The sequence below is a fragment of the Pterocles gutturalis genome, unplaced genomic scaffold (assembly GCF_000699245.1).
Source record: "Pterocles gutturalis isolate BGI_N339 unplaced genomic scaffold, ASM69924v1 scaffold24873, whole genome shotgun sequence".
Taxonomy (NCBI): domain Eukaryota; kingdom Metazoa; phylum Chordata; class Aves; order Pterocliformes; family Pteroclidae; genus Pterocles; species Pterocles gutturalis.
In genome coordinates this window covers 1-52,324 of record NW_010121154.1, presented here as the reverse complement: position 1 = coordinate 52,324, position 52,324 = coordinate 1, and the positions used below count along the sequence as shown (strand labels likewise).

Sequence of the window (52,324 nt, the reverse complement as noted above, 5' to 3'; positions counted from 1 at the left end):
CGGCAGCTCGGCCGTGTTTGGGGTTCCCAAGGACGCACAGATGGGTGCGTGCAGCAAGGGAATGGGACATTCAGAAACCTCGGTACAAACCCCTGCCTTTCCCTTAGCCCATGCCTGGAAAGGGCCAGCACAGGCATGATGCTCGTTGTGTGACCACCCTGGAATGCAGTTTATAAGGGCACGGATACACTCACTCACTACTTGTTTTCACTGATCCCTTTTCACTCTGTCGCATCCTTGTGCCCATCACCTCTTTTGCCATTTGTGGCAATGACTTCCAGAAGGTCCGAAAGATCGCGGTACTTTTGCCCCACCTGCAGTGAGACCCTTGGCCCTGCTGCAGACAGGCACCTTCTCCCTCGAGGACCACACACCGATACGAGCCATCACCGACGCTGGGACAGGGCTGCTTGTAGCGCTGCTCCTGCCAGCCCCGGGGAGGGCCCCGGAGATTAGCACCAAGCTCCTGGGCTCCATCCAGCGCCCTCCAGATGGACATTTGCATGCCAGGGGCCTGACTGATGTGCAGAAACTCTACAGCATAAACCTCATTATAAACTTCATTTTAAATAAGCTTCAGTAATGTTGTATTATTTTTATAACTTATCTCCTGGAGTATTGGGTTGCTCTGGACCACAAATCACACCCACAGCAACAGGGTCTGTTTTAAAGGCTTCTACTCAAATTATTTCCCCTCTCCATTATCACCAAGGGGCAAGAAAAGAGCATCACGGCTTTGCTTTGACTGAAGTCGAGGATGAGACTGTGCTGGCGGCAGGGATGCTATTGCACACAAATTCAAGCCGTACAGACACCCCATATGCACCCTCTGCATCCAGACACACAGGGAGCTGCTCTTCCACTTCCTACAAAGAAATGCCGAGAAAGGAATAAACTCTGATTTCTGGCTACTTGCATTTTAATCGAACCAGGAACACGAGCCTGTTTGGCAGGGCTGCACCCAGGGCTCCGGTTCAGCCTCGTGCCCACCACCACTGGTCTCACTGGGAGCACGGCGATGGCTTCACAGTGGGGCTCTCGTCGAAGCATTCGCCCTTCAGGAGGGAGCAAGGGAAAATGGATTGACAACATCTTCTAACTCAAAGCATTTTCTGTAATTTGTCAGAAACATCTATTAATCCTTAACGAGGTAAAAACTTTCCAACATTTCTCAACCACAGCTGACGTTGCCAAAACCCCCCACACTGAACCAACATTTCCATGGCATTTTTTTGTAAATCCTTCTGCTTTACTTGAATGAAAGAACTCGGAATGATTCAGTCCTCACTCCCGACACAACCAACAAAAAGCTCCTGGAGGAAGTATCGCTGCACCGACAGGAGCAGCCCGGATTTCACGCCAAGGAAGAGGATGTGCAATTTTTTATAGGCACCATAGATCATCACCAGTCAGCTTGACAAGTTAATTGTCTGCAGTTTTTCTAGGAAAACCAGAAACTTGAAAAACTAACAAAACAAATGGAATGAGTTGAACGATGATAGGGGCAGAGAGTGAAGCATCACGGGCTTATTGCTCTGGAAGCACGCGGATGCTGATATGCCTGAGTTCACCCTAAAAAGGGAATTTAGAGCAGTCAGACACACTGCTCTCAGTGCTCCTTACAGCAGGGATACATACAGAGCAAAAGAACTGCTTATAGAGCACGATCTCTGCAAAAAAAAACAGCTGAACTTGACAAATCCGGGAACAAAACGTTAATTAATCAAAGCAGGGACCAGTACTCACGGGGTGCTTCCGGCAGCCGCTCTATTTGAAATGCAAGTAAAAAGTTTCATTTTTTAGATTTCAAATAATTTTAAAAAAAATCTTCCTCTCAATTCTGACAACCTCCCCATAAAGCATCCAGATTTTTCTCATGAAAAACTAGAATTAAAGAGAATAAAACCAGCACTTATTCCTGATATGAAACACAAGCTTTCTAAATTCAGGTCTGGATGACCTTGTGATTTACATTTTCCACAGGCTATGGGGGTTTATTCCCGGACAAGGAGCACGGAATTTGGCACTAATTGTACTTTCGAGTGTGACACTTTAGCTATAGAAAAGTCAAGGAGTAAATCCAGTTGGTGTACATGCCCAAGCCTCCATTCATTTCCTCTGAGTTGAGACAGTTTACACAAACCAAGAATCTAAATTCGTAATTTTGAATTTTCACTGTAATGGCACCAGCTCCATATTTACAGTGCAGCCCAAGCCATCGCCCACTGCAGCCATCTGTAAGGCTTCATTTGATCTTAGTAAGAGTTCGTTTAAAGTCCTACCAGAGTTTACAAGAGAGTTTGGGGTTTTTTTAAACAGCTATGACTTCAATAAACATTGGATAATTTGCTCTAAAAACAAAAGATCCCACTCAGGGCTATACACACGACATATAATAGCTGGACAAGACATCTCAAACAATCTTTTGGAAAAAAAATTAACTCCAAGAAATGCAACTGATGCACGCTAAACATTTCCAAAGCTGATAGCTGGAAGATCTCTACCATACCACCCTCAAACTCCTGGGTGAGAGCACTTGTGAAAATTTAGAACCAAAAGCAGCAGGGATTGTAAATCAGAGAGAAAACACTCCTTTATCCGTGAGATTTTCAGTGTAGATAAAACGCCAGTGTAAAACCGAATAAATGCGGCGAGATGCGACCATCTCCCCCTTAACCAACTGACAGATAGCAGTAAATTAACAAGTGATGTTTATTAGTTTAATATTCAAAGATGGTGAACAGAATCAAAAGACTGCTCCATAGAAATGAGTGATTTCGAAACCCCTGAAATTACAATGCCGACTCGGCGACGTGAAGTGCATTCGAACCCTACCTCTCTCCTGCCACAGCCTTGCCCATCTCATCGAGAACTCTTCACAGACTATAACGTTCAGGCACACAGATTTTTCTTCTCTCAGAGCAGTGCCAGGCACTCGGTGGAGGAGAACTGGCACAGCCCCACTGAAATAAAAAAGACTGAGGCTAACTTACTGAGCACACGCCCGGCCCCTGCAAATGGATTTCCCACGGACCTATTTCTGCAGCCGTCAGCTCGGCAAAAAACCCATTTAACAGTACTTCTGCTTGATTCAAGGTTGCAGAATTTGGCCTCTATGCATTTTTGGGTCCTCTGGATTTGATGCCATATGCTGAAGTGCGAAGCATAACCTGGCAGGGGCTTTTCCCTCCCCCAGCATCTTCTGTTTGGTATAGACATTAGGAAATAAATTAACAAGTTACGGTGCTTTTCTTTACAGCAAAAAGAAGGAAAAAGTTATTTTCAAATTAAGTTTTTGAATCATGAACCGGCAAAGATTTATAATAAAAAATTTATACGCAAACCTCTGCGGCGTACTGAGTTTAAATCAACCCCGTTATAGAAAGACCCTTACCTTAAAACATGAAGTCAAATGCAGAAAAAAACCTGATTGTAACCAGAGCAAAAATCTGATTGAATACAGCAGCAGCCACTGCTCGTTACTCAGGTGTCCCATGGACAGCTGGAAAAATCTGAAATCACCCCACACAGCTCTAAAATTGGAATTCTTGTATGTAATAAGTGGAGGAATACTGCAACTACACCCAGCTCAGTCCCTGGAAAATATTTAAAGTTATTTCAAGTGTAAAAGAAAAACTACTTATCTGGAGAAACTACACAAACAGCCCTCTCTGCCTCCCCAGCCGCCAAAGTACGAACAGTGCGCAAGACCAGAAATCTTTATGGACAATTTATCTGCTGAGCTTTCATTCACACTTGTTTCTTTAATTTTTAAATATCCCATAATTTTTTTTATTTTTTTTTTTTTAGTTTGTATTCCTGAAGGGCCAGGTTTGTGGGGAACTCAGCAGAATTCATATAGATAAATAACCTGGTAACCATTCTTATCCCCAAAAGATTTAGATTAATTTGGATACAGTTTTGACAAACATTAAATCTCTTCTTTAATGATGTTCCTCAAACAAAACAGTTAGCAAAATATCTGAATTTCCTTGTATAATGTCACATTTTAATGTAAACATCAAATAATGTACCAAAAGTTTTACCGGAAAAAAAAAAAAAAAATTAAAGCGGCACAATTCTTTATACCACTGGAGAAGGAGGGGAGGAAAAAGCCAGAATACAAACATTTACACATGCATAGTGGAAAAAATAAACAAACAAACAAAAAAAGTATTTTACTAAATTCACGCATTTTTTTTAAAATAGTTATTAAATCTACTAAGCACCAACATACCTAAAAATTTATTTTCAGCTTCATGATTCATTTAAAAAACCTATCAAATTAACTTTTCAAACAAGCTTATATTACTAGCTTGTCCAAAAATAAAATGTAGAGTTTTTTTGTTTGTGTTTTTCTTTTTTTTTTGTTGGGGTTTTTTTTGGGTTTTTTTATTCTTTTTTTTAAAGTATACCAATACTTTTTATCTGAATGTTTCCAAACAATGGCATAGGTGTCTGCAAAGAATGCCTTTACCCTACAGTGGATGGAAAATACAATACCACATCATACAGAATCTAAAACTATAAAAGTCTGAGAATGCAGCATCCCTTCACAAAAAAGCTGATAAAACTGAAAGTATTTAGAAGATGCTGCACCTTTATTTAAAAAAAAAAAAAATTAAATGAATTTAAGCAGAAATAACATACATTTTTACATTAACTGGCCATTTCTGGTACAGAAACCCAGCATAGTATGCTAATGTTATTGAATAAATGTAAATGCTACTTACAATCTTCTTAAATACAATTTAGACAAACTTTTTTTATTATTTTTTTCTTTTTTCCTTTTTTTTTTCCTTTTTTAAAATTGTACAGGTAACCTCTCAGCTGCTAGTTTAATGCAACATATCATTAACATTACACAAATTAAAAAATAACGTGTGTGTGTTTTCCTACATAAAAGCTTCCAAAAAACCGACCCACATCAAAAAATGCAAAATAATGGAATATAATTAAAAAAAAAATTAGTTGCAAGTCTAGCAGCAAAGCAATTAAGTGAGGATATATTTACTAATATAAACAAAGGGAATATTTGCAACTACAGGTGAAGCCCCAACTATCTTAGATCTACTGACACAAATAAAAATTAAATTCTCTCTAAAAAAAATAATCTGATTATTTAAAATAGGAGTAAAAGCCATTGCTACCTGATGAACTACCTAGGCTAAGTTCCTGAAACAAAGACAAAGGGTCGCTATTCTTTTTTGTCTGCTCAGGAGGAGGTTTGGGCTTTGGCGGAGCCCGCAGAGCACTTGCGTAGGACATGACAGGCTTGCTCCCACCAGCGTTCTGCTGGCTGTTGCTGTTCGACTCCACGATCTGCTTGTTGGGCATGAGAGGTGGGAACTGGCCGAGGTGTTGTAGCACGCTGTAGTTGAAGGAATTGGAGAGCTGGATGTTCTCGGCCTTCAGGTGTTCTTCTGGGGGCTTGACCGTCTTCGGTGGAGCTGCAAAAGGAGCAATCAGAGTTTGTGTAAGTGAAGAGCTCTGACTTGGGAGATCTGTCTATAGTAACCCCAAAGCAAGGGCTCTGGGGGACTGAAACTATTTTCTGTGTTTAGTCACTTGTGGTCCTAGGAAATTTCATCATTATCTACCTTCATTTCTAACTCCTGGATCTTGCATTATCCTTGTCAGCAATGCCAGGAGGACTGATATCATTAACCATATTCTCCACGCGCGGGCACGGACAGAGTTCATAACGCTGAACCTGCCATTGGGCACGGGCGGGTTTAGCAGAGGCACCGAAGGTAGGCTGCTTCGGAATGGGATATACTCTAATTTAACCACTTTATCCTCTGAGACAGCACAAAGACTATTTCATTCTTCTTGCTTTATAGCTTAATGGGCTGAAATTAAAATTTACAGCACCATATATAATTCATTCTCAAACAGCAATTCAGAGTCCTGAATGCCAACCAACTAATTATTGGTATTTTAGTCGGAATGTATTCCTGCTAATTGATATGTTCTGGCTCCTCATTTAACAACTCCTGGAACCATCAGAAAAAAACGGGGCTTTAAACCATAGGTATAAAACTGCTTTCAAGTGAATTTCCCGAATCCTAATGAGGTATCTTACTTTTGTCTGGAGAATTCTGCTGCCTTACATAGCTAGAGAAACTCTACCCTGAAATGCAGGTACACGTTCTATCTAAAATAGCCTAGGAGTTGAGAAACAGATGTATTCTCCAATTATTTCAATCTCTAAATGTATAATGGTATTTTTAAAGTGCACATACCAAAATGTACTAACAAATGAGTACAAAAGTAGAAAAACATAAGTATATAGTTAAGTTTCTCACTGGAAGGATCACACACAGGCTTTTGTGTCAAAAAAAAAAAAAGAAACCCCACCAAACCCCAAACCAACCCAATCCTGAGAAGAATGAATATGGAAAGAACATAAGCAAGACAGTGTCGCTTGGGTTGCTATGATTCAAAAAAAACCTCAGAACACAAGCAAAAAGAGCTACCAAAAATAACCGTAGCGCTCAAGAAGACAAGTCATGACAAGCAGGGCTGGAGGTGAAAAGAGGTGTCTAACAGAAGAAAAAATATTAAATAAACATATTGAATAAGAACTTAAATAATTTTCTTTCTATCAAGAGAAAAAGCAATGCAAATCAAGCTCTCAAACTGCAGTTTTGGAAAGTGCCTTCATGTTAGAGCACGGAGCAATTCCCAGCAGCTCTCCTTGCACTCCGTGAATCCCCACTGATACAGCCCGATCCTTGTGCCGCAGCCATTCCTGTGTACAGGAAATATAAGCCCTGGCACGGTCTGCTGTCAGGATTGCTCACTCCTGGGCAACAAATATAGGCTCAGAACTAGTTCATAGCATCTCATTCTCATGGATTTTTATTTCATGGATAGAAATCACTAGTAGCCAGAAACGCTGTAGTTACAGGTCATTACCCCTTAGCACGGTAAAACACATCTGGGCTTTAAATACGACCATCGCAGCCAGCGAGCGGTATATGCAGGAAAGCACAGCAGCCATACAACTGGAGGTTTGCTTGCACGAGCCATTAGATACAGGGCAATGTCGCATTTACATATATTTACAGAACAGAAACCATGCCTAACTACAGTAAAAAATATTTTCATCGCAAATTCAGACACTAGTCAGAACTTGCCCCTTTCATTGAGGATTTATTGACAGTAAATGTATAGATATGGTACTTTGTACGTACACACATTTCCTCTGAGGATTCTACTCACAAACCTCTTCTCAATCTTTACACTAAAGCAAGGAAATGTGGTATCAGCTGATCCCAACACAGTCTTGCCAGGATTCCTGAGCTCCTATCGGATAACCAGAGAGTCTAGAGAGCAGCTTCAGGGAGGGATGCCACTCTTGGTGACACATAATATCATACATTCAGCTCCCTGATTTGTGGGAAAAATGGAAACAGATCGAAGGAGGTGCCCTGAGCTTGAAGCTTTGAACTTAGCACAAAAGATGCTGCCATAAATATGGTTTTGTAAAATAATATTTTCACACTTTGGAAATGAAAATGCACATTAGGAACTGAAGACTTAAATGCCGTCACTGATATAAACAGCTTTCTTTCATCGGTCTACACCGCATGTTTCTACTTCACAATTACTATATTATGAAATTACACGTTTTAGGTTTATAAAAATTGACCACAAGCAATTAGATCTCTTAAGGGCAATAAAGCCAGTTTAGAAATAATTTTTCACATTATTGTTTTTAACACTGGAAGATTGTTCATATTTTTATTATTTTTTTTTTAATTATCATTGGAGATCCTTAAAGCAAAGTAATGCAGAAGAAACTGTACTATTCTGGTAATTTCATTCTTGACAAACATTAAAAATATGGAGAAGAGAAGAATAGCTGCACTGCTCTGACTCTCTACTTGCAGCTTTTTTTAATCACTGAAAAGTTAATTTAGTTTCTCTCTCCTAAATCAATCAGCACTGCTACTACCACCAGGGAAGCCAGGTTCCAGTGTGGTTCTTCCACGCTGAGAGTTTAAACTTCATCATTACTTTGATGAAGTACTAGAATTTACTAGGAAATACACTGCGATTACTAATTCAGTTTATGTAGTTTCTCCCCCAGACGGTAATATCAACAAGAAATATCACTGATTCTGGAAACAAATAATCTATCTTGCAAGTAACTCCCATGAGTTACCTTAGCTCCTTTTAGCAAAAATTCCATTGCACTTGAAACCACTGGAGGAGAATATGTGGGTTTACCAGGAACTTTTGTGAGAAGTCTAAGGAGCAGTATTTCCTTTTGTAGATGAAGAATACTCAACAGTATTCTTCTTTTGACATCAGCAATGTACCAGAAGTTTAACAAAATAGCAAATGAAAATAGGATTACTCTAGGCAAACCTTTAACTACTAAAACAATGAATACTTCAAAAATCGTTGCTTAAATGAGTTTGAGGATTTGAAGAGATAGCAGAAAATGTTTTGTGAAGAGGAAAAAACAACAAAAACAACCAACTCTTTCATTTATATTTGCTCTCTCCAGCCTAAGGTGTCTACTCAATGGAGCAGAGAGAGAGGCAGAGAAGCAAAGACCAAGCCTGTACCTACCTAACAACTCCCGGGGTGGAACGGCTCTGTTGGCTCCGTTGCATGGAATGTTTGGGTATGGGGCAGATGAGGAGGAGTTTACCCACAACTCAGGTGATGAATAGTTGAAAGATGACTGGTTATTGTGGTCCTGAAGCTCTTTACACTGACCAAGACTGTCTTGAGGAGTGCTTAATTCTTCAGAACAAGCCTGGACTGAACTAGAGGAAATTCTTCTTTGGTACAACGGCCTGCCTGGTCCTCTTGGTTCATACTGTGAACGAAAAAAAAAACAAAACAAAAGGTCTTTTGCTCCTTTTATTCAACTGCATGCATCAAATGCCATTTTTCCATTCAGTTTGTTGCTATGCCATGTCTTGTGAAAAAAAAAAAAAGTCCTTCGCATTTAGGAAAAAAATCTAATACATTTCAAGTTTTACATTGTCATCGATAATGTATTTAATCCACAAAACAGCCACAGAATTTCAAAGGAAGCACAAAGAGCTTCAGCTGAGATTCCTGAATTCTTACCAACCCTTACATCTCACACTCCTACGCGGGAGATGTATCATACGGTGAGGAGGAAGATACCCAGCATTTACAAAGGAAGCAGAGGAAGCACAGAAAGCTACAAGAGAAAATGTCCAATTACAACGTAAAGAGGAAAAAAAAAAGGCTTTTAGTTTCCCAAGGACAAATGAGTGACTTACACCAGGACTTAGAGAAGCATGATATATTTGTATACTGGATTTTGTGTATGTACACACAAAACAAGTGCTCTGGAGAAGTGTGTGCCCTCAGGAGAAATAATGCAGAGAATTTTATCTGAAACCACAGGAATTACTTGCTTCCATAAACCCTGTAAATCGTGTAGATGAAAATGGCAGGAGCGCCATTAATTGACCTGGTGGCTTCAGGAGTTCAGATTTAACAACACTCTAAACTTTTGAAAGACTCAAAGCGAGCTTGCTGTATTATAGTTTGTTTTTAAAAAATAAACACAGTAATTGTTTCCTTCTGCGCTGTACTAACCAAAGCACAAATAACAGAAGTCACAGAAGTAGATCTATCTTGGTAAAGGCAAAAAATAAACATCCTAATGAAATGTCATGAAAAATTAGCTAAATAAACACCAAATAACTTCTTGTAATGCCCCAATATTGTTATCATATCATCCACAAAAAAAAAAAAAAGACAGGGAAAAAAGAGTGCATGAAAGAAAATTGTAATAACTTGTTATAGCTGCCACACTATTATGATCCATCAGGGGAAGAGCACTTAAGATATCCTGTCACTCTACTCTCTTGAGGATATTCTTCAACAACAAAAAGACAGAATTCAGAAGTTACTGCCTGAATCACACCCAAAAAAGTATACTTTTTATTGAGCTTAATGGGAAGTTTGGTAAGCAATCAGAGTTGTGGACACTTGCACGTACAGGACCAGACAGAAGAACTGAACTATCTCCTTTGATACGCAGCTCAAAGCTGGTTTGACTAAACACATAAAAAAATCTTTCAAGTATCAAGTCAATGAAGAGTTTTATAAACAGTGATTGAGAAAACAGTTTAGTAAGGATACCAAAAGTCATGACATCTCCCGACACCTGCTTTATGAGAGAGATCTCTGTTAAAAATACACCTAAAACCTGCATTTTGATTTCTCTGTGTGCTCAGTCCCGCCTATCAGCTGAACCAGCAGTGTTGGAAACTTTACATGCAAGTCTCTGTCTTGTAACACTTTTACTGCATTTGGCATTTCTGTCACATATTTTGAAAGGAAGAAGAAATAAGAACTAAACCGAATTTGCACTAATTACATAAAGGCTCACTCTATTTCCCTTCAGATAGCAGGAGCTGTCACAAACTCTGCAGGAATATTTATCAGTTTATTACTGCTGAAAAGCCATTGTTCCTATGGCCCGCTGTACTGACAGCATTAACTGTTGTCACAAAGTATTAGATTTTATACAAGGTGGTACGGTTTAATGGACCGAGACATAGAATTTCTACATGCTGCAAAACCAAACCTTACTACAGCTCTAGCTGGGCCTGAGGACTCCATTAACCTCTCTGGATCTGTATAAGACAGAAATTTGTAAAATGCACTGGAATTCAATTTTAGTTATTTTGCTCGGCCACATAAACTAAATATTTTCTATTTTCAGAATTCAAAAGACAATTAAATATGTATTATGTGGGATAGTGATGAGCAGGGAAACCCCTAGCTGCTGTAAAAAACCTTGACAGAAATATATCACACAACAAGCCACTTTATGTACAAATATTGGATTACATGCAGTCAGTGCAAGATTATCTGAGAATATTAATTCTGACATTCCTGAAATACAACCTGGCTTACATATCACACACTCCTTAGCACTCCAGATTCCAACAGGGATTAAAAACTGCTGTTCAAAACATGACCTGTCCTAGTTGTATGTGCTTGCATAGTCTGCATCCCATAACACACCCTTAGAGTCCAGAACAAAAAAAGATCGAGGGATAGAGTGAGCTCTGATGTGGCAGGGCTTGTGCTGGACCCAGATTCACGTAGCACAGCTGGATGGATATCTCTGCACTGATTTCCAACACGCTGAGCCCCCAGCATACACAGGATGGCTTTACACAGAATTAGCTCAGGCCAGGTGGGATTCATTAAATCATTAAATTTGTTCCATGTTAAAACAAGTCCTGCTCTGGTCTCGAGTTAGTATGAGAAGGAACTCGACCATATTCACAGTACGACACTGAGCCAACTGGCGGGCTGATTCAAGCTGACTTTGCAGAGAGTTGTTTCATGAGATTTGCACCTGGGCTGCTGTTAATTTGCACTCCAGATAAATGACACGCAGATAATTGACCAATGATTCCAAGAAAACTCTGAGTACCATTAAAAAAAGCCAAGACCTCCCATTTTGTAGAGGAAACCTTATACCTGCAGTGACGGGAACCATGAACATGCACAGCGTGATCAACGAAGCCATAGAGAAAACTTTTAAACCACAGAAATTCCCAGTGTGAGCTTTTAATACATGAAGTATTTTGCATTCATGACGACTTCAGAATATAAATTGATATTAAAATGACATGACAATACACGCACCGAAAAAAATGCCTACCTCTTCTAAGCTGTGGAGCGAAGAAGCAGATACTGCTCGAGATGTGAGTGGATGAAATGGCTCCTGACCGACTGCGTGCTGATGATTCTGTATTTGTATAAAAGGGTTTTGTTGCGACCTATGGGGCAATGGAGGTATACCGTAATGAAAGCCCTGCCCCATAAGGTGATTCTGCTGTAGGTTAGCGTAAGTCCATGATCCATCAGGTTGCAGGTATTTCAAGGGAGATGGGGTTATATGTTCAGATGGCATTGAGAAAGGAGGATTGTATATTTGGGGTAAATGCTGCTGAAATGCTGGGTTATTGGGTATTTCAATGTCTCTGTTGTTTTCAGTGAAGTTAGGAAAGTGACCGCTGTGGTTAGAGTTGCAGGAAGGAGAAGGGAGTGCTGGTGGGCTTCTGGGCTGAACTTGTCGGTATTGCAACAGTCTCGACTGAGGGGGTGGCATTTCAGCTAAGTCCCGACTTTCACTTTGATCACGGTGTGACAGTTCTCTGAGCAAATCCTGGAATCTGTATTGACAGAATAAATGTATCAAGAAAAAGTGTTTGGCTGCAATCCCACACTTTTTGAAGTTGAGAAAACTCAAAGAACAAAACACTTAATTTACATATACTCATCTGGGCACCTACTGACCCTAACTTCAAAGGAAATGACTGTGAGCAATCAGAAATGAGGCACAAGAGGATTAATTGGATGAAATACCTACCTGAATCATCTCAAAATTTTAATAACTCTTGAGATTTCCTTTTCAGTCAGAAGAATTAATTTTTTGTTATCTCTTACGAGACAACTAAGGTCAGGATTTCCTGCTTTATTACACAAAGTAAAAAACTTCACATAGTTAACAAAAATTTTAACCCCTTAAAAGGCGAAAAACAGAAGAACCAGGGATTCCCCTCACTTGCACAACATACTTCCAAACGTCTTCAAAAGGTCAAGAATATTCAATTCAGCACTTCACAGAGTAAGAAAAGAGAGCATTTAGGGACTTTACCACGGCTATAACAAACCAGATGGAAAATAAAGCATAGTGGGAGATGACAGTAAACAGAGGCAATTTGAAAATCCAGCCTTTAAAATATAAATGATTAAAGGTGACGAACAGTGGAATCATTTTCCTGTTTATGTTCAACAGCTTCTTTTCTTGTCTGCTAATGCTCCATCTCAAATCTATGCATTTTTTTAAATCTCCTTTTAAAAGCAAAGGCTTTTTGAAAAGGAGGAAAAGTTTAGATTTTATTGGGGAGCAGTGTTTGGGAAGGGATTGGTTTGTTTCCTTTCAAGTACATAAATCTAAGACTGCTAATTCAATTTGAAGAATTTACAACTTCAATAGGCCTTAACTACACTCAGACACCTCTTTTATAAACACAAGGTCGTTACTCTCTATCCATTCCTTATTTCATAAATACAGCACTGAAAAGCTCCATAAAAGTATTTTTTCCACTACAGCTTTACTGCCCAGTATACTAACAGAATAAAGCATAACGCACAATCAAAGCACAGTTGTAAGTCAGCCTGCCAACTATTTTAACCTTCGTAATAACAGCAGCAAAAAAGCAATACCTTTACATGTCTTGCACTTGATCACTGCATTACAGATAGGTGCCCACTGCTCAATTTTATACATGCTCTGATGACTCAGTAAACAAATACCTTGAATATGTTGCCTCTGTTTCATCTTCTGTGTTACTGGCAAGTTTCCAGTTTGCCCTAACTTGCTGCGGCTGATGCAATCCAACTGGTTGCTGAGGAAGATGTGGTAGATGAGGATGGTGATGGTGTTGATATGGAATAGTGCCTTGACTGAGATAGGCATTATGTTCATTCCACTGCTGTAACCTGGCTTGTTGTTGCTGCCTTATTGTTTCCAAAGCTACATTTCCATGCATACGATCTATAAAAATAATTTTAAAAAAAAATTACCTAATGTCCCTTTTTAAAGATCTTTATGTCAGAAAAAAGAGATTTTTTTATACAGTATATTCCAGGGGCTATTATATACTAACTGCATTGCAGTGTATAACCTGGTTATTTAAATCCTATGGAAAATCATACAAACATGAATCTTCTAATAAAGTGCTGAATATTCAAACATGCCTCAAGCAGCAAATTATGCTCAATGACATTACTTATGGAAACTAACCCAACAATGACCCAGTTCAGAGCAAAATGCCCGAAAAGGTAAATACCTCCTTCATTTTCACTTCAATGTCCTTATAATTGCACACTCTGAATTTAAATAAAGGAAAGTCACCTACCTAAAGTGTCCCCTAAGGGCACTCCTGGTGGATTCTCTTCAATGAAGCTGTTCAAGTGGGTTGGCAGAACAGGGTTGTGCTGTGCAATAGGCCTCATTGGATTACTGACTTCTTGTAACATAGGTGGGGGGTGTTGTTCTGAAATCACAGCATCTACAGCAGGAGAATGTGGTCGGTGGGGAATTGGATTATTAAAAAAAGATTGGCTGGGCCCTGCCTGGTAAGCAGGGGAAAGCTGTGAAGTTTGTAGAGGCTGCTGATTCAAATGGTTATGCTGCTGAACTACCTGGCTTTGCTGGGGTGGCATTTGGTTTTGTTGTTCAGGCAAATGGTTTTGTTGTTGACTTAAAAGGTTTTGCTGCTGTTGCAGAGGATATGGCTGCCTTGGTATCTGTGACAGGTGCTGGAAGTGGCGGTTGGGAACTGCATACTGGGAGTGGGGCGGGGTGAGATGTAGATTCAGCTGCCTGGGGTTAAGATTATCTTTGCGATGAAATTTAGCATTAGGATAACCAACACTGGAACGTGACTCTGGGCTTCTATTCTGAGAATTTGCTTCTAAGTCAACCTGGAAAAAGGGAATGAAAAAACACTGAAAATTCACATAAAAAACCCAAACAAAAAAACCATGTCAGTAATGAATAAATTAATTAACAGACTATTAAAAAACAAAACCAAAAACCCCACATCAAATAAGACAAACCCACCTGCTTGGATTCCACAGCTTTCTTCTCAGGTGTTCGAATTTTAGTGATTTCAGGTCCAGCAGTGCTTTCACTTTTACCTAAAAATATTTAGGAAAGTAATTAATTGGTTTCAATAGCATAATTATTGTTTGGGGTTTTTTTTCCAGACACAGGAAAATTGAGATGTATTAGTATAGCATTTACAGCATCACAGACATTTAATATAATTTACCCAAGTAACACTTTTCCTTTAGTCTCTGCACTTCATTCATTAATCATCTCTAACTAGGTCTTCCAACTTAATTGCAAATAACATCAGCAGTAGTTACCACTGAACTGCAGAACAGAGACAGATCAATTATACCCTCAACAAATACACACCCCAACTTTGATTGCTTCCTCCTCTGAATCTCACAATATCTTAGTTATTCTATTTGCAATGGCAAATCACAGCTGATTTCCCCAACTCTGTAGATCCCTCAGTGTCACTTAAGAGAAAAAAAGAAAAAATCCTTTCCACAATACCCTATTTAAAATACAAACTCCCACAAAAAAAAAAAAAAAGAAAAAAAAAAGAAAAAAAAAAAAAAAGAAAGAAAGAAGGCTAATTTGCAATGCAATTTCAGGAACTAACCATTTCGACTTTGTTCATGTTGCTCCTTGTCCTGATGCGTAAGCTGCTGCTGCTGTCCTATGCTAACTGGTGAGTGATGTCCCAGGCCATAAGGTATAGGAGACCCACGCCCATGTGCCTGTAACAGGTTCATATTATATGCCATAGCTGCTTGATGAGTAATGATTCGAGGGTCAACTGCAAACCTACCCTGATACCCCGTCCATGGCACCTGTATAATAATAATTAAAAAAAAAAAAAAAAGGCAATCTGTTAAAGTACGTTAAAGGAAGTAAAATGACAAGCACACTGATATTACATCAGTAATAAGCAGGTCATCTGATGCATGGAAAACTGAGACAGTAACACACAACTACAGGTGGTGCTGGAAAGGGAGAGCAATAGGGGCAGGTCTAGCAGCCAGGGGCAAACAGCAAAGATTTTGGACTTCTACTCTGGGCAAAAAATTTTGTATTAAAACCCATTCTTGTTTAAGTGGTTTCAAAATTCAGAGAGAAAAGACTGATGGACAAATTATATTTTAATAAACTTTACATTAATCTCTTCTCTAAATAAAAAGAAGTGGGTGAAGTTCAAGAAAATAAAAAGTCCTTTCTCCTAGTAGTGAAGTTAACAGGACTATTGGGAGAATCAAGAGATTATCCACATGTCAAGAACGACAGGGCCACTCCAGAGTTTCTAAACTACATGACACACCTATTGCAGATCATCTTCCTAAATATTTGAAGTAAAATCCACCTCCTGAAAGCATGTTAAAAAGTCGGGAATTTTTACAGCATTTTAAAGTTTATTCCTAAAAGGAACATAAAGGAAGACAGCTCTGGATCAAATTAGTTCAATCTTGCCCTGTAGGGAATTTATTAAAGGAGGAAAATGTATGAATAAGAGGAGAGTGCAGGGATAAACACTCAGGCTGACAAAGCATCCTTTACTCATGACAGGAGACAACCTCCTCGTGTTTTTACCTTGGATATGGAAACTGCCTTAAACAAAGCAAAGGGATCATTTTATCTTACATGAGCATAAACACATTCTACTTCAGTCCCTACTTGTTTTAAGTGTAACAACTTTTATGCAATTCTTTTTTAAAATTAGTATTTGCCCTTGAAACGTGCACTTTGAACTTTAGCTTGAGGCTACTGTTGCGTCTGTACAATCTGAAATCATCTCCAACAAGCTTCTTTCCAAAAGCAGCTGTCTCATTAGTACCTCAGTCTTCCCACTTAATTATTTTTAAAAATCCATCCTCAGGGAAGGTGAGCTCAAAATACTTACTTTTAATATATTTCTTTTGATTGGAAATACACAAAAATATATTAACCTTGGAACAATAAGACAGAACTTTGTAAATTATCTTGGTTTGATATTAATATCATGTGAGCAAGCATGACAAAGACACAGCTGCTGCCCTTCTCATTGCATTTAAATTTATCCATCAAACGCAGATTTCTAGTAAGCTAGGAAAAAGGAACATTCCTTGACCTAGCAAAGAAAAGGAATCTATAGCTGCCAGCTGATCTAAGACATACAACTGAAACCAGAGTTCCTACAGCAAGTCCCCTATACAGCATCTATAACCTAAATTAGAGGACTCTTGATTAAAAAACAAATTAACTGTATGGCAACATTTAGCATTATGAATGGAATTAAACACATCTTCATGTGTGGGTTCCACGTCCTTCCCACCGTCCTCAGGAGCTGCGTACAACACGCACGTGTTACTCCACAACACTGCTTCTGCAGCTTTTGTCCTTTACTCCTCCTTTTCCCCCTGCAATATGCGACTGTGAAGGTTAGAAATAAAGCAGAGACTGGTTCTCTGTGTAAATTCTGATGGGATAGTTTTATTTGCAATGCAAAATTCCATACACAAATGTAGCCTAAGAGACATGATGAGGGATCTTCATTGTGTTCCCAAATGCCATTAAGGAAAGGGATTGGAGAGGAAGCTGGCTCACTGTGAGGTTCTGGAAGGGGAAAACATCCCATTATGCTTGTTTTTCTTATCACTTCAGACACCTTGCACTGCAGACAGCCAAAGACAGTAATTTAAACTGTATGAAGCCAATAAAGAGAAACAAGCTCCGGCTGAATTGCCCATGTCTCTCCAATGATTAAGAACCGAACTAGGCAGGTAATTCAGATGCAGGTATCTTAAGTCAAACGAGACAGATTCCACTGGTGTGCCTAAACCTAGAGCTGACAAAATACATCAAACTACATGAACATGAAATTGCCTTTAGGCTTCCTGGAGTTATTGTAGGAGCAATATTTTTCACTCCTAATTTTCTGGTGGTCCTCTGCACAGCCACTCCTAAAGCCAGCTATGCACACATATTTGAAGTGCTGAGAAAACCTGCAAAATATTCACTGATTTCACCATTAATTTTTGTACACGCAATAACTGAAAGGGGAAGAAACCAGAAAACAAATTCTTACAGGCAAAGGCACAGACATGACCATATTTCCTCCATAGACAGCAGGTACATATAGAATACTTGTCCCAGTGTGTGGATCTATCCTTTGAACAGGACTTGGAGATTTCCCCAGATTGGGGTGAGGTCCCAGAGGAGGAGGGGGAGGAGTATATGCTCGGATAGGATTTCCAATTAGAACAGAAGGATTGGGCTGAACTGAAAAGAGAGAAAAAAAAAACATATATACATACCAAAAAAAAGAAGGTATATACACAAAAAGAATATGAAGACTGTATGTTTCTTTCTTTTCTAATCCTAACAGCATCTGTCTTTATAAAGCACATATGCAACTCTAACAGCATAGGTCTGATACACAGAGAGAAAGCGTTAATCAAATCCTGTATCCCAATTTAAAAATTTGAAGAGGCAGAAAATATGAGTTGAGAATAGAGAAACAGGCAGCTGGTAACTGCAGTTATCAATGAAACTATGTCCCAAACCAATTATATATGCTGACAGCCAAAGCAGCTGTTAAACACTGCATCAAAAACTAGAACCATCCTCCTTTTGTTAGCAAGGAAGAGAAGCTTTAAATTAATGCTTTTTCAAATTAATAACAAAATGATTAAGCTACCTTGCCAAAGTGTGATCAGTAATATCTGGATACATGACATCACAATTTAAGTTCAAAGTACATCATAGAACAGCGCATGCAATATAGTGTCCTCACTCTTTCAGTGCAAACCCACTGGTACAGTATTGCACACCATTCATTTCAAACACAGCCATTTTCAAGAGACCAGCTGTGCTGTGTCAAGGCTCTAAAGTCAGCGTGCTCAGCACCTATGAAGGGATAGCCTTGGAAATACCTAATGTCCACTTAACAGTCTGTAATCTGTTTCCCAAATGCACACAAGAAGTAAATGGCTTTCAAGTAGGGAACAGACCAGATACTCAATTTGTCAAATTACTATCAACTTCACCGAAGCCAAATCAGCATGAACTCTGAGGAATTCCTTAAGAGCAGAGATACTTACCAATCCCATCAGGTGGGAAATGGTCATTCTGACTATGATGATGGACCTTGCCCTTTAAAGGGAAAAATAATAACAGTAATGCTTTTGCATTCTGACAGAAAACAAAGTTTTCAATCTCAAGTGAACACTATCGTTAAATACAAAATAGAGTCTGAAAGCAGTTAGCCAAACATTTTATTCTTACACATTCAAGTGTACAGATCCATCACCTGACTACGAATTCACAAAGTTGGACATTACATAACACCAATTCAATTAGCCAGTGGGTCATCACCAGACCCTCTAGGGATGCTCCGTCCCAGGACCTGTTCTCAGATGCAAGGTGACTTACAGCAAGCTACTCTGACTTTCCTTTCTCATCATTTCATTTCCTGCTCTCTCACTACTTTTAGGAGCAGCACCCAGTGCTAATGTGACCCTCTGTACTCCTCTCCAGTGGCAGCTCTTGGTGGAAGCGTGATCCATTTTCTTCTCCAGGTTTCAGCTCAAGAACCGTGGAGTAGCTGCCACCAGTTTTACTGAGTTCCTCGCCCAGCCTCTTTAGACGTTGCCTCCCTATCTCATCTCATCGCTTATGGACCTTGGCCCCTTAGTGACTGCTCCCCAAAAAGTACAAAATTACTAGTAGAGTCAAGAACCAGAGTACTCTGGGGAAATTGTTTTTCCTTGGTGAATTCTACATTAGAAAAGGCGGTTAACAGAACTGAGTGATCCCTCCTACAGGCTCATGAGTTTACAGTATCAGCTAAATTAGGTAATATTCATAAACTGCAAGCACATATTCAAATGCTGGTATGCTCTTAAGTCTTTTCTAAGATAGGAATACCTTACTTATCTGGACCTAAGTATATTCACAAATTTAAAATAAATCTAAAAGCCTTTTGATGCTGCAAAACTTTGCTTGCCCAGGAGATAAGTCTAGGCAGTTTTCCAGCAGTCTGAGCAAATTAGTCAGGGTACAAAGACAGGTTTGTTTGACAATGTTGACTCATGCATAACCTAGAATAAAGAACTGGTCTCTGAATTTTCCTCCTGTTTTCAAAACGAATTTTTGAAAAAATAAAATACTAATTCCTTTTCATTGCAGTATTTAAACAAAAGAAACATGCTTATTCACCAAAGAAACTAAGATTCAATCTAAAACAAAATTTAGAGGAGCTACACGCCTTAATCACTCATGGTTAGCACAAGGCATTTCTGTATCTGCTACACTGTCAGCTAGCATCAAGCTGGACGTGCATAAATCTAACAAATCTCTATTCTACCTACCATACTTGTATTTTATATATATTTTATATTTTTAAAACTGAAATAGCAAATAATTACAGAAATTCATAAGAACAGCTGTGTTGTTGAATAGGAGCTTCTGCATGTATTGGTACCAGCTCGGTGAGTGTAAGTCAACTGGGGCCGTTTGTAGTCAGTTGGGGAAGGAAGGTGCTGGCTTTCTTTTTTCTTCTAATCTTTTCCCTTTTTGATGGCTTAATGACTTTATAATAGTCTATTAATAACTTAACCATTATTGTTTCTCAATGATTTCCAGCTCAAGGTTCTTTTTCCCACCCATCTCCAAACCACCGAAACCTGCACTAACTGATGGCAGTGGAGAGCACTGGAGCACAGATGCACTCAGCTTCCTCCAAAAACCTGCTCCACCCTCAGACTATAAAAATCCACATTATATAAAGCCGCTTAGAGCAAACTCAAACCAAGATTTAGGTACCTGACTTCATGCAGCTAACGGCCTCGTCATTCCCTTTAGTCAAGAGACAGGAGAAGAGAGTATTCTCCAGAGACTTAATCAGACCTGTGGTCCTCACTGACTGCATAATGTCTGGGACGATGACGCATCCCGATTAAACACCTGAATCCAGGCCTAAAGGCTGAACACAGGCAGGGAGCAGGAGACAGGCACAGCTGTAAAATTCAGAGCCTAATTTACTGTATGCTAACTACCCTACGGGAAGCTCTGAGTTCTGAAAACTTTCCGTTTCCACATCATCACCTTGGATAAAGGCTGTGCCTATCCACCTCTGCTGTTCCTTCCGCGCCTCCACCATCCCCAGCCGAGCCCGGCGCAGGGGAAGATGCCCTCGCAGGCAGGGCTGCCCTGAGGCACAGCAGCCCACAGCTAACCAGTTCCAGATTAGCTGCTTGCTTCTCAGAGTGACAGGACTGAAACATCTTTTTCTTCTTTAAAAAATAAACAGCAAAGAGGTTTTTTTAATATCCTTAAATAAATCTGAATCAGAAGGTGCCATTTTTACAAAATCCCTTTTCATCACATGTGAGCCCTGAGCCACATGGACATCCATAAACTCACCACAAAACACTGTCTCGGAGGCTGTTCTCATTTTTTCAGTACAAAACACATCAGCACTAGGTTTTTAATCTTTCATCTTTTAATCTTAAATATTCTACTTAGGAGGTCTAAAAGCAAAGCTAACCATCTGCTTTTAAACCTTGAGCAAAGGGGGATGTATGACATACCACAGCCATTCTCTGTGTATGTTTGCGTATTACCTGCTCGCCTTACTTCTGCCAGTGCACATGCTAGCTGTCGGTCGTATTCAGAGGGAAGAGATTTCATTTTAATTATTATATAGGTGGCTAAAGCACTTCAGATCTTAAACTGAAAATACAGTGCTGGCAGTGTCTCTTCTGGTTTCTACAGCACAAGTGCTCAGTTTACTAACAAACTGTAAGGAAAATAAACAGAACAGTCTATTCATAAGACTCACTCCCCCCCTTTTTTTTTTAAATGTACTATACCTGCATTTTCAAATACATTTCTTTCATTTTAGAAACAAAAAATATTAATAGTGGTGTTCTATTATTAAAGACAATGCATTCAAGGCTGAAGGACTCATGGAAAATGAGAGTGTAGCACTGACTTTCTAAAGACAGCAATTTTTTAATTTACGGTTTTCTGTAAGCCTAGTGTTTTGACACATTACTAGATGCTTTAGAAATCTGGTGTTTGTTTCAGAAAGTAATGCATCTTGATGAAGAAACCAAATGTTCTCACTTACAAATGCTCTTTTGGGAAGGACTGCCAAAGGGAAAGCTTTCATTTTTGTACTGGTAAAGTTAAAAAACCTGTCGTAAAAATCTCATTTACATGACACAGCCTACAACAGAAATGGAAGGCTATGGAAAATACATAAGTTTCTTCACAAAGCTGACAACCTGCACTTTAGTTGCAGCTCTAAACACAATTAAATTACAACTCAAATTATTTTCAAATAAACTACAAAGAACTATTAAAACAGAATTAATTACTAACATATCACCCCCTAAAAAAGCTCAAAAATTTAGTGTTAGTCTTTATCACCTTAAGGAAGCTAAGTATTTTCATCACTTCTCTACTTGCTTTTATAAAGACAGCTGATAAAATTACCACTGAGTGGTAATTTTATTTCTCTGCTCTCTTGATGCTAATGAAATCTGGTCTTGTGAAGGACATTATCAGTGAGCTAATCTAGGCAATATATTGGTTTTACAACATATTTTTAATTAAATCAAACTATTATCTTACATAACTTAACTGAATTTTAAATGTGATTTTTAGATCAAACGAAATCACTTTTGGCTATTTTGTTGTCGTTTTCTTATACTCCTTGCCACTGTCCATATCAACCTGTTGTTTCTCAGGGTACAGTCAGAGCACAAACTGCTTGGGATTGGGATTGCCTCTTGTTCAGAGCGTTTAATTTGGCTTATCTAAATATTGAGGCCAAGATCCATGGCTGAAGCTTTTCAGGGTCATTGCAACACAGTCAATGAACATGCCAGAGTGACCCAAGTTACACATTTTATAGTAATGAAACAAGGCTTGGACCAGCCTAAGCTACATTGCTGAATACCGTGTTATAACACGGGTCTAGAGCTTTCACTTGAAAACGCTGAGGATCCCTCTGGAATCTGCATTCATATCTGATTGCATTGATGCCATTCTAAAAGAACAGCTTGTTCCATAAACCTTTTGCATCACTTCTCAAAAGGCATTTCTACATTCACTTTCACTTTCTGACAAAATTCATCATCCGTAGAACTTTACCTTTGGTGGTGATTGCTGCTGTTTGGTGGTATTTGCTGAATGTTGATGCCGAAGAGCTCGGGGGATAAACTCGGGAGCCAGTGGGTTCAACACATAAGTTTTCTTTAACTCCAAAGCTTCCAGCTGAGCTTTGATCTGTTCAAACGTTATACCGTGGAGACTTTCATTCTCATGACATAGGGCAATAAACCTTTCCCAAAATTTCCTATGGAAACAGTTTTTAGAAACAATAAAAAGGAGTAAGACTCGATGGCTGTTGACAAATTCAAACAGATTTAACAGAATTTTGAGGCATTTTTATTTTTCCTGTATGCTCATTTTCCACACCGAGCCATCCACCCTGCAATCTGACCCACGCATCTGAACCCCACAGCACAATGCAAAGCTCCCCAGTCATTTAAAATGACACATGGGTCTGTCCACACATATCAGATGGCAGCACTGGGTGTACATCACATTTAATAGTAATGACATGGACAGCTCTAACTTGGTTTTTTTCCTAGAAGACCAAACACAGCAAAGACAATGCTTAAAATTCTGGAAAGCATGTGATTTATGGAATTTATAAAGCAAATTTATAACCAAAGTTGAGATATACCCTCAAAACTACTCTTGTACAACACTTCAGAGTCACGTGAAGACTAACATCTCAGGAGTATCTAGAGGGCCTTTGAGATTCTCTGGTGGAAAACAAATAAAACCATAAATTTGATCGTGTGTCAGATATTTCTAGAACATATAGAAGAAATTTCAAGCCAAAAAGACAACCCCCAGATGATACAGGACTTTCTATATGAAAATTTTGTATCCAGCTTTTTGGAGGGTGGAGCGGTTATTTAAACCACGTAGTAAAAGAACATTCCTACCTGTCTTCTGCTTTCTCATGACACATCTTTCTATTGCTTATTTTAAAAGTGTTTACAATTTTAACATCCACAGTAGGATCTATACAAAAATTTTACACTTATGATTACTTCATTGGCCTTTTTAACCTCAAAGGAACTTTTTGGGTGAAGTTACTGAAGCTTAAAAGATATTTAAATAAGATCTGAAGATGCCACTTCAAGAAAACTGATTGAGCTGTTCTTTTTCTAAAAAAACCCAAGAGTAATGAAAGTTACTGAAAAAGAGGATTAAAAAGACAATAATCTTAAAGATGTGCTTGACTACAACTCCTTCTAGTCCACCCTTCAGTAACAGCAAGCACTGTTATTTCAGTGTTGTTGCCCCAAAGCCTGTAAAACGAGATTGCTGCACACTAATTTTAACAGCGGTGTCGTGTCACATTTTGCTGAGCAGCTGCCCTTTGTGGAAAAGAATAAATGTCTTTCTTGCAAGAATCCTGTAATGTTACTGACGTATATAAGAAATCAAAATAGTTTCCCCTAAAAGCCCATCTTCTATTGTGATTTTATACAGGCAAGAAATGCTCTTTTAAAATTCAAGATGCAAGATGGCCCTTTTTCTGCATTTCACTGTAAGACAAATGCATCTTGCAAGGTTTTAAGGGAGGATTAAAAACCAAAACGAAATACTTCACCGGGATGCCTTAACGATGGAGCTCCCTCTGATGAATCAATTCAGTCACCAAACCTACTGCCAAGTACCACAAATCCACCGAGACCCATCCACTTCTGCTCAAAATGCCCCAAGCAGTCTCTCCACACATGGACCACTTGTACTGGGGTGTAAGAACAGAGAATAAAACGCTGCTGCCTCTGGCTTACGGTGCGCTCTGCAGTTTAAAGGGAGTGTCTGCCAAAACAGCCCTGTCTAGTCCGATCGTAACACACAGAAATGTGATGATTACCCTGGGCATACTTCACAAAGCTCTCTACTACTATCATTATAGAGTCTTGACTTATTTTGACAGGTATTAGAATATTTATAAAATTCATGTACTCTCTAAACTTTTTTGAGGTCTGTTTTTCCTAACGAAATGTCACTTCTTTCAGACTTCTATACTCCTGTTGTACTAAAAAAGAACCATCTTTCCAGCAGCACGCCTGAGCCCCTCCAGCACTATTTTCAAAGACTGAATGTTCAATTATTCAGTGAAACAAGACAACGGTGTACTAAAGGGAAAGCTTGAGATACATCTTAATAAAGCTTCAGTGCTCCTTGTTTCTTAATTATCTTTCTGTTTTATAATTTTGAACAGCTATACATATATCAACAGCTGCTGGTCTTCTAAAGGCAAACTCAGTCACCAACTGCCAAGACTGTAACTTATGTACCGTGCTGACAGCCTACACTTTTATTTTAGCAAGTTTTTGCATGCCCTATTTCAGATATTTTAAAGGAGCCATGCTTGGAGAAATTGCTGAGCCCTCACATTTGAGAGTTGGATCCCCTTTGGATATGTAGTTTAAAACCTCAACACTCAGGTTTACGTGAAAATTCAAGAGATTATCTCTTCCCCACTGGGATTTACAGAGAATAAAGACATGGCCATTCTCCAACAAAAGCTGTATTTAGATGGATGGTTAAAAACCAAGCAGATAATAGGCAAAGTGAAATAAAAGCACAACGATCATTTCTCTTTTAATAAGATGGTTCATAGCAGTTTAGAGCAGATCACTGTATCAACGTAGGGATAATCTTGATGTGTCCCCAGAAGATAAGGGGTTAAATTCTGGTGATATTTCATAAATGCAGTTTTAAAAGTTTGTTTTCCATCTGGGTTTTTGAACTCTAATCTTTGAAAACCACATCCATTTTCAATACAGTAGAAGAACACCACTCAGGAAAGCAGAATACAACCTAGATGTAACAACTGACGAATAAGTATTTTCAGCTGTATTATAATAATGTAGTCAGTGCAGTGTTTCCTCTCTGAGAAATAAGCCTCAGGGTTTATCTCTGATCATCTCAACATTTCAGCTCTTCCATCAAAAAAGAAACCTTTGAAGAACAAGAACTTGGTATCCTTAACATCAGTGTTTACATCTCTTGGCATTTTTCACGTTTCTTCATTTACGTCTACAAAAAGTAAATTCACCCAAATCTTAACAAGTTTTTTCCTAATGTCATGAAGACACATAAAAACATAAATAAAGGTTTTCAAGTCTTCACATTTTCTGTTATCCTTAGCCCTGATGAACTAAGCAACATATATAAAGTACCTGCATCTTCCAATGGAACACAAAGCAATAGGATCTCCCACCACAGCTACCAGGGATTGTGCTCTTGTAATGGCAGTGTTGAGAAGTTTGTAATTAGACAGAAAACCATAATCCAAGTCTTCTGTTGAATCCTCCAGTAACTGTTCTTTCCTTTTAATTGGTGTTTGCTTATGTTTGCACGTATGCCGTGTTCGTACTGTGCTGAGAAACAAAACTCTGAACTGTTTTCCTAAAAGGAAACAAAAACCAAATACCTCAGATAACTGTAGTTATTTCTGCCAGTAACACAGACCATTGCACCTGCCAGCCAGATTTCACACCTAGATATTCTGAAGAACTGATAGCTACCCTTCACATGAAGAGCTTTATGCAAGAATAATAAGATTTAAAAATTTTAAAAGATGGACTATAAATAGCACATTCTATTACAAGAATATTTCCTCTTTAAAAACCTTATTTTTCATCTTGATACAATCACTCCAGAACTTTCTGAAATGCTAACTATCTTTACAACGTTGCCCATCAGCCAATAACAAATCTTACATTTATTTGTTCTACCTTAAAAAAAAAGTTCCGGACGTTCTTGTTGCATATTTTAAAATTTCTCAAATATACAGATATCTACCATGAAAAAACCAGAACACACCACTCACTGTCACTCAGTTACTTTATCATCTTCCGTTGTTTATTCCTGACTAAAAGTGCAACCTAGCAACGGGCTATGCCTACACAATATTCTTATCATCAACGTGATCCCAAGAACAAATACTTAAATTTGTGGACCACTTTTCACAGTCTATTCTACAAATGCAAAAATCAGTAAAACATTTTGAGGCAGAAGTCTTGTCACACTTTTACTGGGAACATAATTTTTCAAATTTTTCACTCAATCAATGTGCTTTCCAAGTGAGCTTGAATTTAAATTTGAGGAAAGATAAATTTCACATCCATGAGTTTATTGCTTTGCTATTCAACATTGGAATAACATCTAATGGGCACACTTGCCAGTTTCATTTTGATGCATCGGTTTTATGGGCTATATCACAGCTCTCCTTTTGTTCTGACCGTTTTAAGTAAGAATTTCCAAAATCATCTTAACTTCACCAGTCACATTTTTAACCTCCTCAGTATATCTTAGAGACATGTAACTACTACTTACCCTGAACATTGAGCACTCTCTCTACACTGACATCAGACAGTCTTTTTTTCCGAAGCTCAGCCCGAATTCTGAACACTTGATCAGCATAAGGTGTTACGACACCTATACTGCCATCATCCAATTTGCCCCAGGCAACAGGCCACTTTCTTCTTAATTCTTCAACACGCTCTACTACTTCAAACACCTTAAAAGAAAGTCAGAATTCTTAAAAGTACGCTCCACTGAAGATCATTCTTTGTTTTGGAAAGAGAATTGGAATTTTAAAGCTCTAATACATTTACATGTCAGAATATTAAAGCAATAATACAATTTCCAAACAAGCAATCATACTATTGTATTCTATAGTGATACTCTAAAATATCATGTATTAAAACAATGTATTTACTATCTAGCACCTTTTTTTCAATCTTGAAATAAAAGTTTGCCCGCAAAAACGTCACTTTTATAGTACAAGCTAGGAAATTATATTAACCTTAATTTTCACACTTACGTTCTTATGAAAATGTCACTGCAGTAGGACTTTTCTTATCATACTTTATCTAATTTCCCTAAGTAATATACTGCCTAATTAGGGATTCTTTTATTTTTATTCTGGATTTTATATATGTCACATCAGAGTTTGATAACTCTAGAAAAATAATATATACAGCGGAGCGCATTCATTTCCCATTCCAAAGGATACCATCAGGAGTTTCAGATTATTCATCAACTGCAAGTTCATTGCTATGAAATACTATAAAGTGGGCTACCTGAGAGGACGAATGAGTAATAAAACCCAGAAACCTCCTCCTGTGAGGAAACAGGCTCAAAGTAACCTGCTGCCAAAAAGCCGCTCCTGTTTCAACACCCTGAATAGAAATACTGCACTGTAGAAGGCATTTCTGAATAACTCCATGGAAGGTTTGTGGGTTTGTGTGGGTTTTTCTAACATTTACATTCCATATGTCATTTCATAAATGTCAATATGTCATTCAAGAAATACTTATCCAGCTTTTTAAAGCATGGTAATTGATGAATGCAGTTTTCCTACAGCATAACAAATGCAAGCACAGCCTCTTGATGGAACCTAGGCAGATAGTCTTTCCTGCAAGAACCTCAAGTATTCCTAATTTTCTTCTCTTCTGTACTCATACAGTTATCGTTGGCTGTGGGAAGTGGGCGTAAAATAAATAAGTTTAATGCTCTTAGCTTTTATATTATGTCTAGTATTCCTAACTGATAAAAGTCTGTTGTTTTATGCTGACTTCTTACTATCTAAGATCTGATTATATGATATACATGCTCATTTAAGCATATTTTTTTAAAAAATGAATCTAAATTGAGACAGTTTATTGAAAAATTCCAGAATTTTAAAAAATCAGGAGGGAACTAATAAAGCAAAAAAAAAAAATCTGTTAAACCTTTAAAAAGTCACAAACATTTTATTTATGATAATTCCAGATTTTCAGAGGGCAGTGAAAATATGTGGCTGTTTTTGAGCAAGTCTTGAATATAACTTTTTGCAACATAAATTCTTCTATTTAAAAGACAGTTCTACTGACAAAGGATATCAGAATAAACTTTGATATCCACAAAAAAAAATAGGACAAATACAATGATCTTTTGCAGGTATTTTGGCAAGCTTTTCTGAACGCATATAGCTTCTGGATATGTACTTAGAATTAACACCGTATTGGGAAGTTTTAGAATTAAGACCAAAAAGGGAAAGTGTATCATCCTAATTAATACTTAATATCCGCACCAATGAACCATAAGATGCCCCAATGCAAATGTCCATTAACAGTTAAACAGCAAAAATCTCCCTCTTCATCTGAATTTCAGTTTTTCATGTTGGTGTTTGAGCAGCTGTTGTCCTTCATCTCTGCCTGTAGCTATTAATGACTCACAATCTTCAGACAGTTACTTGACCACTGATGATATTTTTAGGTTTTTTACAACTTTTTTTAGATGGCAAAGCAATCCAACTAGATTAATGAAAGTAGTCAGGTGCCTTCAGTTTTTTTTTCCACTGATGTGTCCAGAAGTCATTGGAGCTTCTGATTTAAGTAGATATTTTAATACATCAAAGAATGCATAACAACTGCAGCATAATAACAACAAAAAGATTGAAAATTGTGCATCAGATGAACCGCACCAGGATCAACAAGGGGAAATACAGACAGCTCTGCAGTGCTTCATAACCAACACTGCTGCTAATCTGCAACCTAACTTCACTAAAATTCCTCATAAGTTTAAGAAAATTAGTGATATTTCTTTGGGTTTTTTTAAATGTCAAGAACATTTCTTCAGACATCATTTTGGTGGGGGAAAAAAGGAGTTGGGTCAACCTCTCCCTAACTTGAGTTGACTGGAAAAAGCTACCTTCCACTACGAAAATTATCACCAAGTTGGAGGGAAGGGTGCAGGGGAGGGTTGTGTTTTGTTTGATTTTGTGGGTTTGGGGATTTTTTTAACTCAAGAGAAGGAATGAGATTGAAAGTAATTTTTGAAGAATAGAAAGAAATCTATGTGAAACAAACATATTGAGAATAAGTTCTCACCAAAAAAAAAATCTCATCTGCACATGATCTAACTGATCCTAAACATATGAAAGCAAATATGAAATGTTACTCCAGAGGACTCTTATCTGAGTGGGAACATTTCTACAACAGTCAAAGAGATCTAAGTTTTACTTCAAATTGCAGTTACTCCCAGTTGCTAAGATACATCCATCAGACTGTCACAGAAATTATCAGGAAAGACATCCTGAAAAATAAGCCTGAGAGAACAATATGCAGTTTGCAACTTGCAAAGAAAAAACAGAAGATAAATTACAGGAAATGTTTACTAAAATTGCAATGTTCACTACTTCATGTTTAGCAAACTCCTCGTTCCTCTTTTCTGGTAGAGGACAATTCCACCTACACTGAGCATAAACCAATAAATCTGGGAGGAGGGGAGCTTGAAGAAAACAATCAAGAATAAAGCCAAAGAAGAGTTACCTCTGCATTATTGTAAAAAGCTGTGCTATTTTTTTCCTGCACATCTTCTCCACGTGCTGTGAAGAAAGTTAAAGGGTAGAAATCTTTGTGTGCTGGCTGCTTTCCACTTGCCATCAATTTGCCTTCATAGAAAAGTTCAGATGTATAACTGTAACAAAGCAAAACAGAATAAAATGTGGAGTCTACTTATGAGCTCACTGATAAAACATGCAAATCTCACCGATAAAATATGCAATCACAAAATCCTTCACAAGGAAAACAGAACCACTGGTTACTATTCAGCATCTTGAAGTGATTTCTCTGAACTGATATTTCCATACTACAGACAGAGCAGAAGGAACTGAAAATATGATTTTCCAACACTTTTTCTACAAAGGCAATATTTTCTTCTAATCTGAAGCTCTACAATTGTCACTAACATTCTCACTCATGTTCCACTCAGCTCTGGTGGCTTGAAACTGGGCAAAAGGAGCCCTCGCTGTCTGGGACTGGTTATTCCCCAGTCTGGCCGGACAATGAGCCTGCTTCCATCAGTTAAGAGTTGTTGAACTTGGAAGATAAATTTAATAAAGATTTCATGCATACTGAGCACAATGCAGGCCAAGTGTTCGGCTTTCAAGCAAGCGTTTCCTCTGTGACTTCTACTCCAGACCAATCTATGTTGCTAGTTATCAAAAACACAACCAGCACATAGATCCTCTGCTGGCAGCAGAAGCTGGCTGACTGAAAAAGAAAGGAGGCAAGAACTTCTTTCATGGTGAAAAGTAGGAGGGGAGAAAGCAAAGTGAACGAAACGAGACAAAAAGCCAGCAAGAAGAGGCTGCAGATTACTATCAGTACTACTGAAAGTACAGTATACTACTGTACGCACAACAGAGCTAAACTCATGCACTGGCTTTCCTTAATTAGTGAATTCTGGTATAATCTAACTTCTGAATGCTCAACCTCCAACCTTGATATTCCTTGGATACAGCTCTGCGGACGCAGTAATACGAATGCAGCCTGCCATGAAGAGCACAGGAGGCTGTGCAGGCAGTGGGCACACCGAGTACTTCCAGACCTCCAACTACTGGAGCTTAAAATGTAAATAATGGGAAAGCTAAAGAAACCAGTCTGCCACCAAATCACAGTCAAACAACGGCAGCTCACCACTGGCCAGAGCTGACTTACACTGGACAATCCTGAAGAATACACAACTCTTCTGTGGATTGAATTGTAGCAGTCTGCTGCTGCCAATGAGCAAAACTAACCATTTCTCCTGCAAATTAATTCTCAGTAATGAGCTCTCATTAAACAATAAACCCTTTCCACAAAGACTGTTTTTTCCAATTACAGCTCCAAAGTCAGGCTGAACTAATGGCTTGTTCTTTCCTTAATTTCTTTTGGCTCTTTACTTCAGTTAGGTAGGTATGATTAATGAGCCCACCACAAACCATCTTCCTACACTTATTCTGTCTGAAGTGCCATGCTTCCATTTGTCAGGGGAAATTCCACATTATAAAAAAAAACGTAGACTTGAGACAATCTCCTAAATGGACCACCGCCAGAGCATTTAGCAGGTTTCATTTCACACAATAATACTTTCTAGTAGAATTAGACACACTGGAGTCTCACTTGAGAGCTGACCAGTCCCAGTGGTACTTCTGCAATCCTGACCTCGGTGTCCAACACAGTGGATCCTTCTAGGAACTCACTGTCTGAACTCCAACTGCTGGAGTGAATTCTCATTATCTTCCTGAGGCAAATTTCATGGAAGCGATCTCTAACCAAAAGCTGAAACGATCCCTTCCTTTTCAGATTCTCTCTCATTTCAAACTTAGAATTTCAAGAAACATGTAAGAATTTTAGCATCATTCACTCTTTAATCAAAAAATCCATAAAGTGAAGACAGATCAAGCTGTGTAACAAAATACATTACATTCTCACTTTTGATTCCCCAGAGCACTTAACTATTTCTGCTTTTGCTTTGAACACAGTGATAACCTAATTATTACGACTGGATACCAACATAATATTCCTAATATTCTTCAGTACATCCTTGAGCCAGGGTTTAAACTTTAGCATTTTTCCCCATGATTGCACTTGTTCTTTCTAGCACAGCTCATGGATGAGCTCATTACACTAGCAGCCATTAGTTTATCACAGCATGAAAATGCAAACCCACTGATAAAGCTGTCTTGAAAGAAATAATAAAAAAAGACAACAGGAAAGAAACACGCCCAGAAAAAAATAGGTCACATTTTGTTCGTAGTTGCATATCTATATGTTCCCTACATTGCACATAGCTTACCATTCCAAGATAATCCATCCCAGTAATTCTAAAATTCTGAAACAGTCCAAAGAAACACAGACTCTATATAATATACTACACAGGGGTTAAAAAGGGAAAGTTAGCTCTTCTTTGGCTTAGTGCGCAAGTCTGGCAGCCAAAGCATCCCCACCCAAATGAGGGGTCTGTAATGCAACCGCCGAACTGAGCCCCGGCTTCTGCTCTAGGAGACCAACTTTCAACTCGGTAACAAAGAATTACTCTACTGATTGACTCTGAAACAACTGCGATTTCATTACAGAAACAGGTAAGGCTTCTCTCTTCATTCCATTGTGCCTGGCTCAAGAGTTGTTTTGTTCATTCACGCCAGTCAAAGAAAAGCATGATACAGTGAAAAAGTTCACACCTACTTGATGATAGCTTCATGGGAGCGATAGTTCTCACACAGCAAGATCCTGCACGGAAATTCTGCAGGGTAGTGCTCATAGAGCCGATCAAGCAATGAAACATGAAGGTTTCTTTCCCTGGCAAATTCACTGTAGACAAAAGGACTGAGCTGTAATAGACACACACATACGAAGAAAATGTAACTAAATATGTGGACTTGAAATTTCATGCTCCCAACATATGTATTTTGCATCAAAACAAAAATGAAACCTTGCTTTTACTGTACACTTACAGCTGGAAGACATACCATGGCTATTCCATAGAAATGCCTATTCCTACTGTAAAGGTGACAAAAGACCAGCATGCCCTTAAAGGAACTATGTGAAGAGAAGAACTCTTAGATATAAGTTTTTCCTTTGTGGTTTGCACAGATGAATAACTCAAAGCAGAGAGCTGTTGGACAAAAAAAAAAAAAAAAAAAAAAAAAAAAAAAAAAAGAAACCATACAAAAAACCCAAAACCCCCACAAAACAAAACAAACCATCATCCAAAACCAAAACTGTGTTTTGAATGACATTACACAATTACTCTGACAAGAACTTCACAGTTAATTCACTATCACAAATAGTACAGATCAGAAAATACTGAAATTTGTAACACCATTTTTTAAAGTTAAGTAGAAAGCCACTGGAAAAACTAAAACCCAAGTGGCCCAGTTACTAATACACTCAACTACTACTGGGCTTGTTTAACAATAAAAATACCATCTATTACAGCAGGAAAAATAGAATAAAAGTTGATAAAAAATATTTTTAAAATAAAATTTTAAAATTTAGAAATTAAACCAATCTGGTTTTGTCATTCTGAATATGTATAATTCAGATTCTGAGTTTGAGCTTCACTTCAGATAAATATCAGTTTTAGAAATTCAAATACTGCTCATAGAGTGGCTTCCGTGAGAAACTGAGCTATAGATCAGCTCTTTACGCACCTAGCCTGAGACGCTCAGGCCAAGTCAAGACTCTAGCCAGCTGGGCGGATGAGATCAAGCCTGAAGTGGTAAGAATTCCAGTCTCTTAAAAAGCACTTTTGAGACCTGTGTTTAAAAAGCACTATCTCAGTCCTTGGGATTGCTATGATCAAGACTTGAAATAATCTAGTAGTATTAAATCAAAGGTGGCAGCACTACTCTTAAGTTTATTACTACATCAAAGCAAACATCTACTTTATTGCTATTGTGAAATGTCAAGAGAATTAAAGGTAAATCTATAAAAGCAAATAAATCCGGCCTAAATCAACAAAGCAAGTAAGGTTGACTTTTCCAAGCATGCTTTCTCATGCTTACAGGCTGCAAAATGACATGCATAATCTGTTTTTGAAACTCTTCTGAACTCTTTACACCAAGAAATCCCCAGGCACATCGCAGTAACATGAAGGCACTGGTTAGTTTCAGTTTCCTATTTCTTACTTGTTCAAATCCTTACCAGATTATGATGCTTATAATAAAATTAAAATAGTTGTCTAAATCATAATACACATTCTCTGTATTCTTCAATTCTTTTGGAAATCAATAGGGAACACCAGTCACAAAAAGTAAGAGAAACTTCTATCCTGACTATCCCCATATCTTATGCAAGTAACATCCCTTGAATTTCACTTGGCTTCCCCATCTGTTATATGACCAGTAAAATTTATGCATATCACTCTTGGAAATTAAATTTTACTTGCATATAGTTCAGTGGCTGAGTGGGTCCAAGTCTATTCCCTTACCGTAAAATGGAGACAACGGCACACTCTCACTTAGCAGAAATACTGTGAGTCTACATTAGAAATTACGAGGTGTTCACATACCACAGACATTTAGAGGAGATAAATACCTTAAATATATAAATACAAATATTATATCTACACACTTTACATTCAAAAATTCTATAGCTCTTACCTGCATGTGGTCTCCAGCCAAGACAATTCTTGTGTTTTTATTCGCTAATGCTAGAGGCATAATAGTTTCACACTCCATGGCTTGCGCAGCTTCATCTAACAGAATGTGTGTAAAAAAACCTGTAAGACAGAGACATCAGCAAATAAATGAAACTTGAAATATGATAAACAGTGATAACAATGCAAGAAATTGTACTGAAAGTTCTGTATTCTGACAGTAACCAAAACTAGAAAAAAAAAAATCAGTATGGCTTATGCAAATTAATTTCTCGTAACTACTAGAAACCACAAAAACAATTTTCAAACCTATGAAATGACCAACAGTGGTCAACTGATTGGCAGTGATATTTCTTCCGATATATGTGAAGTTAAACATGTTTTGTCTGAGCTCACCTTGCATCAAGAGGAAATGTCTCTTGGCAGACCTCCCTCTGTAGGTTTCTCAAATCTGAAAATCTTTTCATCACCATGAGGCTTGAAGAGCTTTGGACAATGACAATGACAAGGACTTCCTCATGTACTTGAGTCCTCTTAACTATTTTATGTACTAAATTTCCCATTAAAATTGCACACATACCTGAGCACTTTGCTGAGCTTTAAGGAATGTCAGGGGGGAAGAAAGGAACAGAAGTTGAAGGAAAATTTAAATTCAATCTTATGATACTCCTGGACCAAAAGGTTTGTTGGGGGGGGAAATCTATGCACTCAATAACATGCACTTGAAAAAAACCTGGGCCACTGTAAACTTATATTATGTAAATTCAGGATAGGTATAGAAGTGCTTTTATATGTTGATATATATTAAGGTTTAAAACAAAGTATTACAGGACTTAGTGTACCATTCAGTTAAGATTATGTACATGAAAAAGTAGCAATTTTCTCTGGAAAACATTAATTTCATACAGCTGCACATATGGCATGACTGTACACAGCTCATTGCCAAATAATGCAGTTACTTCTATCTAAAGTCCTGAAAATATTTACCATAAATTCCATATTAGTTTTCTCTATTGCAACAAATGCCTAAATGTTGCCATAGAAAAAGTTAACTGTAAGAAATTCTGTAAAGAAATTCCACGTTCTCCAAAAAGCAGATGGATTTCATCTGGAGATCAAGAAAACAATAAACTCTAAGCAATCTCTGCCCCCAAAAAATCAGTCTAATATATTTCAGTTTGGAAAACAACCCTAGAAGTATCACATAAACATAGCTTGGGCTTGTATGTGTGGGAGTTGTTTGCAAAGCTAAGCACTTCAGAAATCACAAAAAAAAAGCTCTCTGTGTGTACTTGTGCTTACATGCTCCGCTGAGTAATGACCTTAATGAGCATAACAGTCAAAGTTAGCATCTCAAACAGAATTTTCCCTCTTGGATCTCAGAAACACCAGATCACAGATAGTATTGTTTCTTTCCTTATTTTTTTTCAAGTAAGGAAAAAAACAGAATAAGCAATAAGTTAATTCGAATGACACAAGTTTATAGCTTTGTAATAAACATTTATTCACCAAAAAAAAAGAGGAGACCATCTTAAGATGACCATTGCTTACTTTCTTTATTTTTTAACAGTTCAAAGAATTGGGTAAGGAACTGACACTGGTAAGAGGAAGACAATTCTCAAGCATGGACACTTCTTCTTTAGAAATTATCTTACCTGGTTCAAGATCCAGTTGACATAGATACTGTGATGTATTTAAAGTAACAACTACTACTCGTTGCTTAAGAATGTCTTCTTTCTGTGGCATCTGAAAGGTGGAATGTGTGCTTGAAATCAAACAGTACTGATGCACAACTGGGTGGACAGTCTTTACCCAGCGATTTCTGAAATATACCCTAGAAAAGAAAAAGGAGGCTTATTTTCGATACAGTCTGAACACAAGTGACAGCCTAATATTTCAAATGCTAATATTCTGTTTTCTGGTAAATAAACGTTATCTTCAGCAAGCAAAACACCATCACTATGCAGAATTACATGTTGCTATATGCTAAAACATCTTAGATTTACCTTCCACTATTTGCTGCAGTGCAACACTACATACATAAACCGTTACCAGAGATTAATTCACATACGGAAATCTAAATTCTTCATTCGTTTAAGCTCTGTGACCCTCACATACATATCTATTCCGCTTTAACCTATCAGTAAACTCATTTTAAAGAAATATTTTCTCAGCTGAAATATAAATATAGCCCATAGTCTTGGAACTGACAGAACCACAGTGATCTGCACGTCATCAACTACAGCCACAGGATCTTTAAAAAAAAATTTCAAAAGACATTAATAAAATCCTGTACTTCCCTTTACACAGTCTATATGGCCTCTGAGTTCTAAGAACCAAACAGTATCTTCATCTTTTTATCATGCAGGGCCATAACTATGACACACTTCATAAAAGAATGAGAAAATAGTGCCAGAAAGGATGGCTAGAGTCTAGAATGTTGGGACATTGTCAGCAAAGCACTGGACTTCAGACAGCTTTCCATGACACATAAGATAATTTTAATCCTCGTATCACACGAGCAATGATTAATTTTTCCTAAAAAATGATGCAATGTTATGGCCAGTCTAGATAAATAGAAGAGGAACAGGGAAGGCACAAAGATTATGCCCCAGAAAACAGAGTACAAATAACTCCACAGAGGTATACAGAAATAAACCAAACGACATCAGCTGAGGATCGGGATAAAGATGTCAAAGGGCTTCTCTCTCGGTTTTCCTCAAGATTGTAATCTCTGTCAAGTAGGAACTGTGAATCTAAAGTGCAACCTTTAAACTACAGGAAACTATTGTACAGATACTAATATTTAAAACTAAAGATATTTTAATTTATTTCCAAAGCATGAAAGATGAAATGATTTAAACTAATTTCAGTTCTAAATATGGGATTTAATGCTGTTTGGTTTATCTATTCAGTATTTATTTTCTTCCGATTAATTTCTCCTGCACCCATATTACAAAACTCAATCCATTAATAAAGCATTTGGAAAAGTGTAATTATGCACCTAAGTGCAAAACATGACTGCACTGGCTGGACTTCAGGTATCACGTGTCCACCCACGTTTGAAAACTATGGCTCAGTTCCATATAATGTGGGAGAAGCAAATACTATAATAAATTTGGTTTGTGAAAATACAATGTCCATTTTGGACACTAAGCACAAAATGAAATGCAAAGAGGTGCAAACACACTGCAGTACTCTGAAAGGCTTTTTAGTTTGAAAACACACCCAACCAAAAGTGACACTCTGTGACCAAAGGTAACTCCAGCTAAGAATTGGGTTCAGCACAGGAGCAAACCACACACTCCCGAGTCGTTCTCCGAACAAGAAACTTCTAATGTTACCCCAATATATTTATTTATCAGCCATCAAACTGATAAGCTTTATTTGATAAACTGTTATTACATCAATGTAACAACATAAAGTCATGGGCTAATACCTAGAACAACATATCAGAAGCAAGATAAGCCCAGCTCCAGTTATCCCAGCGATTCAGCCAGCTTCTGTATGATCCAGCTGCTCAATCCTAGCTGGGGGGAACACTTACCCACCATCCCACAGGAGTACTGGGAGGATTAATGAGTTTATTGGGAGCTTATGTTTGTAAAGCACTTTGAGGTTCTTGGATGAAAGGTGCTATTGAAATGCAAAATATTATGGTTATTAGATGTTATTATACCATGCACTGTCTTTTATTACGAAAATTCATCTATGTGTGACTCACAGATTGGCTGACAGCATTTCAAACTGCATTGCTGCTTACCCGTTAATTTCTTTTATTTTGATGTGAGATCAAAAAGGTATCCCAGAGCTATTATTCACCACTGGCATAAAAACACCTGACAGATGCGACTATATTTGAAAATGTCGTGATATAAGTAAGCCACACCGAACAAGGGGGTTCTTTCTCAGGTGCAATTTGGGCTAATCAAATCTCCTGTAATTTCATTAGTAGTGTTTTTTGGAAAAAAACAAAACAATCTGTTCTGAACTGGAAAACACCAACGCCTCCCAGTTCTCGATAAAAAGGCCAGGATTCTCCCTTTGGGCTATGCTCCAAAGAACTCTTCTTGGATAAACTCTAACCCCAGCTCCTCAGACTTTGTGCAGTTATCTATGTTGAAAGACCATTAAAAAAAAAAAAAAAAAAGGGGAAAAAGAAAAATATCTAAGTAGTCCCTAGAAGCCTAACGAAAACTTTAAAAGCACCCGATTTCCCTCTTCATTTCTTTAGATCCACCTCCACAGAGCAGCTCATTCTCACAAAGAAGTATGTTACCTGGGATGCAGAAAAGATGTGAAGAACCTGTCTCACCACCTAAAAGTTAACTTTTCAAATCAATCTTCCTACGAGGATAACATAAGATAAATGCTAGAGTTTCAAGAAAAAAAGAAGTAATTGCCTAAAGAGGCACTTATTTTACAAACTAACATTTGAGAAGATAAATTAACACCCATTTTTGTACGAGAACAGTACTCCAGGCAATTTGGAAAAAAGGGCAATGGTCCTTTTAAAATCTCTTGGGTTTTTGGTTTGGGTTTTTTTAATGGAAACTGGTTTGCTCGAATTGATTAATTTGTTGAGCCTGTCTATCTCCTCAAGCTAGTAGTAACATACTAAAGCTATCTGGTTTCAGGCTACCTGCAGTATTTGCATATGTAAGTTATGATCAAAATACTTAAAAAATGAACTGGAGAGGTCTCAGCCGAGATATTTTAAACAGAATCAACTTATTTCCTGACATTGCTGAACTGATAGTCAGAAATAACATGTTTAGGAATAAATAAAAAAAAATACAGATAAAAGCAGCATCAACCTCTTTCCTCTTCCCCTCGTATTAAATACAAAACCTGCTGCTACCTACTTCCTAGGTGTTGACTGGAGTTTTTAGGAGATGGTGACAACCTGAAGTATCTAGCTACAGTGCCTACCCCCACAGCCTGCCTCCTGAAGGCTCTAGCAGTTGATGGAGAGAGAAGCACATCCATGGAGTAATAGGGTATACAACTTAGGAGGGAATTACTACGTCCTATGGCTCTGACTCACCATCAAAGGTGTAAGAAAAAAAAAAAAAAAAAAAAAATCAAGTGTCTTAGCACCTAACAGAAGCACGTAATGGAAGTCTTCTTCCTCCTGACTGCAGGTTAGGGTTGCGTTTGTTCCTTTTAGAAGTACCTCTGCATTATTTTACATAAGTATAACAAAACAGTCTCAATGTCAAGTTTCTTCAGTAAGAGTCACATTTTGGAGTGCGCCCCTAACACAGCTGAATCATCCAATCAAACCCAGGGGCATTTTTTTCTTTTTCTGGGTATGAATTTGTTTATGGACATCAAGACTATGAGAATTTAGCCTTCAGGCTTCATTGGTATTTTATTTAGGTACAGAACTTAGACTCAACATAAATTCTTAGTGTTCATTCTGACTTTGCGTTTTCCAAAGGGCATAGATATTTTCTTAGGAAAAAAAAGAAATTATAACATGATATTAAAACAAAAAACCTCAAACTCTAGGCTTCAAATTTTTACGTCACATAATTGATGGGATAATTTATTTAGTGTACATCTTGCCCACAGAAATTTACAGAAATATTTAGACAGTTCTTAGTACTCAGTCAATATTAAATGATTAAGCTTTCCTTCTCTAAAAACAAGGTAAATATTATGGTGCTCCCCATCCGTAACTGATTTTATGCTGGGAGTCTCACATGGCTCCAGCCTTCAATTCAGATGAATTCACCCTTTAACTCCAGATCAGGTCAACATGCAGTTAGCTTTCAAACAACATATACTTCTCAATTACATGCAATATTTTACATTTCAAAACATATATACTTGTGGATCCATAAATATATATAATACACAATTCCAGAAGCGCCTCCATTTTCTAAAACTTCAACTTTTTTAGAGGTATCATGACTATTTGAACAATATCGTACAACCTACAGCAGCACTTTCTGAAGGCTTCATAACAATTACTATGGCAATTAAACTCAAACATTCAGTGACTTTTAAATTATTTGGTGTAGTTTTCTTGGCAAATACGTGTGTGTGTGTATATATATATTAACCATAAAAAGCCCACACTTCGTTTATGTATGTTTTTCATATGTATTTCTGAGATTGGACTATACAGTTGAATACAGCCCATAAAAGAAGGTAGCAAAAGACTGGCAACCACAATAAAACTCTATTTAACTCCTTGCTCTGTTAAATCACACTTCAATAGTCCCGAAAGTGTCAATTACACACATTTTTTCCCATCACAAAATTAAGACACCATAATGCTTTTCATCACAAAGTGCTTTACAAATCACCTTAAGACAATCTGTGTTAAAATACAACCGCACCAAAGGTAGCTTCTCAAAAATAAGCTGACTTCTTTTCCTTGGCCAGATCCTCAGTGTCTGTAAAATGTCACATGGCAACTAAAGCCAGCAAACCTAAGAGAATTCACACCTGTTGTAAATCTTGCCCTTTCACATAACTTCATTGCCTTTACTGACACTGAATAAAATATAAGTCCAGGGTGGCTTTTAATAGCTAGCAAGTCATATACAGAGTCATTTTCTTAGTAATATAATAAACTCACACACTGGCATTCAGAAAATGATGCCCATAATTTTAAAAATACATACCAAGCTAGCAGTATACAGAATATATTGTCATTACTGCGCAAAATATTCCCAGGAGCAGGTTTCTGCCCATAAATAAATCCTCCTTAACTACTTCTATGCAAGTTTACCCTCATTGCTCTTAAAGTTTCCACCTCTTCTTTTTTTTCCTTAACTAATTTCCCCAAAATACCCTTGGGAAGTACATTTAACCACATACACAATGACTTCAAACTGACTTATCAGAAGAGGCCAAACTACTTTCACATGATTCTCTAAATACGTAGCTCCTATGACACAAAAAATTTGTCTTCAAAATGCCAAGTGGGTAGCCCCAGTTTCCAAATTATCATTGTAATTGTGAGTCAAAATTTTCTGGAATTAAAATGCAATTAAAGTTCATTTTATTTTATCATAGTAGCTTTTAGAGGAGCATATCAAAAGTTTGCTCATTAGGAAAGACACATTTATCAATAGAAAAATAAAAGCTTAAAAAAGGATGTCTTTATTTTTATTTAACAAATGACCCAAAATTATATTGACAATGTTTCACGTTCCTTTTAGTCTGTTTTTAAAAGCACTGCTGGTAATGCCAATATGCTTTTGTGTTTTAAAAGTTCTTTAGCCTTTTTTATAGACACCTTTTCTTAAGAATAGTATTTTATAGATACATAATAAGCCTTAAAAAATACCTGAGAGGTCTTGCCTGGGGATTGCCTGCTTCTACATATGGATGTAAATAATCCTTTATGTAGAGATCAGCAGCACTATTAGAATGGGTGCAAATGAGAATCCTGCTGGAATAAATGGTGCAAATAAAAAAGCAATGAAGAAACAGAAAACAATTCAAAGCAGTAGAATACAAAAAAAAGGAAACAGTGGCCATCTTCCTGCATATTTGTCTTAATGAAACTAGTCACTAACCTACCATAGTTTGCATGATTCAACCCCTTAACTCAAATCCTTCAGTTATGAAAAGATTTAAAGTTCAAACAGTTTTTCAACAATTATTTTGTGATTATTAATCTACACTTGATTTAAGTAAGGAACAGCTTTTATTATCTAGCATACTGCTAAACTTTCCATGTCGAGCAAATCACAGTCATTCTAGATACCGTCAATTTTAATTAGTTTTGTTCTAAATGGAACATACAGGTTAAGACTATAAAATTACTTTATCATTCAAAACAATGACGGATGGCTTGGGTTTTGTTTGTTTTTAAGCTGGATGGAAATTCTATATTTCTACCTTCCACTTGAATTTAAGTAAAAAATTACATCTCTTCTGCTAATCAAGTATCGCTCTATATTTAGTGCCTCATCTCACCTAGTATCCTGTTGTTGGAGTATGTGCTTGACTGCCTGAGCCAGAGTGAACGTTTTTCCTGTCCCATAGGGACCGATGATAAGAACAGGAGGCAGTTGTATTGAAAGTGGAGTAGTGATAGCCAGAACAGCCTCTTTCTGCTTCGCATTTAGTCGAGGGTCCAACTGCTCATCCCATTGTCTGTACAAAAGGAAGCACCAGAGTTTAAAAACAATCCACTGACAGAAATTAAATGAGGTAAGATTTCAAAAGCTTTAAAGAAATTAAAGAGCTGATACACTTCTGTACTGGTTGTGTCACTCTGAAGCACACTGAAACAAATCAACAAACCCAGCAAAACAATCACATGCTTTAATCACAGAACTTTGATAATATTTGCAATAAATCAGATTCCTTTTGAAAAAAACCCAACTATTTCTCAATTTACATTATCTCACCTAACAATAACTAACCTGCATAGTACATATTTTAGAAAAAGTATATGCTACACCACCACCTGATAACAAAAGACGTAAAATGATTTTCTACTATTACTACGTAAAACGCAACACTAGTTATGTTTCTTTCCTGCAGTATTTACACTGTCAACTTTAAAAGTCAACAGTTATACAACTCCAGGGCTTGGTAAAAGTTATCTACAATGAAATTTAAAAACAATTTTAAAACTAATGGCTACCAATTAACTACAAATTTCTCTTTACTCTTTTTTTTTTTTTTTTTGAGCTCATTAAGGCACATACCTCTAATGGGAAAAGAAAAAGGATTTTTGCTGTAACCAGCTAGTGGTATCAGCGCTAAGAGGAAGATGCTTTCAGAAAATTCCAATGAGCATAAGAGGTTAAAGATTTCTAGACAGAGTTTTTAATATTCCCCACTGACAGATTTAAAAGTAGACATGCACAGTAAAAACCACCTGTCACTGCTGCACATGTGGCCATACTTCAGTAATGCGATCCGCTTTGGTACAAGCACTGTGCTTCTTACAGACTGGGAAAGTTGCTGTTCAGTAGTAGTTAGCAACAGGGAGTAAAATCAAGAGGGAATTGACTGAATTCCTAACTTTTAAGACAGCTATGAACAGCAAGCTGGCAGGAAACTAAGAAATACTGGAAAGTAACAGGGATGTAAAACAAAAATAGAAGGAAAAAAGAGGGACAGATAGTTTTGAGTGAGTCAGAAGCACTAATTCTCAAAGTAGAGCAAACTAAGCCACCAGATGTAAAAAAACATGCTTATTACGCTGACTTAAACTGAACTACAACCATTGTATATAGAATTTATGTATATAAAAATGTAACACATTATACAAATACATTCTGTCAACTAGAACCAATATGTAAATTTCTGTAAATATAAATTTCCTGACATAAAACAGAGAAGATAAAGTTCTAGCTTACTTACCTTCCTTTTATTGAAATCACTTACTTCCAAACTATTCTTAAACTCTATTTCCTTGTAAGATTCACTCAGAACTTAATTAAGTCTGTGAGCAGATTGTCACTGTCCTCCATTAGTTCTGTAGTATAACTCAATGCAAAACCCATTCCCTTCTTTCTGCCTTTACCATCAAAACTTTGACACATGCAGCATCCTCACTCAGAACACCGCACCCACCCTTTCATTGTCTCTGTTCTTCCTACACTGCCAAAGGCAAACTAAAATTCTTACAGTCATTTTTGTCTTGCATTATCTTGCTGTCTCAGGTTTCTGGCCAGATCTCTTTCTTTTTAATCTTTGAGCTATCTTCTGATTTGCACGGCATCACAATCACACTCTTAATTCTCACCTTCAAGACACCGCACGACTCCCCGCGTGCTGTACAGTTCATCGGTTCCACACGCCTCTCCTCTCCCTGGTTTCTAAGTACAGAAACCTCATGCCTTTCTTATCCTCCCCTATGAACCAAAATACTGACCATGTTCCCTGAGCAACACAGCCTCACATTTCTCTTCCCTAAGTTTCCTCTTTGAGACAAACTATTTTCACTGCATCAGCCTTAAGTTTCCTTCAGAGTATTTCTACAGCATAGGGGTTTACATTTCATAAAGGAAACTGTAAGACATGTATACCAAGAATCTCAGGACTGCCTGCAAGTGCAATGCTGGTCCTTTCATCATTTCCACACCTTTCTTAGTCATCCCCCTCAGTGATATGGCCAAATTTGGGCCCATTACATCAAACTCAAAGGTACTAATGGATTGTTCCTTGCAAGTGCAATTCTGCAGGCTTGAGATCCTGCACAGGAAACTCCTTGTAGCTGCTATTTACATTCCTATAGGGTATCATGCCTATTTTCAGTAAGGAAGAGCAGAACAGTAAACAACAACAGCAGATTTGTTTTCTACAGCTACAATGGAACCGCAATGCCTATAAAACCACAGCTCAACCGCAGGGAAAACCAATCAACAGACTCCAGTCCTCCGAGGATGAGTTTTCTTGTTTTATTTAGAACAGTTTCACTTCTCTGAACCATCAATGAGGAGCAAGGCATGTTTCTCGTTCTAGGGCAGATTTCAGCCATCTGTTATGAGAAATCCAGTACTGTATTACCATACAATCTCTGGTAATTAAGTGTTTGTATCCTTGTACCTGTTGGGACTCCAGGGTATGGTGGGAGTCATGCTGACATCTGGAAACAAAATATTGTTGTCCTTAATCCTGTCCAAGGCATAATGCATTTCACAGAGGGGTAAGCGATTTAACTGAAACTGAAGTTCAACCTGCAGGACAAAATGAATGAATAAATGAGTAGGTGAACCAAAAACGATTAATTTAGAAAACACTCATTAGACTGTTCTGCATATCACACATTTCTATCTTCCTGCAAACTACTGACTCTGAGAAAACAGCAAACATCATCCAATCAAAAGATCTGCAATAAAACTAACATGCTCCTTTTGTTTTTTTTGAAGCAAACAAACACAGCATGTGCTCTAACACAATTTTGTTGTTTGACTTAAGATTAGATTCCACTGCACATTCTGAAAAAAAATTAAAGGGAAAACATTCTTGGAATTATTTCTGGAATATAAAAAATACTCGGGGAAAGTATTATTGTCCTAAAACATTGTTTTTAAAAATATAAGCTTCCACCCCTTATGGTAAGAACGACCTTGAAACAGTGACAGGTGAGAAATTTTTACAGATCAACAGATGACATGAATCAGATGTGTGAACAGCAGAGAAACTCCAAACATTATTTATATCTAGTCAAACATTCTAGAATAATATAACTTGTCATTTATGTTCAGTTATTCAAACTCTCCAAAAGTTAATTTTAAATTAACAATTAGTTGCTTATCAATACATTCATTTTTTGTTCTATTATTTATGTTTTAATACTAGTAAATAAAAGATAATACCAACAAAATTCTGGTACAAAACCAGAAACAACATGCAGAGCACATTAATATCCCTGATTAAATTCAGAACTGAACAATGGATAGTGGAATTAGTTTATACATACATACACTAAAAGAGCAAAGAGAAAAATACATTCTGATTTTGAACACTGGATAAAAGCAGCTCCTGGGGAAGCAATTCATAAAAACAGTTCACTCAGCTTATCATTTGCACGTATTTAAATTTTCAATTACTAATCTCTCCAAAAACAAATTAATCTGATCAGAGCATCGTACCAAAGAACTAATGTTAACAACACAGAAGACTTGACAGAAAATTTGACACAAATCTGCACTAATATTGAACTGCACGAAAACACCCAAAGCTGACGAAGAACTTCAAGTGACTGACATACTTTTTTTTTCCAAAGCATTGTTATCTATCCTAAATACTTACATAGCTACTGTGCTGAAACTCTAATGAGTATTTTGTGATTAAATAAATAAAATAAGTAAATAAGCACCTTTCTGAGATTTACAATGACCTGTGCTCATGCTGACAAACAGCCAAACTCCTGCAACCTGTCTGGAAAAGCACCCCTCAGTTACCTGGAAAGCGTACAGCTTCTATTTAACATTTCTAAGGTCATCTTTACCAACAGCTTTCACAACCACTTTACAGAAGGTGGTTTTGTACCTCAGTAAATACCCTGCTCTTCAGAAGCCGTGTGGTTTAGCACTTGTCACAAATGAGAGCGCCAGCTCATCCCGCCCGAGGGGACCTCGAGCTTCCTTCCAAAGCTCTGTCCTACCCCTCTCTACCCAGCGCCCATTTGTCCTCCCAACAGCATCCTGCAGATGTTTGGAAAAGACTTCCACAGAAATGGCAACAGTTCCAACCTCACGCTTTGATCTGTACAGGAAAAATATCTTTGCTCGAGCAGTTCCAAGCCTAACAAAAGAACACTCAATACAACAACTATAATTTAAACGCAGAAAAATGGTGATGCTCATCCGCGTAATGCTGTAACAGCCCCTTCTGGGAGCCCAAGGAAGGTGCACAGCATTAAATACCTCTTCTTATCTACCTGCCTTCACCGCTTCCTTTAACAGCTCGGGATTTGCTTATTTTTAATCCAGTCTGGATTGAATTAAATAGTTACATTTGCTGCAGAGTAGTGAATGAGGCCATCTGTGGAGGAGAGGCACATAACCTGCTTTAATATCTATTCCACAAACAGAAAACAGTGGGAAAGGAAGTTAATCCATTGCCAGCTTCACACAAGAGGACACAGAACAGTGTAACCACTCCAAAAATAAAACAGCCGCATATTAGTTTGGTCACCAAGAAGAGCAGCAGCCGTGGGGGTTTAAAGCACCAGTTCACTCCACCCCACCTTCATGAACGGTGGGTGCCCTTGATAAAAGCAGAATTTCCAAGGTGAAGTATTAGGAGAGGAAAGGAAGCAAACCACCTAACCCAAACCTACAGAAATAAAAGTAATTTTGTCAATGTTTAAGAATCACATAGGGAATATTAACTCCACTGAAGTCAACAGTATAATTTCCAGCATCTTTAATAAAAATGCTATACACCCAAACTATAATATCCCCAGTTTTAACCTAAGGATCCCTTTCCAAATTTTCGGTCAATACTTAATCAGAAGAAATTCCCTCACAATTAGAGTTCATAAAACATAGGCAACACTTTGAGAATTTGACCACCAGTTCGTTGATATATGTATGAAGTACTAAATGATTTTACAAATAACTTTAGGATGCAGTTTTTAATGCAGAATATATTTGCTGCCTCAGGCAAAGTTTTATAAGCCACTCAAAGAGAAATAAGCCAGCTACTGTAGCCCCGGCTCATTTTGCATTCCAGTGGAGTTTCTGATAGAATCAATTAGTAAGTTTAATTATTGTTTTAAGAAAACAAACACAAAACCAAGAGCCCAAAACAATCTAAGTCTTCCCAGAACCAATTATCTATGTTAAATTAAGACATTAGGATTCTTGCATATCTTTCCCCAAAACAAAATGAATGGGAGGAGATAATCCCTTGGTGCAAATGCATTCATTTCAAGCAATTCCAGTGCCCCTAATTTGAGGTTATTTCTGTTCAGTAACAAGATAAACGATAAGGTCTACAGAAGACACACACCGGGGATGGGCGAGGAGGTTAAATATTAAACTTAACTAGAGCTTTGGTTTCCCTTAGTGCATTAGATGTAAACGCACGTATCTTGTTTGCAAACTACATAATTTTTTTTTTTTAAAAAGTATCATCACCCATTTCATGTTAATTGCAAAGTAAACAAAAGTCTGATCTGACTGCCAACACAATTTTCTCTAGCAAAAGTGTTGTAACTCCTCATTTTGTGACTGAATGCCTCCAAGACAGACAGATATCTGTCCTGGATATAAATGTCAGGGGAGTGAGAGCCACGGAGGAAAGTATTATCATTCTGAAACACAGGATATATACAAAATAAAAGTATTTATTCACCTTCCTCATGCCTCCATCTACCAACCCTCATCACCTTCCTCAAGGAAAGACTGTATATTGAAGATTTTTCCACTGAAGGACAATATTCCTTATGTTCTGATATAGGCACAGAAAGCAGCAGAAGGCCCACTGATAACCTACACAAACCTTCGTAAAAATTAATCTCAACCCAGGCCTAACAACAAATAATGGAATCCACAATGACACAGACAAAAAGAGTTAGACGATACAAAACAAAGAGTTCAAGATGCAGGTTATCAAAGACAGAGCTCTAACTGGCTATGTCAAGAGCAGAAGAGGTTGGTTTGTTGGTTGTGGGTTGGTTTTGGGTTTTTTTTTTGAGAAAAAACACAGGAACAGAAAACTCCTTCCTTTGACTTCATTAAGAAAAGCTTCCTGAGTTCTCTGGTGAGAACATCTATGATGGACACAACGACTGTATTTGAAACAGAGATGTAAAAACAATGTCCAAGACAGCTTATAAATCACACTCTCAAAACAACTACATATGCAAGCAAAGCCTAATCATCTCAGAAGAATTTCGCGAGAAATGAAATTCGTTAAAAAGTATTTTTACTCTGTAACAGTCCTAAAATATTAACTTATTTTCCAAATAATAGGACTCACACATATGTACAACACACAAACACACATATTTATGTATAGAAAGATTTCACTTCTCTGAAATCCTCATCCACGCTCTGCTTTCTGTGTATGATGATAAATAACAAAACTCGTTCTCGTATCTTCAAGCAATGATTTTGTGTGGAACCAAAACAGACACAATGCAAACAGTTCCTGTCCCAAAACCACTCAGACTTACCTGCATTTCACAATCTGCTCGAAGATTAAGTTCTTCACAGCATTCCCTGGATACCCTCAAGAAGATATAATCCTTTGTTTTCTCCTCAATAGCTGCTTCATAAACCTTCTCTTTGGTTCCTTGGGTCTGTGCTGACTTCTCTTTAGTGACAGGCAATAAATAAACAGCATTGACTTTGGTCATCACCAGCCGTCCAGCCAAAGTGTCTTCCGAAAGCGTTTCAGTGAGCTTAAAGCGGCCAAAAAGTTGTCCATTTTGGGCATACTTTGCACCTCCAGAAACACCAGTGAGCATGAAGCTTGCTACAATCTGCAATTGCACTTTTATGTTGAACCTAAGTAAGAAAGCATCAAGTCAGTGCAGAAAAACGCTCTCCCATTCAGAAATGTCATCCCTTCAGACTGAAGATTCATTGCCTTACATACTGAATGTGTAACTTTCAAACACAAACTAAGTATAGCCAAACTGTCCCTTTGCAAGGACATAGCTGTCAGATGTTTGCAGATGTTCCTTTTGATGATAAGCCTATAAAACCAATCTTCAAAAGAACCAACATCTATGAAGCTTAAAAAAAGAACCCCCACAAGAGAGGGTTCTAGATTTTCTAGATACTAGATTTTGAGACCAAAATAAACTTGGGGTGAATCAGAGTTCCTGTACATGTCCCAAAGCAGTAAAAAATTATATTTAGATAGTTTCTAAGCTTATGTTAGGTATTCAAGAAGAGATATGTAGGCAAAGAACAGAGTAAGGTTCCTATTTATTTCGTGTATCTCTGCCAGCCTGCACACCAAAGATGGTAATCTACATCTTAAAAGGTAAATGGTATTACACCTATAATTCAGAGGGATTGATTAAAATGCCTCAAAAAAAATCAGAATGTAGGCATTAAAATGATATAACTTTATTTGAAATGAGGGAATGGCATCACAGGCTCAGCCACATAAACCATCTATCCACAGAATTCCTATTAGCAGCAAGTTCCTCCTTTAGTCAGTGGCGTAACAAATTCATCCTTTGTAGTTACCATTTTCTAGAAGTCACATGCATAACACATTAAAGTGATTTATTAGCAGACTTTATTGACCTCTCACCAATACATAGTCATCTCCTCCTAGAGAGGAGGGTTTTTTTAAACAGATTGCTTCAACCTGGTTTTGAAAAGAACAAAAGGGGAAAACAATCTGTCACACTAACAATATCCAGTTTTCTTCTCATCAGCAATTTTTTCCTGAATTTGCAACAAATTACGGGAAAAAAGTAAAAACCAAAGGCTTTCACAAACCAAATAAAATCTCTTAGAAAAATTCTAATTTTCTTATAATATTTTTCATACTCAGACAAGTTTTATTTGATCTGGTTTTCTTATAAATTTCTATTTTAACCTAGTAAACTGGTAATTTATCATTTAAGCCCTGTAGTGTCAATAATCATAAGTCCATAACAACAAAATCCAACATTTTAGCTCGTTTGGTAGTTAAACATTACCAAACCAATCAAACATATATTTTTTTAATATCTGGCAAATCACGAGAGTCTTGCACAAAAATTGCAGATTTGCCCCCTGGTGGCAATAGTTGCTTCTTTACTTAACATGGGCATTAAGTCAGATCCAAATTTCTCCACTCTCAAAAAGCAAGAGATGTCTTCTTGCTGAACACAGATTTGTTCAGTTCATCAGTAACCACAAAGGTTACAGCACAGTGAAAGCAATCACTCAAAAGCATGTACTTCAGGCAGCGCACCGGAATTAAGTGCAATTCTTCCAATTTCCACACATGCTAAAAAAACCCAAAGCAAAACAAAACAAAGTAAAGCTTTATTCTATACAAGTGCTGCACTATTCCAAAGCAGCTGTCGGCAAGTTAACATCTAAGACAGCTCACAGCTCATTCAGATTATTATTGAAATACTATACAAAACATTTAACACAGTAACCAAGAGCTCAGCATTATTATTAAGATACAATTACATGCTACTGTGAATTCATTCTGTTAAATCTTTCCTAAAGTTGAATGCCTATGCTACTGAACATGCATCAGCTCATTTTCAAATTCAGATTTCTAAAACGTGCTGGAAGACAGTATTCCTGCCATTCTGAGACAAGGCACAAGTTAGTGGCTTTATAAATGACTAAACTGAATCTGCTGTGCTAAAGGGAATCCAAAGTTTAGAGATCATCAAACAATTTCTATTGAGTAAGCTGACACCTTCTGGCAAACTGTTAAACTACAAAATCCTCTAAGGATTAGATTTCAAAAAAATCAAAAGTCGCTTCCTTCATCCATTTCTCACCCTTGCTTTGCAGGCTTACACAAAAAAAGGTTGCAGTCAGACTCATACAAATCAAACAAACAAAAACTTACGTTTCCTCCTAAGCACTGCAAAATCCCAGCCTAACGGCGGTGTTAATGAAACTAGCTACAGAAAAGCCTGTCGTTCATATTTAAAATCACTGAAATTAAAGAAAGACTTCACAAATCACTAATTTATCCAGTACTGGAATGGCTCCTTTATTCTAACCTTTATTACTCTATTTTGTGCTGTATTCATGTGGAGTAATTATTTATAAATATCTCTTGAAATATTAGAATAAACATGATTTAAAAGCAAAGCTCCCTGAGACTATCCAGAATGAATTCCCTTATAAATGAGGTCAAAGCTTTTTAATGCCACTCCAACCTCCATCCAACACTTTTCAGTAATTCCATTCAGGTGATCCCACATAAAATGTGAAACTGTTTTCCTAGAAAGTGAGAAATCATCAACATTCTTAGAACCCATCAATTCACCCCAGTCTGAACTGCAGACACTCACATTACACCAGTCTTGTCGTAAGAGACCATGCTGACAGCCCTACTACTTCTACGATACGCTACACAAACCTAGTAGAGAGTAGCAGCCCATCAACATTTTCACTCACGGCACCACTTCAGAGGCATTACAACCCACTTGCATTTGTATTTCTGGGCCCGTTTCTAGGCTTGCAACCCTGACACTTCACTAGAGAACAGAGAGTGTGTGATCTTAGCTGCAGAGATCAGGAAAGTGTGCTGCTTTGAGCC

The 52,324-nt window shown here is 37.6% G+C and overlaps 1 protein-coding gene across 1 annotated transcript; it reads right to left on the bottom strand.

The window, feature by feature from the left end:
- Positions 1 to 3,913: 3,913 nt before the first annotated feature.
- Positions 3,914 to 49,593, bottom strand: HELZ (helicase with zinc finger; the record flags this gene model as incomplete). Its single annotated transcript, XM_010077159.1, has 20 exons — positions 3,914 to 5,450; positions 8,587 to 8,839; positions 11,687 to 12,200; positions 13,348 to 13,588; positions 13,953 to 14,520; positions 14,660 to 14,736; positions 15,273 to 15,483; positions 17,712 to 17,905; positions 18,727 to 18,778; positions 22,787 to 22,991; positions 25,912 to 26,140; positions 27,071 to 27,254; positions 30,052 to 30,199; positions 32,731 to 32,876; positions 34,650 to 34,768; positions 36,301 to 36,479; positions 41,952 to 42,056; positions 42,587 to 42,766; positions 45,176 to 45,306; positions 49,260 to 49,593. Coding segments are annotated over 20 exons (4,402 nt in total), but the record flags the coding sequence as incomplete, so codon positions are not given.
- Between the last annotated feature and the right edge of the window lie 2,731 nt (positions 49,594 to 52,324).